This window comes from Cupressus sempervirens, chromosome 6 (assembly GCF_028749045.1).
Source record: "Cupressus sempervirens isolate cs-2001-9-10 chromosome 6, ASM2874904v1, whole genome shotgun sequence".
NCBI classification, from domain to species: domain Eukaryota; kingdom Viridiplantae; phylum Streptophyta; class Pinopsida; order Cupressales; family Cupressaceae; genus Cupressus; species Cupressus sempervirens.
The window spans coordinates 308,422,789-308,494,877 of record NC_143123.1 but is presented as its reverse complement, the minus strand read 5'-3'; the positions used below and the strand labels follow the sequence as shown (position 1 = coordinate 308,494,877).

General features: G+C 34.4%; 1 protein-coding gene across 3 annotated transcripts; it reads right to left on the bottom strand.

The window, feature by feature from the left end:
• Positions 1 to 11,995: 11,995 nt before the first annotated feature.
• Positions 11,996 to 43,037, bottom strand: LOC149552431 (beta-glucuronosyltransferase GlcAT14B-like). Of its 3 annotated transcripts, none has more exons than XM_089787990.1 (5): positions 42,562 to 43,037; positions 40,862 to 41,641; positions 40,432 to 40,507; positions 40,219 to 40,334; positions 11,996 to 13,117 (listed from the first exon to the last, which is right to left on the bottom strand). In XM_089787990.1, exons 2-5 carry the CDS (start codon positions 41,457 to 41,459, stop codon positions 12,603 to 12,605), a joined length of 1,305 nt encoding a protein of 434 aa, XP_089644116.1. In that variant the 5' UTR covers positions 41,460 to 41,641; positions 42,562 to 43,037; the 3' UTR covers positions 11,996 to 12,602. The 3 variants fall into 3 exon arrangements, with proteins under 3 accessions (XP_089644116.1, XP_089644118.1, XP_089644117.1); XM_089787992.1 differs by having other exon boundaries at positions 42,517 to 42,891; XM_089787991.1 differs by lacking the exon at positions 42,562 to 43,037 and adding an exon at positions 41,849 to 42,151.
• Positions 43,038 to 72,089: the final 29,052 nt, after the last annotated feature.

The window sequence follows — 72,089 nt, the reverse complement described above, 5'->3', positions numbered from 1 at the left end:
CAGTTACCAGTACAAGTGTAGGCTCAGGTGGTGAAGATTCACAGAGTATAAAACAACAAGTGCAAAAGGAAATGAATCTAGAAGATTTAGAGGTTGATATCACATCCTTTACAGTTGGCAGCAGGAACTGTGAGGTTCAAGAGACACAAAGGAATACTCAGGAGTTTGTTGGAGCTCCTAGGAAGAGTACTAGACAACGGAGACAACCAGCCAAGTTCAATGGCTATGTGGCATTAGTTAGTCAATTGGTAAATAGTGAACCTTCTAGCTATCAAGAGGTTGTAGAGCATCAAGTATGGAGGGATGCTATGGTTGAGGAGTATAACTCAATTATGTAGAATAGTGTGTGGGAGGTAGTTCCTAGACCAACAAATAGAGTAGTAGTTGGATCACATTGGATCTATAAGATAAAGCACGGTGCAAACGGTAGCATCAAGAAATACAAGGCAAGGTTCGTGGCCAAGGGGTTCTCTTAGGAGGGAATAAACTATGAGCAGACATTTGCTCCAGTGGCCAGGTATACTTCTATATGAGTTGTGATCTCATTTATAGCACAGATGGGATGGCAGATCCATCAAATGGATGTCAAGACAACATTCCTTAATGGTGAGTTAAAGGAGGTATACATAGAGCAACCAGAAGGCTTTGTAGCACACAACAAAGAGACCCACATGTGCAGATTGATTAGATATATTTGAGGTGAAGGTATCAGGTTGATGAGCTATACTGATGTAGATTGGGCAGGAAGTACAATGGACAAAAGGAGCACTTTAGGGTGTTGTTTCAATTTGGGATCAGGAGTTGTATCTTGGTTCAGTAGGAAGCAGAAATATGTGGCTCTGAGTTCAGCGGAAGAAAAATACATTGCAACTAGCATGGTGACATGTGAAGCTATATGGCTTCAGAAGTTGTTAGTAGCCTTGTTTGGTCAGAAGGTTGAGACTATTGTGATACACTGCGACAATCAGAGTTGCATCAAGTTGTTTGAGAATCCAATGTTTCATGATACGTCTAAACATATAGACATCAAAGATTGTGTACAATAGGAGGTTATTCAGCTACAGTACATACCTACAAAGGAGCAGGTAGCAGACATTCTGACAAAGGCATTGGGGAAGGGGAAATTTATCTTCTTCAAAGATAAGTTGGGTGTCATGCAGAACAACTTCCTCGCTAAGAGGGTGTGCTAGTTTTGGGTAGCTTGGACAGTTGTTCATCCACATGTGATTAATTGAAAAATAATTGTTAGAGTTAAGAAAAATAATTATTTGTTAATTAATTGACTCCTTCTAGAAGTCACTAGTAACCTATTGGTAAGGTTGTTTTAATCAAGAAGCAACTAAAAACTTCTTGGTTGAGTTCTCTTTATCAAGAAGCAACTAGAAACCTCTTGGTTAAGTAGTATAAAATGGGGTCAAGTGAGGCATTTGGAGAACAGAACAAAAAAAAGAACAACAAGAGTTGTAGAAGCATTTGCAGTGTTAGCAAATGAGTTTACAGTGATAGCAAACAATGTTGCAGTGTTAGCAAGAGCGCAGTGATAGCGTTGAGGATAACAGTGGAGGAATATCAGTGGGAGGAATTGGGAGGTTGTCTGAATTCTACCAACAAGGCAAGGAATTTTGTATCTCTTGATTTGTTAAAGTTAATATAATTCCTCATTTGTAGAACTAGTTTTCCCTGGGTTTTTCCAGTGTCGATTTGTCCAAAAATATTGTGTTCTCTATGTTCTAAATTTTTTTCCGTATTTTATTTGTGAAGTTGCAGTTGTGTTATTTTTTGATATTAGCTGTGAATTTGTTTCCGGCAATTTAATAATCATTTACGATAGGAGATTAATAATCAATGACTGCAACAATGTTAATTTTCACACTATTCATTAGGTTTACATTTCATCAATTTTCTTAATCTTTGCTATGCCACACTTTTGAGATTTTTTTGAGAAAACTAGCTAAGATTAAAAAATTATATTAGGAGTAGAATTAATTTGTATTGTGTTGGTAAATAGATTTGTCACTATGAAATTATCTCTGAACTTGACATTGTTTTCCATATGAACAGTGACAATTGTGCCAACAGTTGGAGATTGCAACTGATCACTATCAAATTGCAATCTTCCTATGTGTTTGAGAGGGGTAGCTCCCTCATATGATGTGAGTATTTAGAATTTTTGTGCACTTTTCACCTAAAAGTACAGAAGGAGAAGGCATAAAACTAAACAAAATCAATAGCAGAAACCCTACTAATAGACATATGCATACTGAATGTGATTCCATGGTGGTAACTGATTACAAGGGGATTTACGGTAGATAAATGTAATGGTGGCAAAACATGAATAACAAACCTTGACATATGAAAAGATATGTTATTTTGATGTATTCATAACAAGATACCATGAAATGAATACCTTTTATCAAATTTAAAACATAGGATAGGAAGACTATTAGATTGCACCATTACATAATAGATCACGAACTCGACATACGAGAAGTAAGTGATTTAGTAAATGGTGAACACATCAAAGACCTATGACTGAAAGAGTTCTTCACTAGCATAATACAAATTTAAAAATCCTTTACAAATTTCTCCAGCCTTTCCCCTCTGTAAGGATTATGTCCGCCCAACTTTTAAGCATACGCAACCTTTGAAAGGTTTTCAATTTGACTTTTTTAAGCATTTGGTTGCTAGTCTGACCTTTTTGAGCAGGTTAGAAAAGTGATTAGAAATGCTCAACTTTGAAGCATTTTTTACTGTTAAGTTTTTCCCGTTGGGTTTTTTAGCATGAACAACCTTTCTTTAGTTGTGTGTTTTGACTTTTATGAACATTTGGGTTACTGATTGGACTTTTCGAGCAAGTTGAAAGAGTGGGTTGGGAATGCTCATTTTTTTAGCATTGCTAACCATTAAGTTATGAGTGCTCAAATTTTGAGAATTTCTAACCTTGAAAGTTAGAATTTTTAATCTTTTGAGCATTTTTATGTTTTTCGAAGGCTTTTAGATTAGAAATTACTAGATTTTGAGCAACCAAGCATGAACTTTGACAAATTAGGTTTGTTTTCAATGCAGGTGGGCTTATTTCAAAGGTAAGGAGAACCACAAGACAATTAAGATTATTCTGAAAAATAATTTTTATCAAAAAAAAATTCAAAACTAGAGCCACATGATTTGATTGAGCATTTGACCAAGAAAAATAAAAAATTGGCTGGACATAGCAGTGCAACACATTATTAAAATTGTATTTCAATGGAAAACATTAAAAATATTTTTTTTTAAATGTTACTAAATTGTTTTGCAACCTAAAGTTAAAAGTACCAACAAAGGCCTCCTCATAAACATTCACATCAGTCTTCAAATGAGCTACCTAGATGGTTGACAAAGAACTTAAAGGAACCTTTGGAATAATTTCATTATTCTTTCAAGAGAGGAATTTGCATCTCAAATTCTTAATCATTGTCTTTTGTGAAAATGGCACACATAATTTCCCCATTTCTATGGCATCTTACCGCATGTCCTCAGACATGCATTCTCTATATAGTTTTAAGCAATTGGAGTATCCCATACAAATTTTCAATCATGGGAGAGGATGCATTTGGAATTATTTTTTATTGAGTGGAATATCTACAATTTAGGGATTGGTTTTAAGCTTTAAAAGGGGTAGGATGGTCTTGAAATGAACAAAACTACTTATTGAAAACAAAAATGTGGCTCCACAATTTTTTTTCCCTTTTGTTGGTGTAATTGAAGTATTTTATTGTGATCACTTGTCACATGCGTACTAGTTTACTTTACTTGAGCTTACTTAAGGACCACAAAGTAGTAGCTAGACGATTTGCACTTTAAGTGGTGTTATCATATTATTACATTCCACTTTGTGCATTGGCCACACCTTTAATGCACTTATCACTTTATCAATGTCCATCTTTGTTGGACATACTTTATTACACATTGGACAATGCTCCACCTCTAGTGTTCATGTGATTTCATCTCTTGTGGGCGATAAGCTATCTTGATTACCATGTAGTAAGACGACACTTATTGTCTCATTCCCTCCTTTGTACTCAACTAAGCTATGGCTCTCGTGTACTATAATGCATTAAATTGATTTGTATTGCATTCTTGATAGTGATACAACTTATCATAATCTCTCTTGTTATAGTGTTTTCTATTGCCTCTAGATCTTGGGTGGCTACCTTCATAGCCAAATATTCACTTCTTTCTTTCCCTTTTTCCCTCCAACTTTTATATGTAAAAAAAAACTTTCTAATTTTATTTAAAAATATAATTGAAAACAAAATAAGATGTGAAAGTACATATTCGTGGTGTCACTAGCTCTACATATTTCTCTTTAAAAAGTTGACCAATAGTTACTAGCCAAAATAAGCTAAGCAATTGAACGAGGATCTACATTTAATCTACAAATATTGCTCTGTTTCAAGATTTTACAAGTTTCCAAATTTGTTGCAAATATTCTAATATTTTTGGTAAACTCAATTCTAAGTTTCAATGAATCTTGACAGAAATTGTTAGTTATTTAAGTGCTAGCATCTCGTTGATCTTTTAGTTTCCAAGTTTCTTCTCTTTGCCTGTGAAGAAAATTGCTGCTTGTAGTAAGCACTTGTATGGCATAAATCTGTCTTGGTATCCTATATTTGTAGGTCCGGCTATCATATTTAGCATCAAATGAATGATAAATTCTTCCGTGTCCCAAGTTAAAATGACTTTTTAATAATTAAGTAATAAATATTTGAAAAAGCATGTCTCAACAAGGGGGACACCTAGCTTGAAAGACAAATTGTGTTTTAGAAGTCTCCTCGAAGCCTGCATAAGTACTACTATTATTAAATATTCAAATTTGGTCTAAATTCTCCCTCCAAATCTATATAATGTGATCTTGGGATCTCATTCTTTTATTATAGCTCTTGTGCCCATTTGTTAAGATTATGTTGAAATTAAACCTGAAAACCCTCTGCAGTTGTTCTAATCTTGGCAGTGCAAGATCCACCCTAGCAGGTGGTCGTGTTTAGAGTGATTCAATCGAGTTGGATGCCAAGGATTTAAGGCAGGTAAAGATATATGAAGTAATTTAATTTGACTTTTGCACATTTTGGTGAGGCTGATCATTTTTAGAGTTAGTTGAATTCCTTGCACATTCTTGCACATTCTGGAGTATCCCCTTTACTAGGCATATCTTTTTACTTTTCCAGAGATTGACATATTTGATTGTAACTTCAAGACTCCATTGTGGGTATGTTGGCAATGAATTTCTATTTGTCTGGGCAATAAGGAACTGATTCATCTGCAAGGCTTGCACAAAGTTTGTTTTTTCTTTGTTAGTCGCCCATTCTGAGAGGGTCATACAATCCTTAGCAACGTGGAAGTTTCTGGGGATAAATCTACAGTTTGGAAGGCCAAGATTCTTTCAGTGATATAATATGATATGATAGATTTTGATGACGTCCACGAGACTAAAGTAGTCTATGGGACCCATGCAATCACCCTCCCGAGTCAGGAGTGAAACTAGTCAGTTGTAAAGTTTCGGTTAACTTGTCTCTCCTTCTCTGAAGTTTGGTAATCAAATCCGTTGCTCTCTTCACTTGATCTTCCTCGAATAAATAGTTGAAATCCTTGTTCTGCAGTATTTTTGTATAACTAGATCTGATGTCATTGTAAGCCAGGCAGTCTTTGACAAAGTGCTGCTCTGTCTCAACTATTCCCATATTACAAAATAAACATGTTCTGTCTGCCCACTCTTCCTTTGGAACTTGCCACCGACCAGTTTCACATCGCAACTGATGTGAACTAGTTCGAAGTCGTGCCATCAACATTTTTGCTTTCCAGTTAATAGGTGCTCTTATATAGGCCTTTTCATCATGACTAGAAGTGGGATTAAATTCTTTAATGTAATAAGATTTTTTTCGCCCTATGCGTCTTGTCCACAGAATATTGCGAAATTTTTCATTGACAAACTTTTTTATTTCTATAATGTTATCCGGGCAAGTTTGGATGTTGATATCCCATTTTCGCATCCATTTGTCATTTTGCTTCATCCATGTGCTTTTTCGCCTCACATGTTTTTCCTCTATGATCAACTTGGGCCAACGATGTGTTTCCAGCCCTTGGGTTTTCTTTAAGTAGCTTATCATCCGGACCAAAGCAACGGCCTCTAATGGAAAGGAACCCACCTCCGCCAAAAATATCTCATACGGAAGTGTTTTTTAATTCTTTCTACTTCCTGCCATTTCTATTCGGACATACTACCTCCCCACACTTCACATCTGTATAGAATAACCGGAGTGACCAGCAAACCAAAAAGAGTTTTCATGGTCGTCCAATCCCATAATTCTGCATTCCTACACTTGTTTTGTAAAGAGTATAACGCCTTCCAGCCCTCTTGGATCCTTTTTGATCTGCAAGTATCCCAATTGAGTTTGTTATGAAAATCGATGCCCAAGTATTTGTACTCTTCCACAATCTCAAGTGGTCTATTTTCAATTAGAAACTCGTTTTGTATGCTCCTATTCTTCTTCAGCGAGAAGATCATAATTTTGGTTTTGCTAGTGTTAACTTGCATTCCTACTTCATGACAAAAACTTTCTAGTGCTATCAAGTGCTCTTTCAAACCTTTAGCTGTTCTAGCAAGAATTATGAGATCATCTACATATAAGAGCAATCTTATCACAAAGTGGGCCAACTACACCCCCTCACCATTGGTCTTGTTTATCCACTCTTCTAACTTGTCAATATAGAGCCCGAACAATGTTGGAGATAGCGAACACCCTTGCTTAACCTCGATGTTGCTGTCAAAATTTTCTGATAGCCCTTCTATCGTTCTAATTTTAGCTTTGACCTGCTCATATAATCTGTAAACTGCTGACCTAAGTTCTTTAGGAACTTCCAACTCTTCCATTCTATCCCATAATTTATTACGTGGCACTGTGTTGAATGCTTTTTTTAAGTCCATGAAACAACAAAAAGCCTCGTTCCACGGAGTGTCCCAAACTTTCTCAATCAAGTGTCTAAGAGTGATGCCATGATCTATAGTAGAGTGTTTTGGTCTAAAGCCTCCTTGCCCTATTGCACGTTTGTCTTCTGTTTCAACCCAGTTGCTGATTTTTTGTTCTACCAAGCTGCCAAATAACTTGCTAAATAGTGGATTGATCATGATGGTTCGGTAATTAGAAGGATTATTTATATCTCCACTTTTGTGGAGTGGGATCACCACACTTGTTGTCCATTTTACAGGGAAACCTTTTCTATTGATACTGTTGCAAATTTTAGTGATGTATGGTGTGAGGGTTTCAACACCCCATTTTAAGTATTCAGCTTGAAGCCCATCTATATCTTGCACTTTACCGGCAGCTAACCTCCTTATGCCTTGGATAATATCCTTTTCGCTGAATAACTCCCCTGTAGTCTTTGTTTCCATGGTTCTACGTTCTCCTAGATCACACTCGTAGAGAGTCTTGGCATATTCCAACCATTTGGTTCCTGTTATGTTGTTCTCTATCTGAGTTTTTCTCTACTGAAGTTCTTTCCAAAACTTTCTGAAGTTGTTTTTACCAAGATTAATCAACTCGATTCTTCTCTTGTTTACATACTCTCTTTTTTTCTTTTTAATCAGCTGATCATACTCCTTTCTACTTTCTTTATTTATGTTCTTTTTTCAATTTCTTTTTGCTATTTTGCATTCCTCATAAAACCACGGATTGGCCAGAAAAGTGTTCTTGGCTTCTCTTGTGGCCCTAGATCTTTTACACTCCTCCAGTGCTTTAATGATAGTAATTTAATGATAGTAAGAACAAGATTATCCTTGTCCATGAAATGATGTTTATCAGACTCAGGATGGTTTCCTGGAAACCTAGACAACCGCAGAAGAGAGTTTTGGAAAGTAGCATGGTTTTCTTGTGTCATTAAAACTTTGCCAATCAGAATCATCTTCCTCTTTTGTAAAGGTTTTGGGGCAATATGTTGATCTTTAAAGTGAGTGGCCACCCTTATCAAGATGGAGTTATGATCCGATTTTAGCTCCATGGGGCAGTCCTCTATCTCAAAGTTAATTATCTTTGCGACATATTCTTGCGAGCATATTACATAGTCAACAACACTTTGTCCATTGTATCTTTTGCATGTGATTTCACCTGATTTAGGCCACTTTTCCAAACCATTACATATGACCATCTTATATAGGCAGCATAAACCTAGTAATTCCACACCAAAATGATTAATCTTTCTCATGCTATCCTGTGAAGATCTTTCCCATTTTTGTGTCCCTTCTTCTTCAAGCCAAATTGGGTCTCTGCTTTCATTGTAACTCTCCTTAAGATTGAGAGTTTGGTTGTTTGTTGTTCTAGCATTGAAATCCCCTATTATCATTACTTCCCCTAGAGAGCTAAAGGATGCTATGTCTTTTTTGAGTGCAGCAAATGGGTCTTCTCGATCCAATCTATGCTTTTTATACATTTTTTAGCCTTTTGGGAGGAAGTAACAGACAGCCACCCTTGTAGAAATCTGGTTCTCTATTATTTTAATCCAAATATATTGCTTGTTTACATCTTCTTTCTCTAAGTTTACAAATCTGCTCCAAGTTTCTTTTATTAGAACGGTAATGCCTCCATGCCCCTTACCATTATCTATCTTCTCATTCCACAGTGATACCTTCTTATATCCTTCAAAATCTGGAACCCTACATCCATCATGCTCATGCATCTCGGTAAGCATAATGATGTCATTATCTTTAGCTATCGGCCCCAACCCAGGTCCTCTTCTCCAAGGATAACCTCTACAGTTCCAGCTAACTATAGTTAAATGTTCTTGGGTGGGCCCGAGTTTCTATTTATTGCGTGTGATTTTGTCGCTGATTTGGGCTTTGCCATTTTGTAGCCATGCCCACTTGTCGTTATCTCTTGCTGTTTTCACTTTTTCCCATTCCTACCTCCTTTCTTCTTGCTGAGTTACGGTGAGGTCATCATCGAGATATATGTGTGTGCCTCTAAGAAACTTCCTCTTGCTGAAAATGTTGTTTTTATCTCCTGTATTTCTCATTGTCACTCTAACATGTTTGTCTTTGCCTCCTCTAATCCATTTTCTGATTCTTTTTGCTTGTACGATTGTTCCATGCCAATCTAATTGATCTTTAAGGAAGTCTTTAACTAAATCTGTTGTTTTCTCCTGTTCTCCATAGTCTCGTAGCCCTTTGATGACGATATTTGTTGCTTTCTCATTTCTTTCTTTTTCCTCTCTAATTTGTCTTCGAACTTGCTTTTCTATGTTGTCAATAGGAGTGTTTGCTGGTCCCTTTACTATGTTAGCCCATGATCTAACTTCTTCAATTTGTTCTCTGAGTTGATTCTCTTTTATTTCCATATTGGCCATGGCATCTTATATATTTATCATTTGCAGATTTTTATCTCTTTCTATAGCCTCTCCTTCTCCCGTAGTACTTGCTGCTATCCTCTTTTCTCCTACTTCTTTCTTTAACAATATTAATTCATATTCTCTTTTTTCCATATTAAATTGCAATTTTTGAATTTGTTCTCTAAATGACTTGACCTCCACTGCCAATTTCCAATTATCCTTAGTAACTCTTTTCATTGTGATACTTTCTATCTGGCTCCTCTCTTCAAGTGCCCACACCCTTTCTTTCATAGCTACCAAGTCGTTCACAAAGATGTTTAGATACCACGTCATAGGTGTCCTTGTGGGGTTGTAATTATTTGGTAGCCCATCTTCCACTGTGTCTATCACCTAAGAATTATTTTTCCTCTTTGTCGTTAATATCTCTGATATTATCAAACCACTTAATTGTTTCAGAGATTTCAGTCGACCTCAGATTTATTTCTCTCCCTTGAGCTGTCTGAGGTATGTGGAATCGATTTCGGAAGTAAAGCTGCTAACTTCCCTCTTTTTGCATTTTTAAACTTTCGTATCTTTCTCCGCCTAATTATTCTTTTATATTGCTTGGTGTTCACATAGGTGTAGTTTCCTCCTATGGGTGTTCCACTGGCTTGTGAGAGGCTTGAAGTGTTTGTGGGTAAATTACCATTTGTCCCTTCAAGATTGAATGAACTCGTGTGTCCGGCTGAGGGTCCTGGAAGAATGAGGAAGCTCCCTTGATTCCACTTGATGATGTTGTTGTGCATTAAACTATCCTTGTATGTCAGGACCAAGCCACTGTTACCAGAGATGTCATTATGTTTCGTAGCTTCTCCCAGATTAGTTTGTTGTTCTGCTGTTACAGGTGCCCTGACTATCAAATTCTCTGCCACCCTGTTACTAACAGATTCTGTGTTTTGCAAGGTGGACCCACCTAGTTCTGGCTGTGCCTCTATTATCTTTCGTTCATCAATTAATGATACTTGTACAAGTGTCTTCTCTGCAGGTGTTTCTATGATTTCCTCGTTTGTTCCTTCCATGGGGACCATATCGTACCCACTTGTGCCTTGATATAGATTCTTTATGTAGTTTTACCGTTGTAAATTTACCAAAGCCAGGAGAAGTAATACAGGAAACCTGAACAGGTGTAGACTAAAATGTAAAAAGTAAGAATAAGGGAAAAGGCGTACCTGGGATTTACCTCTGGAATCTCGCAAATATGGACCCACTAGTAATAGCAAAGCCTTTAGCACTGGATAACTGGGCCCACTGGTTGCCAAAACTGCCGACCAAACCAAATCTGCCCTGGACGCTTGAATGTTCAGATAGGAATTTCAGTGGTTGGCAGGAAATTTGGAGCTTCGGCCTCCTTGGAATTACATCGAAGAAATTGGCTCTGCCTGAATTTCACACACAGTTCACTGCAGATATTTCCGTCTTATATTCATGGTTAAGATCCTCTAGTCAAGGCGCTGTAACATTTAACTCCTTTTAATAGCCTAATGAAGATCGCAAAAAAAATGCGTCTACATACGATAATTTCTTATCCTCTTGTAAAGTTGAGGTGAAAGCAAATGATTGGAGTTGTGTGCCAAAAGCAGTGTCGAGAAAGTGTCGGCGAGGTAGGCCTAACGCTGGAGAGAGACACTCAGGCTCATTTTACATTTGTAACTTATTTTTTCATAATCTTGTATTACCGGTCTTAAAAAATATTAATACGTGGCTGTGTGCTTGGACCTTCATATTTCATTTGGCCTTAACTTGTTTGGACCTTTATATTTCATTTGATACCGTGTGATGAGCTCAATCATCCATAGAACGTCCCAAAGCAACGCAACTGTCAAAATGTACAATATTATGTTTTTGCTTTCAAACATTTTACACAACTTCTCCATTTCCAGACAAAATATAATGCACACATCATTGAACTTCCCCACTGTAGCTCAAAAACTATTTGTCCATTAAACAATATTAGCACTGCATTAGTTGAATTTGATGCCTTGACCTGTATCTCTAAAACTATTTGTCCATTAAACAATATTAGCACTGCATTAGTTGAATTTGATGCCTTGACAATTTTAGCACATACTACTTGTTAAATTAATATAAATTCTGGACAATCATGTTCTATTACCCTGGGAGTCCGTCAAAAGATATTCAGTTAAGCTAAATCAAAATTGAAATTTATGGTTGTAAGCGTAGTTTGCAAACTCTATGAGTACTCTCAGAGTTGCTGAGTACTCTCAAGTTTTTTTGCTGGGCGAGTACTCTCAAGTTTAACTGACATATTTATAGATTTAAAAAAATGTAAATGCAGGGAAAACATTGGATTAGATGCACTTTTTACATCATATTAGTGCTATAAAACTACACATTTTCTCTATTGAAATGTCAATTACTAATTTAATACATTTTGTAATTGTATTCTACAAAAAAAATATGTTACTTTAAGAGATTTTAAATTTTAGTACTTTATAGTTACCGAGTTTTCCCTGAGTTTTTGTCGAGTATATGCTGAGTTTTTCCTGTGCTGAAAATTTTGGGCTTGCCAAGTCCGGGTCTGCAAACTATGGTTGTAAGTATATATTATCTAGAAAGATGCTGCAAATTATGCCAAAGCAGCTCTCAAATGTCCTCATGTTTCACATAAATTTGCTAAAGTAAAATCATCTGTTACACTACATAAACAATGGCAAATGAGGTGCAACTACACCAGAAAATGATGTGAGCCTAATGATCTTTTAAACATAAATATTGGTGGTTAGGCAGCAAACAGCTCTAACGCATCACCGATTAAAAAATGACTTAAACTGGAGGAGAAAAAGAGGATATAATTATTCCGTTAGAACTGACTCTTGTAGCACCTATTTGATGATCATATTGGTTCTTCAAGGTATTTGTAAACCTCCTTTAACTGTCGAAAATAGACAATGCAATCCCTCGAAACTCAGCATGATAAGCCTGGCCTTCTATTCAACACGTGAGTATTGCAGAAATTGTAGCTGTTAAATGAAATTAACATGCGTTCATTCCAACACGAACCTCTAGAAAGTGGGAGAGGGTACTAAAAAATCAAATTCATGGCGACCCTGCAGTGTGCCCCATTATTGATCATAAAGGACAAGATCATGAGCTATTCCAAAGAACCATATCTTTTGATTTATTAATATAGGATGGAAACTCGTTATCTGCAATGGAGATTCACAATGGTACCTGAATGGGAAACAACATTATTTACATTGATTTGTTTTAATATTTTGTGGGGCCAAGAGTTTCTTCATTAGCACTTGCAACCTCTTCGCACCTTCACCAGGCTTGAGGACACTTCTATCACCCATAACAGAACATGGATCACTTCCATTTTCTCTACTTCCTATACACCATCCACCAGGAGTAAACCTTCCACTTTGACGCTGCAGAAGCTCTCTGTCTATCTTGTCAAGCACTGGATCATCTGTGGGGAATTTCCTTGCAAATGGGGCATTGCTATCAATCATTTTTCTACTATCACTAAGACCAAGAACATGTGGATGCTGTTTAGGTGGATTATCCCAGGATATATAATGCAAGTCATGATTGATTGTTGTGTTCTTGAATTCTTGGGTGTTACAAATGACAGTGTGGAAGTAACCCTCTGGTGAAGATACAAAATTTGCATAGTACATCAAAACTGTTCGTGGAAGGTTGTCCCAACCCCAGATGCAATACTCCACAAATGCCCGTGATAGAGCCATCCAAGCAGATCCTGCATTACAATAGCATTATTATGCATCAGATTATCGTTGCACTTAAATGTTGTCAAATATCATTGTATGAGAATCTTGATACAGCATAAGCAATGATGCCAACTCCTATCCTTCATGTAAGTGGGATATATATTCACAAAACCTATATCAATATTTATTACTTATCAATAGCCATATAGTAAAAATTTCATGTCAAACATTACTCAATTGGGCTTATAATTTGAAGACAGCCTCATAACATAATTAAAAGACAAAAAAGAATATGCCATAGCTTTCCATGAATGCAGAGGCACCTAAATCAAAAGGAAAGAGCTTTGAATAGTGCAAGGAAGAACATTTTGTTAATAATTAAAAGAAAAGAACTTGACAGACATACTCAATTTGACTTATAATAGTAAATAAGTAACCTTTTTACATAATGGAAAGAATCAGATAAATATTTATGGCTTGTCATGAATGCAGTCACCCACAACTTCACAAAAGTGTAAACTTAAAAAGTGCAATGAACTGAATTTCATTACTACCATAAATAGCGATCCAACCTTTTGCTCTACCAATTGATATACCTTGAAACTCATAATGAAACAAACTAGCAAAAAAATCTATAATAAACTCCATCAAAAACCTTATTCACACTAAGAACCCCACTTAAAAGTAAAACTTAGGGAGGAACAAACCAATGCAAAAGATGCAAGGATGCAAGGATGGGTCCTGGCTACAAGACCAATAGAGTTGAGTAGCCATGTACAAAAAATCTATGATGGACCGAGTAGAGGAGAACTACATGGGAAAAAAGTAGTGAACCCGGGGGGCGCGCACCAAGGCAAAAACTCTGGAGTACCAGCTGCAGGGATATCCCTGGGACAAGTACACCATGCACCAGAGCACCCATGCTACAGCCAAAATGCTGCCGCACCCATTCCGGTACCGCCCAAGTGCTCCAACACGTCGTTACCGAGGGACAGTACTTGGGTAAATCCTAGGCATCCCTTGACTGCACTCAAGATGCCATGGGGTGCGGCTGGCTGGCATGTTAGAAAAAATTAAAAAAATTAGTCCTGTTTTTAATTTTTTATTTTATTTTAATTGGTTCATGTGGGTCCCATATAGGGCCCTCTAAGCCTTAATAAGGCCCATATACTTCATTTGGCATTCATTTTTTGGCAACAGCTGAGAGGAAGGTGAAAAGAGTTTGAAATAGCTTGGAGAATAAGATCAAGAGGAGCAAAAGGAGAAAAATAAATCTATCTCGTATGTGATTCATCAAGCATAGGGTAGGATTTTCACTATTTTCTTTGTTTTATTTTCAGCTTTTCATTATTGTTTAAAAAAAATTCTAAAACTAAAAGTTGAAATTAGAATGCATTGTTTGAGTTTACGATTCTTGTTGACAGTTCTTTTTTTCATTTTTGCTGAAATTTTGAATGCATTATGTTAATTGTTTTGTTAATAAGTTAGGCTAAAACTTATTTCAGTTTCTAAACTAGGCTGAAACTAGTTGTAAACTTATAAAAAAAAAAATTACTAATTAGGCTGAAATCTATCATTTTATGAAATGCAGTGTTTAAATGGCCTCTCGTCACAATGGAGAAAGCATGGAATTGTATAAGAGAAGCCAAAGTGCAAGTTGCTCTAAGTATGAGCCTAAGCATGAGGATCAAGGAAGTGAGCACGGGACTGATGCAGAAGCCCAATCTGAACCTCCTTATGTTGCACCAGGAGCACCTTCTATTGATTACCCCTTTGAGATGTTGGCACAATTATCCCCTCCAAAACAATTCGCAATCAGAGTTTCATTCCCGACAGCTACTAGTGGTGGTGGAAATGGAAATGTAATTTTTGCGTCGTAGAATGGTGTGATAGCATTCCTAGATTTAATTAACACCTTCCTTTTTGGACTGGATATGGTGTGAGTTGAATTCCTTGCAAATGCTGAAAATATGAAGAATAGAATTGATATAAACAAACCATGGGGCATTCCTAATGATAGTGCCGTTCTAGTGCCTAAATCTTTGGCTGGTAGGCAACAGGTTCAGGCTATTCAGCAGTTACAAGGTCAGCAAGATACTTCTATGTGTATCTTGCATCAAAGATCGGGGACTGTCGAATTTAGTGTCTATTTCTTCATCCATTCAGAGTTTGAAAGGGGATACTAGTAGGGGGAAAGGAAGGCATGAAGTTCTACTACTAACCTCATGACTGATTTATTTAACATGCAAACGAAGGATCGGGATGATGCCATTGGTGAATTCTTCTTTGTCAATGGCATCCTCTTGCATATAGCTTGATCTCCTTACTATAGGAACATGATGTCCATGGTGGTAAAGGACGGAGGGCCATCATTTGTGCCACCACATGAGCACTAATTGAGGACCACAATCTTGGATAGGTAGTATAACAAACTCAGGGTTTTGATGGAGCAGAAGAAGGCATGTTGGATATAGTGGGGTTGCAGCATTATTATGGATGGGTGGATGGACATTAGACATCATCCACTCATCAACATCATGGTCATATGCATTAAAGGCCCATGCTTTCTAGAGCAGTTGATTGCTCAGTACATCGTAAAGATGCTGATTTTCAATTTCACGTCCTTAGGAAGGCTATTGAGGAGGTTGGGCCACAAAATGTGGTCCAAATAGTGACAGATGCAGCATGTGTGCAAAGCTATAGGAAAGCTTCTTGAGGCATCCTATAGACATATCTGGTGGACTCCATCTTGTGTGCATACCATGAACAATGCACTCACAGACATAGGGAAAATTGACTGGATTAAACAAGTGGTTAATGGTGCAAGAGAAGTGCAGATGATTATCTATAGTCACCACACTTCACATTCACTCTTCAGAGGCTTCACAAAGAAATTCTTGAAACCAGTTGAGACCAGATATGCATCATATTACATTCTCTTGAAGAGAATGATTGAGTTGCATGAGTCACTACAACAACTCATACTTATGACACGGGAATGGAATCAATGAGTTGAGTCCAAAACAAAGTAGGGGAAGAGGGTGAAAGAGTCAATGAAGAGTGATCAATTCTAGATTGATGCAAGATACAGTCTTCATCATTACTCTAGTTTTCAAAGTCATCAGATATGGTGACGGGCATGCACCTACCCCTTGGAGAGGTTTGAGTGCATCGATTCCATGTTTGGCTAGATTAGGGTTGTTTTGCATGAGAGGGACCCTACTCTAGCATTCTATACTAAGCACATTCAGCCTATCATTCACAACAAGTGGGAGAAGTTGAACACTCATTTGCATGTGGTTGCCTATACATTGAATCCTAAGTGGTACAAACCTAGGCCTAGTAGAGTTACACCACTTCAGGATGCTGAGTGAAGGTCTTTCGGTGGATTGGTAAGATGTTTCATGCTGAGACTGCTCATGAGAGTCGTTGAGAGTGGGCAGAATTTCCCACTCTTATAGGTAATTTTTAATTCAATATTCATTATTGAATTATTAATGTTAACTATCTAGAGATTAGTAACTTTAGTTTTACTATTGGGTATGTTTATAAGACGTGACATTATGTTGCAACTTTATTATGTTCCACGGTACTCAGATTTGGCAAAGATGGACATTAGAACTACGAAACAAAAGCATCCCATATTGTGGTAGAAATGTCATGGATTGTAGAGGGCAAAGATTACCACACAAGCCACCTCAAGTTTGTAGTTCCTCATCTTTAGAACCTATTTAAGTTTTTAGATTTTAAATTCTAATATTTATTATTTTATATTTTATAAAATTTAGGGTTTCAATTTTTTGATTTTCTCACAATGACCATTTGTTTGTTATCGCAGGTTTCTAGTACCTCAACTTCAAGAACTAGTCTACTTATAGGTTCATCCACTATGTCAAGAGGAACAAACTTACCTCTAAGAGAGCAAAGAAGCTAATTGTTGTACACAGCGTCTTGCATATCATAGATCGCAAGACATGCGGTACAAAGAGAAACTACAACAAAAGCCGATGTAGGGCTAGTTGGTGTTCCTTTGGCAAACCTTGACCATGAGGATTTTGAGTCCATTAGTTCTAGTAATGAGGACTTTAGCTTGGGGGATGATTAAAGGCATCCCATTCTTACATTTTGAAATGATTTCAGATTGTGACATTTTGTACTCATTTTGCTATTAATCATGATTCATTATATCATGCTCTTTTTTCCCTGTAATCATGATCATCTTTATGATATATCATATTTCATATTTGAACAATGAATTTTGAATCTTTCATAGAAGTTTAGAACATAATTCATATGTACTATGTATGTTTATGTTAGTAACTTAGCATGTTTAATAAATTAAATGTTACTATGTTGAATGCTTGTTCATGAACAATTTTGCTATGTAAGTGTATTGTATTTTGTGTTGTATTGAAACATCTTTTCATAATTAGCATTTTAAGCTATATATGAGTAGTATGCAACGCCCCACCCTAAGTTGGGCCCCTAGTAATTAAACATTAATATAATTAAATAAGACTGGCCCTCAATAATATAATATAATTATTATTATATTATTATATAATAATATAATTATTATTATATTATTATATAATAATATAATATAATAATAATATAACAATACAATTATATTGTCACATAATATAATTATACTCTCATAACAATATAATAATTATATTATTGATAATTATCATATTATAATAATCAATATAATTATTGTCTCTTAATAATTATACCATCGCCACCTTTATGATAACTATGTCATCCAGAAGGATTCCGACCATAGCTACAATAACATGAACACTCCCTCTTAGCTAGGGAGCAATCATTCTCGATAACTTCTACATTATAATCTTTTATACTAAGGCCGAAGGCCAGTTATCATATCGTAGCTCCAAGTTGACCCAAGAAAGGATCCAACCTAGCTACAAAAATCAACAATTGTCTAGCATGGAAACAAGCTAAGTTGGTATGGTTGAACTTTGATACTATTTCTGATTCCAAAAATGAAGCATTAGTAGTGCAATCATCCAAAGGAGAAAGGGAAGGAAAAACAAAATAAAATTCTACATCAGGCAGCAAGCATCCCTTCAAGCCAAAATAGAAGTAAAATCAAAAAAACCAAACACTTCTGAAGAACGTTAATTCTTCTAAATTTGTTTAGTCTTCTCCAAGACAAAGAGGAAATCTGAAAATCCTTGGAGTTTTTGTGGCAAATTGGGTCATGACAACCAAATGTTGGAATGCAGCACCATCAAATTTCATCCTCTTAAGTCTCCTTCCACAATACAGGTAAAGGCCAAGCCCTTTTCATAGAGGTGTCTCTTCTACAATAAGTTGGATCCTTGATGAAAGAGCTTCTCATCATATGACACATTCCAAGACATTGTCACGTCACTCTCAGATTGTAGTATTTTGCAAATTGTAGTGGAGGGTTTAACACAACTTTCAATTTGGAATAAAGTACCATTCAGCTAGAGGATGGTTATATTTGAAATATATTTATTGTTGTTGATATTTCAACCAGCCTCTACATGTATTTAAGTATCACACTTGCCACACTAGCAATAACAAGGCAATTAGTTCACCTAATGATGTGGTTATTCAGGAGCTTTATGATCTTGAGATTGTTGCAGCGGCTTCAAGTGTATTAAGAGGCACCTCACTTATACAAGTTTAATGGTTTTGCATGTTCATCTCTCATGGCACGTGTAGATTACTTGAGCAAACTTTGGCATGAACACCTTGTTCATGTCATTTACAACCTATCGACAACAAATGAGCACACAAGAATTTATAATAGGCTTACCTTAGACTTCATGCAATAGGGAGTTTGTTAAAATTGTGCACTTGGAAAACATCAACATGATTATTTTCTCGATGATTAGGTCACACATGCCAACGCATCTTTAAAGTTGATACAAAGTGATCCCATGTCATTTCCAACTCCATTTTTTAGGGCCAAGTATGTTCTCACCTTTGTCAATGATCTCTCTAGACACTATTGACTTGGTGGTCAGCACCTCCTTCGAGGTTCACGACCTGGCTTAACTACCTCTTGTGGCTTTGGGTTTGTCAAGTGTTTGTAACGTTCGTTGATAGCTCAAGCTTAAAAACATACAACAGTTGGTATGAGAGCCTTGGGTCACAAGTTCAAATCTTGGGAGGTCTCCTTTATTTCATCGATGCAAAACCCTCATTTGGTGCTAAGGAGGAGATTGTTGACTTGGTGGTCACACACCTCCTTCGGGGTTCACGACATGGCTTAACCGCCTTTGTGCATTTGGGTAAGTCTAGTGTTTGTGACTTTCGTTGATAGCTCGAGCTTTTGGCGAAAAGGCAAACATACTAACAAACACATGGGTATGTTTTCTTTGGTATACGAGTGTAGTATTTAATTCTTTCAAAACCTACAAGACCTTTGTGGGGATGTAATTTGCCCTTTCTATCAAAAAGATACACACACACACACACACACACATATATATATAATGGGGGAAATTTGTCAATCAAGCTTCCAAGAAGCTCTCTATTAAGCAATGGTATTCAGCATTTACTCACATTGACCTACAATACTTTGCAAAAATGGTATGGCTAAGAGAGAACAAAACATTATGCCACATGAAAAATTGTGTGGTTCAATCACAAAATATGCAATCCACCTTGTTAGTTACACTCAAATTTGCATACCACAAAAGGCACTATGAAATGTAACTCTTGAGGAAGCTTGGTCCTATGTCAATCTAGAGTATCTTCATTTAGTGTTTAGAAGTAAGGTTTGGGCATTTATTTTTAAATGATCAATAAAAAGCCATGGAGAGGAAAAGTCAACCACTCATATTTGTTGACTATTATATGTTAAGACTCACAATTATTTGATCATATTTATAGGCATGCCTTGTTCAAGTAGGATATCCAATTTGATGAGAGCTTTCCTCTAATGGATTCTCCATCACTAGTTTCTCCCTCGTTTAACTAGTCCATCTCTTGAAGGTTCCTCTTTGTTGAGGATGAGCATGTTGTTCTAGATCCCCCACAACTAAAAGCATAAACTTTGCCCAATGGGCACACAAGACTGATGACACAATCAGATCTTTTGTTGGTGGTCCTCCAAATTCCCATCATGCTCAATCATGAACACTAGGTGCTAGTATTTTGAGTCATAGCATTGATATGCAGGAAATATACTTCAGCTAGCTATTGCAATGGAGCATTCTTCTTCAATAAAGAATCATACTTCGGATTTGAAATCTTGTTTCTCTTCCCAAGAAAGAAAGTTGTATAAGTACAAGTGGCATCATGCCAAATATGTAACTAATTGTTCCATTAATAAGTACGAGGCCCATCTTGTGGCTAATGGGTTTTTAGAAGTTGACAACATTGACTATTTGAATGCCTTTGTTTCTATTGCAAAGATGGATTCCATTTGCCTTGATTCTAGCCCCATTGCACAATCTTGCAAGGCATAATCTGTTATTGCATTATCACCTACAAAGGAAGAGCATCATGCAACAATTTTGGCTAGCCAAAATGTTCTTTGGTTATGATAGTTATTGACCAAGACTGACCAATGGAGCATCAATGAACTAAGCATGTTCAAATCCACATGCAGTTCATAAGGGATCTCATTCAGGATGTTTATCTCACCTGGCAGTATTTGCCTACAAAGAAACAGCTTGCAGACATCTTAACTAAGCCTTAAGCATTTAATTGTTATCTTCAACAGCAACTGATGTTTGCATGAAGGCAGTTGTCACTGGGGGTCTTCTTGATTCCTCCACATTTTCATGTTTATTCTCCTCCGCGGAGGAGTTTTTTCTCTTAAGGTTTTCTCTTTTACTATATTGGTGGGAGATATATTTTGAGCATAGGTAGCTCACTAGGCCAGATTGCTCAGACCAGTCTTTGCTTTTCATGCATTGTTTTGTAGCCTCCCTAAGTTGCACTTGAAAGGGAGTGTTGGTATGAAGAAGATACTTACCTTGTTATAATTGAGGACCTAATCAAACTTTGTTTCTTAAGATTGGGTCATTGCCTTTTTTTCTCATATCATAGGGATTTCAAAATATGGTATAAGTTAATATGTTTTAGGGATTTAAACTTGCCTATATAGAAAAGGGGCTGTTTTATTGGTAGGCTGCAGAGGGTCACATTACTGGTTCAAATCTGTGAGCACATTAGCCCAGCAAAGGCACAAAGCTTGTGAACACAATAGTCCTGCGGGATTTGAACCTTAGTTGTTGTGACACCGATGAAGTGATTGGACCATGACAATGTGTCCCATAGGACATAGAAAAAGGTCATTTTGTTGTATCGTAATATATTAAATTCATTTGTCTTGGGAAAAAATAGAAATTCTCCATTGCATCCTTCTCTCCTAGAAATTTTTGTCTTTGACGATAGACTCTTGTACCTATTGCATTTTTCCATAACTTCAACGATAACATAGCATAAGGGATTCATTAAAATGAGCCCCTTCATCAAGCATATTAAGACTGCAACAATGTTTCGATAATAATATTGTAACTCTAATATATCCAACATCCAAGGTAGATGCCAAGGATGAGAAGTGCTAATATAAAACTTTGATAAGTAAATACTAAAATTTAACAATTGCTAATAGCTTAAGTAAAATTTAAGAGTTGCAAACAAGGAAGACTGACATGCAGTGTGAGCAATTCAAGCAAAAACAAACATCCACCTTCTGCACAACAAAGAACAGACACACAACAAAAAGCACTTTCTAAACCTGCTCTCACTTCAGGTAACGTCTTCCAGAACACACTGTTGACCACAATGTTCAGATTCAGTGAATGCTCACTAAACCATGGGTTAACGCAGTCTCATAGAGTACTTGCCTGTTCAAGTAAACTTTGCTTTAAAATTAAATGATTATTCAGCATAACTAAAATCTCCTTCCAGGAGGAGCTTCTTCTTATAGGTTTTTCTCCTTCACTATATTGGTGGGAGATATTTTTTGAGGAAAGGTACCTCACTAGGCCTGATTGCCAAGACCAATCCTTGCTTTTCATGCATTGTTTTGTCCCCTCCCTAAGTTGCACTTGAAAGGGAGTGTTGGTATGAACAAGATACTTACCTAGCTAGTTATAATTGAGGACCTATTCAAACTTTGTTTCTTAAGATTAGGTCATTACCTTTTTTCTCATATCATAGGGATTTCAAATATGGCATAATTTAGTATGATCTAGGGATTTAAACATGCCTATATAGAAAAAGGGGTTTTTTAATCAGTAGGCTGCAGAGGGTCACATTACTGGTTCAAATCCGTGGGCACATTAGCCCAGCAAAGACACAAAGCTTGTGAGCACAATAGCCCTGCGGGACTTGAATCTTGGTTGTCATGGCACTGATGAAGTGACTTGACCACGACAATGTGTCCCATAGGACATATCAAATGGTCATTTTGTTGTATTGTAAGTTATTAAAATCTTTTTTTTTTGGACATAGAAATCCTTCATTGCATCCTTCTCTCCTAAAAAATTTTGTCTTTGATGATAGATTCTTGTACCTATTGCATTTTTCCATAACTTCAACAATAGCATAGCATAAGGGATTCATTAAAATGAGCCCCATCATCAAGCAGATTAAGGCTGCGACAACTTTTTGATAATAATATTGAAACTCTAATATATCCAACATCCAAGGTAGATGCCAAGGATGAGTAGTGCTAAAATAAAACTTTGATAAGTAAATACTAAAATTTAATAATTGCTAATAGCATAAGTAAAATTTAACAGTTCAAACAAGGAAGACTGACATGCAGTGTAAGCAATTAAAGCAAAAAGAAACATCCACATTCTGCACAACAAACAACAGACACACAACAAAAAGCACTCTCTAAACCTGCTCTCAGTCCAGATAACATCTTCCAGAACACACCGACCACAATATTCAGATTCAGTAAAATGCTCACTAAGCCATGGGTTAATGCAGTCTCATAGACTACTTGCCTGTTCAAGTACACTTTGCTTTAAAAATAAATGATTATTTAGCAAAAATAAAATTCAAAACAATTTCTTATTTATCAGATTTTTTCTAAATTATAATTTTTGTCTGATGTTCAGATTGGAATCAAAATCAGCTTGCCAAGTTCATCTCTCAACACTGTCTTCTTGACATCAATTTGATGTTTTCTCAGCCAACTTAGGCTTCAAATGCTAGATCTAACCTTCCTATATCTAATTTTCAACTAGTTCATGAATCTTCGATGTAACTTACATCTGCTTCAGTGTTTTTAACTGGCTTCTACTTATCGGTGTATCTACTCCATGCTCATATGCTATAAACACCCGCCCATCTAATTTCTTGCTTCCTTTGTGACAACTCTAAGAGTTCCAGTGTCTGATTTGATAGACTCCCTGTCATCATCTTGCATAGGATCTCTCCGTTATGTCTTATGGTTACTAACTGCATCTCAAACATTATTCATCCATCTGTACTCACCACACATCAGCAATGTGTAGTTAAATTTATTTGGGCCTCCAGTTATGATCTCTCATTTCTCAAATTTTGTATATAGAACAGATCTATATCATAGCTGACCTAGACACACCTGTAAACCACTGCATTCTCCATGCTGTTCACAAGCATTGTGAGTCACCTCATTTGTAGTGTCATTTCGCAAGTTTCACAAAAGGATTTTAGTTTTGTAAAGAAACCTCTGGCGGATATTCCATCCATGATCATTGTACACAATGTGGAGCTATTCAAAGCAACCTACAATTTTACCTAAGATAAATGAAAAGAAAACACACGAGATGAAAGAGCTTTTAAAAAGTAAATCAGGATCTTGAGTTAGCTGAAAAAGATTGTAATTCAATGATGAAGCTAGTATTAGATGATACGTCAAATCCCCCATTCAAGGAAGATGTCTAAAATCAGGAGTAAACTTCTCCTGATAATCAGGCCATGTCATATGCCTCCCAAAGAATCCCAAACTAAGAAATAACTTCAAAAACCAGAACTACGTAAATTTTCAATTTCATTTTTCAAGTTGAGCAGTGTCAAGTTGTCAACCATCACAAAAGGAATTTCATTGTAGTATATGAAACCAAAAGCATCTCTACTAGGTGCATAAGTACATGCATGGAATAATGCCCAATCTATGATGAATAGATATTTAGAGTACTCTAGTCCAATGAGGCTTTAACAAGAAAATTAGCTGTTGTTCCTTAGTTGTTGTATATACCCATAATCCTTTCTTCCAGTAATGCTCCAAATATCTAAATGAATGCCTGATGTACATGTTGATATGGCAGATCCTTTGTAGCTTTAGCCTCTTCAATCATTTCTATTTGATTCTTCAACCTTCTCTTCCACATGATTCTTTGGTTCAGAAGTAGGTTAAGAAATTGAATTTTCTTCGTGAGCACTCAAGTTTTCCTAACACTCTTCATCAAATCATTCCTTGAAATCTTCCCAGATGCTCCCTCCTACTCACATTCAGATTCTTCCCTATGTCTATTTTTTCACCACCTTGTTAATCTTGATTGGCTTATCCTAATGTGCATTGCCCTTTTTCACATATTAATAATTAAAACTTCATGTACATCTTTTGCACATTGTATGGTTCCTTCCCAAGGATATCCAAGAACAATAGATGTTTTACGATTATGGCATAAAGTTTGCATGTAGTGAATCTGTCCATGACTACCTTCAAATCTTTACACAACTGAGCCTTCTCAACATATACATGTTTCTCCTCCATATTCCTTACCTAAAAGAGCAATAAATAGCCATGCAAACAGTGATAAATTTGTTTCTACTGCTCAGTTTATACAGGCAAGGGCCTCCGTTTGAATGCATCAATGAACCCAAAATATTGAAGTTCCTTTAGTCAAAAATGAAGCCAAATTACCATTTTCTTATTTTGCTTATCCCAAGTGTACAGCTGTATTTTCTTCTCTTGTGCTTCTACGGTTCTCCTTTGACATTCAAATTCTCTGCTACTTCATAAGCTTTACATTTTGTCTCAATTTTCCATGGGAAGATTCAAGTTGTTTCGAAGTAGCTCGTAGCAACATAAAGTGATCTCTATTGTCTCATTTCATCTGGCTAGTAGAACTTGGTCAACTTATTTCCAATTGAAAGTAAGCTAACCCTAGCAAAGGTTGAGCCACCCAATCATATTCTACCATGCAAGGAGCCCACCAGATAAATACCATACAACCACCCAACTTCACTTGAGATTCTGAGAATAATCAATAATCACATTTTAAATCTAAATATTAGACTTCGTTCTCCACCATATGTTTTGCATACCACTGAGGTATTTCCATTAAGTGTCCAAGGCAAATTAGGTTTCTTTCGCAAATTAGGTTTCGAAAGAAACTTCCAATCGATGGTTCTCTTTTTCCACTGAAAATCAGACATTCAATTTAGTTGATCTCAATTAAAAAATATGATAATTTCCCTTTTTTCCTACTATCATATTGCTGAATATGACCCTATGTTAGTAGCAGCAGGTCAGCATCTAGATGTCATCTCTTCCTCTAATATTACTCAAATTTTCTATTCCAAACACCTTTGAAAGAATCCTTGTTTTTAAAAAAAACGATTTTGCAGAACAACTTCATTTCACACATGAGCTGAAAGAAAATCATGATGCAATATGAGGGGTTTTGCTTGAATTTTTTTGAGTAAAATAATTCGCAAACTGTAGAAAGCTGCAATTTTAAATTTTCTCTCTAATTATACTGTAAAGAACAAAGCACTACTACAAAAACATGTATAATGTCCCCATTTTTTGGACCAAAACCGCTAGAGCTCCAAGAGACCTTGTGGGCAAGGAGTGGCAGTCCTTGGCCTCTAATAGTAGGTAAAGTAGATCACTAGTTAAGGATAGAAGAATAAAGGAGAAAACCATGAAGTCTTACAAATAAGACAATTTCCTATGGCATATACCAAGACTGAGCTGGTCATATAGAAGAAATGGGAATTGCATAACTTGGGTATGATCACCAAGAATCCAGAACAGCTGTAAGGATAATGCAATTGAAGATTATGGCCTGAGGGTTAATGAGAACAAATACCTTATAATTCAATAAAAGTGCCAGAACACTATGTGAGTCACAATTAACATATCGAGTGTCATAATATCATCATCAGTCAGCAACCAATCAAAGATGATAAACAACAAGGGATCAACAATCATTAAAAGAGAACAATCAAGTATCGAGAATTGATGAACAGCAAAGCAGTAAGGCAATGTAAAACATTGAAATGATCAGATAATCATATCTAGTGCACCAACACAAGAATGTATAAATATAATCAATGAATCATATACAGATCGACTAAGAGCACAATTCAGTAATAGTAATTAATAATCGATGACATTGGCTGAAATTGCATGATGATATTAATAACTGAGATTTATAGCATAAATAATAATCAGATTGATCCAAATTGTATCAAACCAACATGCTTATGATCCAATGATATTGATCAATCAAGCAATCACAGATATTGATCTATATCGTTTCCAATCAAGAACAATCACGATATTTGTATCGTTTTACATCTCAGATGATTATATCACAGATTTGGCAACTTTCAACGAGGAGAGAGAATGGTTGACATGCCTTAATCGACATCAAGCAATTACATATAATGATGTATATCTTCTCAATAACAAAGCAAAATACCTGGGACTTAGACGACTCCTTAACAGATTTAATACGGCTGAAGATAATATGATAATTCTTAGTCAATCATTCCCCAAAAGCTCCTAAAATTTGAGCCACATAACCCTTATGGTGCCAAAAGAACCAATATGGAACAATAAATTGTTTGAAACACATACACCGATCAAACCCCTAGGCTTATCCTTCTTGTTCATATACCATAGAATCTCAAAATAGACATGGTTGGGTCTCATCTAAACAATACCATAGACCCCTAAATCAAAGGAATGTCCAAGTATGATAGTTATAGGGCATGAATTTCCTAGTGGTGGGTTCTATAGTTGGAATTGGTTTTCAAATTAGGCAAAGGCTAGGACAAGCTGGTAAAGCACACGGGAAGGAGTAAAGCAACAAGTGTGCAGCCTATGGGGTGCACAATGCACATAGATAGACTAGAGCATGTAAGGTGTGCATAAGTGTAGGTTGTACAGGACTTGTATAGATCCGTGCAATTCCAAAAATGAATTTTCTCAATAATCAAACAATTCACGGTTAATATTAGGCTTTTTGGATGCTCTGGTCATTATGGTGGAGTCAGATTTGACCCAAAGTGCACATATTTTTGTTTGGTGCAGATCTTGCCTCTTTTTATTCACCCTCAACAAAATGAAACCAAATCTCCAACTACTTAAAGTTTACCAAAATGACAATGGATCAATAGGTTTGGGACACTTTGAACACAATGGTAATCAACGTTTAACAAAGTGTAACACCAGCACTAGGGGACAGGCCCAGACACCGGGACAGGTTTTTGGGGTGGGGGGGCAAAGGGTCTTGATTTTGGGACAACGGGAGGGGTGGCTGTGGGGGCTGGAGGGGGGAAGGGTGTTGTACACTATACATATATAACTTCAAATGCTAGTTATGAAATAATATTTCAGTATAACATACCACATTGAAGTACTTGAACATGGATATTGACAAGAACTTTGCAAATCTACCCTTGATACCATGTAGAAGTTGATAATTCAACCTCACAAGCCAAGAATTGTCAACATAAACCAAGAACTTTGTATTAATCGCACAAAAAGATATGTTACAAATGAGAGAATGAGTCCTCGTGAAAGGGGAAATAAAGTCTTGGATACAAACCCCAAGTGAAGATTAAATTAGCTAGTAAGAGTAAATAGCACCTAAGTTTATCTTAAGTGAATGAAGTAATCAAAGGACCTAATTGATTAAATAATTAGATAATGTACTAATTACTCCAACAAACCAAATAAAACAACTAAATTAGCAACAACAAATGCTTTCTTAAAAGCTAAATCAGAACAAGTCCATTTCATTAGAAATGGATAGGTAAATTACTTCCGACACACAGCAACACTGTAAGAATTATAAACTAAATAACTTGAAGCTAAGGTGAATCACAGAGTTAATATTAGCAGTAGTCTTCTTTTTTATTCAATCAACAAAATCCAACACATGAAACTCTGAACTATGATTAAAGACAATTTCTGCAAAATAGCCATAGCTAAATAACTTGAAGCTAAGGTGAATCACAGAGTTAATATTAACAGTAGTCTTCTTTTTTATTCAATCAACAAAATCCAACACATGAAACTCTGAACTATGATTGAAGACAATTTCTGCAAAATAGCCATAGCTTCTCCTTTCATTAAACATCTCATGTGCCCAAAGCACTTATTCATGATGTACAAAGAGTACCCAATTTGGGAGACCTAAAATTATATATTATTTTATCCCAAAAAACCTTGTTTTAGAACAAAATGTGGAAAGAATAAAACTTTAATAAAAAAGTACTCCTATACAAATAAAAAAACACATAAATAATGTAACTTGAAAATAGGCCCTCAACTCTCCATCCAAAAATAGCAATTTCAGACACAATTGCACTAATAGTAGCAAGTTGATGCATGAAAGACTCAGCAATTCTAAAACATTTCCTTTCTCCGAAAAATAGAAAATCCTCTAATGATGATTTTGTGAAACCTTACCTACCCTGATTCATATACAAACTATGAAAACCATTGCCTAAGGTTTGGTAAAAAACCAAAACTAAAACTTGTGGTTGAATCTTTAAAAGAAGATATGATAACAACCAAATCTGAAGATGTGAAATAATCAAAGGACCTAATTGATTATATAATTAGATATTGCACTAATTACTCCAACAAACCAAATAGAACAACTAAACTAGCAACAACAAATGCTTTCTTATGAGCTGAAATCAGACCAGGTCCCTTTCATGAGAAATGGATAGGTAATTTACTTCTCACAGCAACAATGTAAGAATTATAAACTAGATAACTTGAAGCTGAGATGAATCACAGAGTTAATATAAAACTTAGCACTGTTCTTGTTTTTTATTCAAATCACAATATAACACATGAGACTCTGAATTATGATTGAAGACAAATTCTGCTACATAACCATAGCTTCTCCTATCATTAAACATCTCATGTGCCCAAAGCACTTATTCATGATGTACAAAGAGTACCCTATTTGGGGGACTTAAAATTATTAAATTATTTTATCCCAAAAATCCTTGTTTTAAACAAAATGCTAAAGCTTCCTGAAAATGCAGGAAAGAATGAAACTTTAATGAAAAACTACTCCTATACAAATTTAAAAACACCTAAATAAAGTGACATAAAAATAGGCCCTCAACTCTCCATCCAAAACTAGCAATTTCAGACACAATTGCGCTAATAGTAGCAAGTTGATGCATAAAAGACTTCACAAATCTGAAACATTTCCTTTCTCTGAAATATAGCAAATCCTCTAATGATGATTTTGCAAAACCTTACCTACCCCAATTCATATACAAACTATCATAACAATTGCCTAGGGTTTGGTAATAAACTAAAACTTGTGGTTGAATCTTTGAAAGGAGATGTGATGACAACCAAATCTGAAGCTTTTGCGACTCTAAAACAGGCTCAAAACTCCAGGTCCACTGCCTGCTGAAGACTTGATTTGAAACCCTAAAATATGCCTTATGAGACCCTTAAGTGTGCAAACTAAGATCAGGTATTTGTTCACACAACTGTTATTAGCCCTTTAAAATCCCAGAGCTTAATTGAGAGATATAATTTGATGGTACCATCTTCTCCGAAGGGGACTCAGAAAGCCAATAAACCCTAGGTGAGATTATACTCTCTGGCACTGTTCCTTTTCACTTGGCCTTTATCTCTTCAATCTAAAATGAACAGCCCAACCAAGATACAAAGAAAGGCAAAGTTCTTTAAGTGTTTTGACCATTTCAAACCCTGGATTACACCCACAAGACAGTTATTTCAGGTATATGCCACCTAACAATATTCTTTTGCCTATAGGCATGCTTTCTTAGTACTTATGATGCCACTTGTCAGTTGACTGAAATGACTCAAGTATACTTTCTCCACTTCCTCGATACTTATAAGACTTAACACACACAGCAAGCGTTGATGTCACCTATCATTTCTACCATGACATGCACAGGTGTGTGAATTTAACGTGTTCGTCGCTGTTTATCATCCAGGTGCATGATCACAGTATTTCCACTCCAATCAAACTTATTGATGTGCACTTTATCTGTTTTTATTGGTGCACGCAGCATAAAGCATACTCAACAATCAAAACCACCGTTAAGCTAAGAAACAAACCACTTTCTCAGCTAATAATAACACTGAACTGTCTGAGAGAAAACATCAGTGAAACATGAAAAGATGTTCAAAGGCATATTTTTTGTGATGGTTTAGCATGGTTGTGCAAGTAAGTTACCAGATATATGGGTTTAACAAAGGAAATAAATTAAACACGTGAATAATTTATAAAGCTCAATATGACAGTATAACATGAGTCCCCCCTCTTGCAGAAGTTTTAGGGATTAAAATGGCATTGAAAGGACAAAGTAAAAGTAAAGAGGCTATTTATGTCCCCACGCTTGTCCATGCATCATTAGATATGTCTGCTAATAATGACATTGATAGTCCTATATCAGATTTCATTTTCATTTATAACCAACTAGTAGCTAATGTACACCATTAGGTGGCACAGCTAAATGTGTACTTCTTGTAAGAATTTAAATGAAAAGGCATATTGTACATTTGGCAGCTGCCTATTCCATTTAAATATTCTTCTTTTGTTAGATATGAACCAAATTGTTTTTAAAAATCTCAAGAAGATACCTCCTTTAATTGTCATTACACAAATGACATTTTTTTCTCAATATGCTGATAATACTTACAAGGCAAGGGGGGCTACTTTGCACACAAACATCTGTAAAAAGTTTATAGTAGGGGATAATAACAATGTTTCTAACCCACCACTTTGCACTTCCGTACTGTAGCCTTTCTTCCCATTGGAAAAGATTTTGGAGCATGTAAGGCCTTTTAAAATCGCCCTTTTTATCAATGTCCATCTAACTAAAGAGCAACTGAACCATTTCTTTTGTGTTAAATATGAAAGGCTTTCTTAAGCATTTGTAATAATAATAGTTTTTTGTGGAATTTGTCTGATGGGTGCTTTTAGTCATCTCATGATTACATCCTTAACTGGTCACTACACCAATAACACTTTTCCTCATGCAAGTTCTCAATTTAGTTTTCTTTCCATCCAAACTTATAGTAAAAATGCCTATTGGAGATGGGAGTGGCTTTCAAAATACCAGTAGGTGATAGATTGGATTAATGAACAGATGCAAAATTGAAAGAATAAATACTGTGACAGCATAAACATGTACATGTTCTTCACATTCTTTGATTTTTCTTCAATTCTGCATATACTTATCCTATAGCAATGGAAAGTTTCTGATGTAATCCCATTGGCAGCTAGTGTTTTTATCAGTTGCTTGTATCCCCTCATAAAAATTTATCCATTAGAATCTATAAAGATATAAGTTCTACAAAAGCGGGATCTAGGAATACTATTCAGAGTGGTAGTCGAGAGGTCAGAATTGCTAGATTAAATATTCAAACTGTGAGAACTAAATCTTTTTTCAATTTTGCATTTCCCACGCTATAGTGCTGGTACATCTGACAGTACAATATCCTAATAATTGCCCTGTGTTTGTCAAGAAATTTAGAAAAGGAGCATTGAAGCCCTCATGAAATTTTCCAACTCTTCATAGCATTTACGATAGATGTCTATGGTTATGAACAAGGTAGCGGGTTCCATATCATTAATCAGTAGCACTAAAATGTACTTGCTCTTTAAGAAATCACCTGAGAACTACTTTCATCAATTGAATCATGTTGTAACTAATTCATTATATATGGAAAAACAAACTGAACAGGATAAGGTCTACTGCTTTATAGTGGTTGGAAACATCCAGAAGTTCTGCAGTAACTTGCAACTTTTGAAGATTCAAAGTGGGAAGAAAGAAGAGGATGGTATTAGATTAAGTGATGTAAAAAGTGATTCAAACATACAAGCTCTAGTAATTGCAACATCTGCAAATTGATTCTCCCCATTCTACCTATTCCATGAAAAGAATTACAATTCAAAATTATCTTGGTGGATTGTTAGTCCCCTTAAACCAACAAGCGCAAATTTCCTAGTTGTGGTCTCATGATAAGCATGCAATCATGCTTCACCTTGATGGATTATCTTCACAGACCCTCTACTTATTATGGGCAACATCTTTTTAAACCTGATCTCCCAATTCAATGCAATCCATTGATCAGCAAAATGATGCACTTTATTATGATTTGATTTCACTTTTTCAATGCTAAAGAGGGCAAATATGAATGTAAATACATATACCCTGCATGGTCATACTATTTAGGCAGTGTCTCAGTTTGAAGTAATCTTGAAATTAGATAATTAGCTCCAACTCATTTCATCAGTTCACTTGTTTTTTACTCTTAACATCTAATCAGTTATTACATGGACTTACCAATTCCCAGATACAACAACAGAATGTGAATTCTTGTAAGAGTAACAACCACCTAGACATATGACCATGTTACTAGCTTATTGAGAAAATACAACAATGACAGAATAGTACAAAAGGATTTGCCCAAAAATAAAGGAGAAAGTTTTGAAACTAACAATTGATACTTCTCACTGTATGGCAGTATCATAATTTTCTTCTGCTGTTGAAACCCTACTGGAAAATTATACTAATCCAACTTTTCCATCTAAGCTTGTGTACATCCAACTGCAAAGTGATGCATCAACATTATTATGGAACCTTTTCCAGTTGGGATGAGCCAAAGTAAGTTTCTTTGCCAGCATAATTTTCAATTTGTTAAGGGGTTTTTTCACTTGGTAAGACAATCAAATGGTGTATCCTTTATGAATATGTAGTCTTAAAAAAAAGGTTAATAACTTGTGATACAGCAACTGCAGCAGTCTTAAAGACGCATATTCAAGAGTTTTGCACCTAAATTTTAACATATCAATTGTGAACAAGATATTTTGCAGCTTGGTAGTGGAATAAGAACTCCTGTAAGCTCCGAAGTTAACAAATCAATTTACAATCCAAACCATAGATTGCAAACTCTGAGAGTGCTTGCCAAGTCGCCGAGTAATCTCTACTCTTTTTGCTCTGTGAGCTTTTACAAGTTTAACTCACAAATTACAAATGTCGGAAAAGCAGAGGTAAAAAAAATTGATGCAGGTAAAACATTGGTTAAAACATGTTTTCACACTTAGAATTTGCTATAAAACCATGTATTTTCTCTTTGCACCCCCCATATCATCGAGCTTCTTGGATATCTGCCAGCCCTTCCTCATGGCTTAAGTTGTCAAGTTTTTGCCAAGTACATTTTGGGCTTGCCGAGTACTCTAGTCAAAACCTGAGAACTATGATTCAAACTAACCGAAAAGTACTAATATGATGGATGCATCAATTCCTCCAATATGAATTCAGAGAGGAAGTAAAGGAATGATTTCATGAATGAACAATGCAATTGACCTTAAAACAAAAAACGGATTTCATTAAAACATAAATGAATTTCATGGTTTCTAAGTTTCTTTAGAACAGACAAAATTCTTTAAGAATTAAATTACTTGTTCATTGCTTTAATCCCTAAGATTCAGCAGCCTCTCTCTCTTCATGACTAAGGCTGTTAAGTCTTTGTAATATGGTTTACAAAAAAATTTCTAAAGTCTTCGTTAACCAGATTAAACCCATACTGGAAAACCTAATTAATTGTAACCCAAAAAGGTTTTGTCCCTTGGAGGCAAATCCTCGACAGCCATTACTACCCATGAAGTTTTTCACTCTATGGAGAAATGCAGGTGGTCAAGGATGCCATTCCAACTAGACATCTCCAAAGCTTACAATAATGTCAAATGTGACTTCCTTTTCAAAGCTCTAGAAAGGTTTGGCTTTGACAAGAAAGCAATTGCCCTGATCAAGGAATGTGTGACCACCATTTGTTATTGTCTTGGTCAATGGTCAACGGTCAACGGTGTCCACAACCTTTTCCAGTGATGTCATAGAGGTATCAGACAGGTTGAATCCCCTGTAGCCATACCTGTTTCTGGCAGAAGATTTCAGGAGAAACTTCTTGCGGATGATAAATGAGAATAAACTCTTTGGGGTGTGTGCTGCTTCCACCCTGCCCCTTGTTGTCCTGTGGCAGTCTATTGGTGAAACAATCCTTTCATAGTCTCCAGAACAAAATTAAGAATATTATTGGCTACCAATGTACAAATCTCCCTGATACTTATCTTAAGCTGCCACACACAATAAAAGAGGTCTCCAACTCTTTTTGGAGCTCCATTCTTGAGAGAACACAATGTATGTTGGCCGAGTGAAGAGGCAAACTTCTTAGCAATGCTAGTAAATTGCAGCTCCTAAAGACTTATCTGCAAGGGATTCCTGTTTACTTTCATTCTCTTTTGAATCTTCAATTCTTTGGCTGAAAAGTTTGAGAGAATTCAAAGAAACTTCCTTTGATCGGAAAAGGAGGAAAAGAAGAGGATGGCACTGGTCAACTGGGACTCTGTTGCCAGCTAAAGATAATGGAAGGACTAGGCATCAATAAAATCTCTCATCTTAACAAAGCCCTTCTTGCAAAGATTGGATGGAAACTTAGCAAGCACAAACTCACTTGGTGTGACATCGTGTTTGTAAAATACCTGAATAAGGAAAGGTTCTATCACTTCTTTAATATGCAAGGGCTCCCTAGTGGGTCCAAGATATGGAATAGCATCCTTGATTGCAGGATGTGTTTCAGCGAGGCTTAAAATTGCAGGTTGGTGATGGACAGATGATTCATTTTTGGGACAATACCTGGCTGGATGATACAACTCTATCCTCTCAACCTACCTATTGGGATCTCTATGAGGTTGCTAAACGCGTCTTTGCTGTTTCAGTGGCTGACTACATTGATCATTCCAGATCCTAGAAAAGCATTCTGCTTTGCGACTGATGCCTATGGCCTTGGATTTACAAATGAGCCTCAAGGAGGAGAGAATGTTGATGTTCCCTAGAGATGATAATTTTGTCTCCAAAGGAATGTCAATGGCTGATTCCCAGTGAAGTTTGCCTATCTTCTGCTTATCCGCAAGGGTAATAAAGGCAACTTGTGGAAAAGAGTCTGGAACTCCCAACTTAACCCGAAGATTAACCTGTTTTGGTGAACGGTCATGCATAACAAAATTCTTAAACAAGACAATCTCACTAAGCATGGATTTCACATGCCAAACCATTGTGTTCTCTGCAAACAAAATGATGAATTTGTTGATCATTTACTTATACACTGCCCATTCACATGTGACCTGTAGCAAAAAGTTTAGCAATTGTTCCAAACTGACTAGGTTATGAATAGAGACATCCAACAAATTGCTTTTAAGTAGGAGGGGACCTCTTCCAATCCTTTCATTAGACAATCCTAGTGGCAAACACCTCTGCATCTGTGTTCAGCAATGTGAAGGAGAGATAATCAGAATTTCCAGGGTGTGGTTTGCCTACCTGATGGTGTTGTCTGTATTTTCTGCAAAATGTTGTTAGAAAACTGGAGTCACAACATGGCCTTGCCCCCCTATCCCTCCCTCCTCTTGATCATCAAATCGCAAGGAACTGAAGCCTCTTGAGTTCTTATAGGAAGTTTGACTTCTGTAAAAAAACTATAAAGGAGAAGTACAAAAAGGAGACCCCAATGTCTGGCTGGTCCAAGCTCAAATTTGATGGAACTGTGAAGCACTTTCAGGGGATGGTTGTTGCAGAAGACATAATAATTAAGAACAGACATCGGTAATCTAGTGGCAGCCTATAATGGTGCACTATTGAAACACATGAGTAACCAAACAGAGGGAAAGGGCCTCCTTTGAGTACAAAGGGTTGTGCATTCCAAGCTCATTGCTGATGTTGTTAAAAGACTCTCCAAGGCCAACTAGTCAGCTGAGGGAATTTTGGGAGATGTCCATAGGCTTCTATTGGGCTTTGACTCCTTTGTTATCAACCACATTTGCAGGGAAGGCAAAGTGGTAGCAGACTCTCTTGCTCCTAGTGGTTAAAATCTGAAGGGGTTGAGATACTGGTGAAATATGCACTCTCTTTCAACAGACATTCAAACTCTCTTAAGGGGAAGTTGTTCAACTACCAATGGGGATAAGTGTGGGGCTTCATTGGTTGGGTTGCCTTCTTTGTACTTTTTGGTGTCAGGTCTTCCATAACCCTAACTGCTAAAGGACTCTCCAAGGCCAACAAGTCAGCTGAGGGAATTTTGGGGGATGCTCATAGGCTTCTATTGGGCTTTGACTCCTTTGTTATCAACCATGTTTGCAGGGAAAGCAAAGTGGTAGCAGACTCTCTTGCTCCTACTGGTTACAATCTGAAGGGGTTGAGATACTGGTGAAATATCCACTCTCTTTCAGCACACATTCAAACTCTCTTAAAGGGAGATTGTTCAACTACCAATGGGGATAAGTGTAGGGCTTCATTGGTTGGGTTGCCTCCTTTGTACGTTTTTTGTGTCAAGTCTTCCATAACCCTAACCAATTATGTAACAAAAATATTATAATATTTTGAATTAGAATATGGTATTGATGACATGGTGTGACAATGTGGTACTATGGAAAAGCCTCGTCCAACGAGACATTAAATACCTCTAAGGCATAATACTCCATCTAGGTGGCCCCTAGGTAATCATGAAAGTTACAATTGTCGTCGGTAAATATTGTGTAGCCAACGGGTTGATGTCGTCGGTAGAAACTGTGTCAGCCGACTTGATTGTCGTCGGTGTTTTTGTATTTTGTAGCCGACGAATATTGTGTAGCCGACGGGTTGATGTCGTCGGTAGAAACTGTGTCAACCGACTTGATTGTCGTCGGTGTTTTTGTATTCTATAGCCGACATTTACCAACGACAACAATAATCTAAAAGAGTCGGCTACAAAATACAAAAACATCGACGACAATCAAGTCGGCTGACAGTTTCTACCAACGACATCAACCCATCGGCTACACAATATTTACCGACGACAACAATAATCTAAAAGAGTACCCTATAATGATGAGATGGCATTACGCGAGGGTCACAGATGGTCACATTAGCATTTAACATAGCCAATCTGCTAATGGTGTGTACTCCTTATACACTATGTTGAAAAGACTATTGCTTGTGGGAAATTGTAGCTCATGTGAACCTAATTTCCTAGGGGGGTGGTTTAATGATATTACCCAGTTGGACAGACAAGCACTTATCTTGCCTATAAATCACTCTGTGATAATGGCAAGTTCCCTAACCGTATCAAGGGTCTCAGTTTTTTCTTAGGTAGATTACCCCGTATAATTTGTTAGACTGATGGGGATCAGGTCTGCATCGAGCCTAGAAAGCCAACCGATTTCAAGAATAACCCAACGATGTGCTATATTTGCATGGAAAGGGGGGTTTCTAACTTTATCGAATCCATTAACAAATTCGACGAGGGCTTATCTATCCAGTCTGCTAGCTCCGACGAAGACAGGAGAGCTATTGTTGTGGCAATCTCCTTTAAAATCAGTGAGGAGTTCATCGTTAAGGCTACTGGGTTATCTATTGATGGAAGGAAATAGAGAAAAAACCAGCAGGGTGGTTGGAAACAATAGCTTGAATAGGTTCCTTAAAGGAAGTGAGACTCTGGTCAAAATGCAAGAAGGGTATGACAAAGCTCAGGTTTCACTACCTGGACCAAGTTTTTCTGATGCTCATAAGTATTTCATACTTGAAGGGCACTTTAAAGTATGTTATTTTTACCATATGCCCCTCCTTAACCATTTTAGGAATCATAAAATCATCTTGTTTCCTTTTCTCTTTTTAAATTCTCTTCAAAGTTTCCTGTTTGAGGCTACAGAAGGTGCCCTTGGGCAGGGTAAGAAACCTATCCCCCTACATCAAGGTCTTATTTTAGGTCATACCACTTCCAACTAGCTGTTGTCTATAAAGCCCTTGTTTCACAGTCCCCTCGCTGGCTAGCATCATTGATATGCCAGAGAAAAGTAAAATGAAAGGTATCAGGCACCCAAGACCTCCTAAAATTGCTTCTTGCCCTAGCACTTCAAACATCTTTAATTCAGATCTCCAGGTTTAGCCTTCGGATAATGCACAACTCTACAACTTCCTTGTGCCTACTGTGGCGTAAGATGCTTGGTGACGATGGAAAGACGAAGGTAGTTACAACAATTTATTTAAAGTCCTCGTAGAAGATTGGACATGTGTGCTGCACTAATTGGGTTGCGACATCAAACCCCCATGCAATGCTTAAACACTGGTTGGTCAGGGCTGTGTACCCTGCCCCTTTGGCATTTTTTAGAATGTTTCACTTGTTAGCTCAATTGTCTTCTTGGACGATAGTTCGTTTTTCTATGATGTCAGCTGTAGTAGGATTTTGATATTTTCTTATTGTGTATGGTACTACTCTATACTGTTGTGATAACTTCGAGGGTTAAAGGCCACCTAACTATGGCCTATAGTTAATTTCTTTACTAGTTTTGTTCTAGGCTACTTTTGATGTTTTTCTGATGTTAGTGTCTTGTGTTTGTACACCCTCAGGTTGTGGTTTTATTAAGGTCAACACCCTAGTTTTGTTTCTGATCATTATTTAAAACTGTGTTACTCTAGCACAACTTACATGATGCACATCACCTCATTCGGACATTTAAGAACAGTGCCCATGGCATCATTTAAACATGACTCTCCATTTAAACTTCTATGTGACATCTCAAATTCATGCATGCACAAGAAAGTCTATCATCAAAATCACTGCATTATGACATTCTAAACAATGAATTTAGCAAATATTTCTACCTTGAAAAATAATCCATAACATGGTGTAGCCACCAATCGAAAAAGAATTGGGGAAACAAAACATTGTCAGAATACCTCTTCTTGATGAAATGATTAGCCATTGGTTTAGAAACATTTTAAAATCCGGAACTCTAATTGCTTTGGAACAAAGCAAACCGAGAAGAGGGAATCAAGTTTTTACAATTAGGCATTGCTTCTAACCAAGAATAAGTACAACCAATAAAACAATTTCCCAAAACCTTAATCTAATATTAGATGGGCTAGCAAGCAAGTTAAGAAGAACTAAAGCTATGTGTTCAACATAGAATCAGGATACAATTTAAGAACTTCTAATTGTCAATCATACCATGTAATAGGAGCCGGTGACATGCAAAATGCATTGAGGGAACATAGAAAACAAGCAGAAGTTAAAAAATTATGCCTTTAAAATAAGACATAGTTTGGAAAAAGTTTTAGAGAATGATTAGGTGCAGGTAGTCATTGTTGATTAGAGTTTAGATGTGGTGCAAGCAGTATGTATTGATTAGAATTTCACCAAGTGCAGAGCCTGAAATGCTCTTCAGATGTTGCTAGCTTACATCCATGACTTTAATTAAATTACTTTTTCACAATTTAAACTGTCTGCAACCACTAATCTACATGACAATAAAGTTCTATTTAAGTCGGTGCAGGTTCTGGCATTATTTGTAACTGTTTTCCACAACAACACATCTCTGTCCCTTACAATTAACCCATTTCTGAGGTACTTTCCAACTCAATTATCATTCCTGAAATTATGGGACCTATTTTATTCCTGTGTTTCCCCTTCTCTTTCAAAAAGGGAGCTTACAGAAACACACAGAAGTATTTCTTTTGTTGTTTAACAGCTCTTCTAGAAGAACAAATATTTCCTATCTTCTAAAATGATAATTAATCAAATTCTTTTGATATTTTTCATTCAGAAAATATCCAAATTTTCAAATTTCAGCGGTATAGTTTCAGATTCTAACAACAAGTTTTATGATTAGGATCCAAATATAGCCTAAATAATTGCATTTTAGTTTTAAATCAACTTCATCTCTTCTTAGCATGCAAACATGATCAATGCAAAGAAGTACAAAGATGCAAATTGGGTTTTTCCTAAAACATGAACTGCTAAAAAAAAGATTTCAAACAAATAGAGAACCTGTTCATGGAAAACATCTTAAAAAGAATATGATGCAAGATATAAAAACTTCAATGATATCTAATGAATCACCTGTAAACAATTTGAATGCCGTAGGAGTAGCTCGTCTTTCTGTTACCCAAAAGATATCAGATTTTTTGGTCATATAAAATCCAGGGTCTATAATAATTGGTTTTGCCCTGTGATGCCTGCAAAAAATTTATCCACGTGCCATAAATCAACTCTTAGAAAACAAAACAACGGCAGATTTTAATCAAAATCAGATGTAGAAGTAGGTCTACATACACTTTCCAAGCTAAATCACTTGTGTGTTCAATAAAATTTAAGTCTCTAGGGAAGGATGAAAACGTGTGAAGTAGATCTGCAATAAAAAACAAAACAATCAAAATATCGATATCAGCATATTTTCCCCTCAAGCAAGTTTGAGGCTTTCTTTAGCTATTATTTTATGTTGCATAAAAATTATTTTATTTTATTTTGCAGTATTTACAAACCATAAAACAGGCAAGGAAGTAACAAATGACAAAACGGATTTTGCCTGGAGTCTTAATTGCTTGGGTTTTAATTTCAGACTTCAAGCAAATGATTCTCCTTCCTTGGTTTTTCTGTCTAATATTCACTTTTAACACCTTCTGACATAATCAGTCATTTCAGCTACCAACCTCTACCCTGATAACAAATAAAAATTGGGAAAATTAGTGAGAAAAGGTCATACCATCTTGTGTGACAAGTGGATAATCTGACGCACTAAGATTGATAAACCAGTCCCATTCCTTACTTCTCCTCAGAAGAATGGCTATAGCATGAAGCGTATTTGTAACCATGGTGGGGCCTTTGTAGGTCACCAGATTAGCCTTACTAACCATGTGCACGTTGCCCACGTCTGCAAAAATTGGATTTGACTTGACGTACTCGGCAAGGTCCACTCTTTCCTTCGGCGAAGCTTCAAGGTCCAGGTGCACAATATATTGATTCAAAGGATGGTAAAGAGCTGTAAGGGTTCTCTTCAATTTCTGCCCATCTCCCTTGGAACCTGAAATGAGGTAAGCAAGCCTTGGAAGCCCAGGATGCAATGAAGGGGCTGAGACGGCAATCTTGGACTCTACGAACACTGATTTTTGGGATGCGCCCAACACATTCCCCAGTGAGAATGTGGACAAAAGGGAACTAAGAGTGTTTTGGGTAGATACGTATCCCACGTTTAAGGCCACTACCAACAGCAATAGGGACAGCAGGGAGCACACTGCGAGAGGAAGAATCCACTTCCTTTCTAGGTTTGCCAATCTGTAGTGCATCTGCGATAATTGCTTCATTCCTGAAGCTTCGGAGGAGAGAGAGAAAAAATGTCTAGCATGTACCAATCTATAGTATTCCTTTTTATAGGTGTACCCTGACAATTCGACGGTGTCACTCCAGTTTTATGAGGAAAAAAAAATTACAAACTGAAGTCTGATGACTCGAAAACCATGCTGCGAGGTGCCTGAAGCAAACCAGCCTGTAAAGGCAACCAAAAACACAAAAACAAGCAATATCAGATTCAACCAATCACAAAAAAAATACAATATCGCCAAAAACTCAGTTTTCGATTACAGTAAAAAAAATTAAAATTGAGGCAACCAAGACATATTAGAACTATTGATTATTATAAAACGAGAAATAATTGATTAAATTTCAAAAAAACTGGAAATAAAATTGCTGATACCTATGAAGAAATTCAATAATAACAAACAAATTCCCTTAATATGGTAACGCGAAGCCAATCAGGGGTCAGGCCTTTTAAAAGAGAATGGAAGAGAATATGAACTTCTAGCGAATAGATGTCTGCGCAATCGGGCTTTGGGAACTAATTACTCAGACGACAAATTCTTAATGCATGCCTGAATGTTGGGTAAGGTACGGTCCTCGGGACCCCTTGCTATGCATGATCCTGTACGCAATCTTATGCAGACCGTGCATGTCAAGGCAAATCAGGATAGACTAGGGTGAAGATATAATCCGAAACCCACAAAGCATTCAACACTAACAGTGTATAAGGAAACCATATCACATAATGTTGAGGGGAGCGAACCTATCGATAAAGAGGTTAATTATTCGTCACAAAGAATCGCTGCCGCACTTAATTGATATGAATCTTTAAAAGACTAAAACGGGACATGAAATAAATGAAGTAAACCATGGATAAACTCATAAGACAAGTAAAAGACAGACGAAATTGTTGCAAATAAAATTAGCGTAAAAATGTGAAAATTACAGACTTGAAAAGCTACAATAATGAGAAAAGCGAAAAAGCTATTAGGTAATTCATGACATTTTTAGTTTTAATTCGAAGTTGCAAATACAACGAAAGTACAAATGTGAAAAATACACAACTGAAAAAGCAAAAAGCTTTGTATTTGGGATCTTCTTAATTTCAACCTCGATAATAGAGAATTTTTCTCCGCTTCACAGACAAGTTGACATGAACAAGGAGAAACGTGTATCCAGAGGTTCATCGTTAGAAACTGTCCGCCAAACTGAAAACCGATTCAATGAAAACAATTCTTCCGCTCGCGAATTCTCCCATCAAAAAGCAATCGCGTGGTAAATCACGCGAATCAAACGTGTAAATTTACAAACCCTTGAAACAGAATTTGAAAGGCGATCGAATGGTCGCACGTTCTATCCCCGATCTGACGCTCCCAAACCCCAAATAAAGAAGTGTTGGAATCAGATTTGGTGGGGAGAAGTTCGAACCCACAACTAAATACCGTACAGACCCCTGTATGGTGGGATGATATCGTACGCCACCACGACCTGTCATTTTCCGTCCTCGCCTCTTCTCGCCTCGCGACATTATTTTGATCCCCGTATTTTCGCATTTTCCTTCTTACCAAATTTAAGTATTTTATTGAAAAAAAACACTGCCAAGATTGTCTCAGACTAATCAGAGATTCTGAAAAATATCTCCAAATTAATTAGAGAATATTTAAATCTGTGCCTATTTAATTTATATCATTCTTCTAATTTTCTAATATTTAAGCTGTCATTTGGAGTCACGAGAATTGTTAGGTAAAGAGAGTCATTATTAAACTTGATTTCTCAGATTGTCTTTTCTTTTCTTTTTTTGCATTTGATTTAAATATATAATTGTATCCAAAAAAAAAATTCTATTGGTTTTGGAAAATTGTTGTTAGTTTTGGAAAATTGTTGTTGAATTTGGTGTCTAAATAATCACATTTAAAATATTTTTTTCAAAGATCATATCAATTAAATATAAATTTTGGATAAACATAAATAATAATAATAGTTGTTCAAGTTTATCAAAAATAAGGTAGTTGGCTTTTTATTACCAAGAAATCAATGAGAGAGTGGTCCCATGAATTTATTTTTACAATGTCCCATTAATTATCTTAATAATGAGTTGTCTTAGTCTCTTGCCTTTTTTAACAAACATTGTAAAAGCCAATTAAACATTACTACAAACTATGCATTATGGAAAATAAAATATTTCTCACAATCATTACCCATCATCAATTGTAATTATAAATGAAGGGAGAAAATTGTTAGATAAGAAAGGGAGGGTTAGTATTAAACTTAATTATTTCGTGTGTCTCTTCTTTTATTTTTATCATTAGAATTTAAAATTTGATGTAAAAATGTAAATTTGATATCACATAATCATATTTAAGAATTTTTCATTATAAAATATAATTTTAACTTAGAAAATGTCACATCATTGAAGACATGTAGAATTTTAACTAGTGATCATCTTTACAGGTTGAACATTTCTGATCCCTCTATAGAAGTATGATGGGCTGCGATTTAGACTTAATAAATGCCAAGAAATGTTGATGATGAGATGCAACAGAAAGGTGAGTTCCGATTGGTCCAAGGTGCCACGTAACGTAAGCTTGTCAGTGTTTTCCTCCGCCCAATGTGAAGGGAGGCAGTGACGTGTTGGAATGAATGATAAAAGAAAGAGTAAAACATTCTTGGGAAGCAACGTGACATGTTTGTCGTGGGGCACGCAAGGGTTGAAATTCTCCCTTTGTTTTACTCTTTTTCAAAACACCGCGTATTTACCGCCCAACTGTTCTCGAGTATTTGCCAAATTTTCAGTATTTTCACCCGGCACACTTGTGGAAATATTAATTAATTGATAAATGAATATGGCATTTTCTAATTTGATTTTCCTTACAGATGGAAAGAGATCTTTTCATTCAAAAGGATTTTGCACGACAATATTTGAGAGAGACGAAAAGGTCAATGAGAAATTGATTTTAAGTATATAATATAAATGTTAAATGTTATTTTTATATTTTAAAAAATATTTTAAAATAGTTTTAGAATTCTTTCTTAGAGGATAAATGTGAAACTAGATATTTTTAATAGTAGATAAGAGATACCTTTTTGTGTAGGTCAAATTATGATATTTCTATAAGATTCGATTGTATAGATATGAGTCAAATCTATTGACCCATATTTCATAAGTCTTCTAGAGAAAGAATTTTTCATTAGAATAAATGAAATGCATAACAAATAGATATTTTTAATATTTTCGGTACCTTCCAAGGTACGAATACTTATGCATTCATGTCAATCCAAATATGACATTAACACTAACCAATCAAATCTAAGAATTTAAAAGATTATATAAGATTTCAAATGTTTATGTCTTTTCCTAATTTTTCAGTATTTTATAAATCATATTTTTCATCCATTCTATTGGTCCATACTATTTTTGTTGGAGGAGAAAATTAATTCTCTTCAACAAAAAATACAATTATTTTCTAACAACTTCATCTTGGATTAATGAATGTATTAATTATAACTTTATCTTTTTCACATTTGTGACAAGTTGATAAGATTTTATTTTTTGAAATCATTTTATCTTCCACCTCACAAACATGCATAATCAATATTAATTATCACAATCTATTAAATACTTTTAATTTCTTATTTTAAATATATTTATTACTAATTTTACATTGATGTTTATTTTTGACTATTTGATATAACTTGTTCCTAAAATTTCATGTAATGCATAAGTTCAAATTATGCTTATATGTGTGTGTGTCTTTTTAACATAATTACAATATGTTATATCTTTGTATTTGAATTTCTAATTTTTTTAAAACTTTGCTTTTTTAATAAAAGTGGTTAAATTATTACTATTATTTTACTTTTTAAAAAAAATTAAATAATATTATTTTTTAATTACATTTTATAATAGTGTTTGTAATATGTATAATTGATAAGTGTTACAATTTTTAAATTATAGTATTTTTTATTATTAATATTTTTCATTTAAACAATTTATCATTTAGTTTAAATACATTTAAAACTTAAATATATATTAGAATAAATGAAATGCATAACAAATAGATATTTTTAATATTTTCAGTACCTTCCAAGGCACTATGCATTCATGTCAATCCAAATATGACATTAACACTAACCAATCAAATCTAAGAATTTAAAAGATTATATAAGATTTCAAATGTTTATGTCTTTTCCTAATTTTTCAATATTTTATAAATCATATTTTTCATCCATTCTATTGGTCCATACTATTTTTGGTGGGGGAGAAAATTAATTTCTTCAACAAAAAATACAATTATTTTCTAACAACTTCATCTTGCATTAATGAATGTATTAATTATAACTTTATCTTTTTCACATTTGTGACAAGTTGATAAGATTTTATTTTTTGAAATCATTTTATCTTCCACCTCACAAACATGCATAATCAATATTAATTATCACAATCTATTAAATACTTTTAATTTCTTATTTTAAATATATTTATTACTAATTTTACATTGATGTTTATTTTTGACTATTTGATATAACTTGTTCCTAAAATTTCATGTAATGCATAAGTTCAAATTATGCTTATGTGTGTGTGTGTGTGTGTGTCTTTTTAACATAATTACAATATGTTATATCTTTGTATTTAAATTTCTAATTTTTTTAAAACTTTGCTTTTTTAATAAAAGTGGTTAAATTATTACTATTATTTTACTTTTTAAAAAAAAATTAAATAATATTATTTTTTAATTACATTTTATAATAGTGTTTGTAATATGTATAATTGATAAGTGTTACAATTTTTAAATTATAGTATTTTTTATTATTAATATTTTTTATTTAAACAATTTATCATTTAGTTTAAATACATTTAAAACTTAAATATATATTTTAATATTAAATTAATAATTATATTTTATATCAAAAAACATACTAAAGAAATCACCACAAAAGAGAAATAATTCAATTCTAAAAGATATTTAAATTATTATTAGGTTTTTATAAACTATGTATTAAAATTAAATAGTTATATTTTATTCCTTATTTATCACATCATATTTATTCATCAACATCAAATTTATATGTATTACATCTCTTTATTATTTATAAATGTACATAGTAAATTATATAGATATTATTTCATAATTAAAAATTACTTAATTTTATTAAAAATTTAGAAATACAAAACATTAAATAGTAAACCTTCTCTAATTGTGTAAAATTAAACAATCAGTTTTACTTATAAAATATTTTTATATTTCAATACATTTCATTTTTTCTGATAGAAATGTGAGTTTCAATATAAAAATTAAATTCTTAGTTTTATTAATTAAAATATAATATATTTTAATTCTTTATTATAACCATGATTTTATTTTGACTATTTACTTTATTAAGAAAAATAATTATATTTAATTCTCTCTCTCACACACACACAACTTATGTTGGTACCTCTCTATCTTACTATTTTCTCTCTTACTCTTCCTCCTCTACATTATCTATCTTTTTTCCCTCTGCATATATGTTTATGTTGTTATTGTTGTATACTATTATTTATCTCTATCTATATCTCTATCCTTAGTTTTTGTCCAGTGCTAATGATTAAAAATAGTGTGAGTACCATTTGATAATCAAGATGAGAATAATACATAATTGGGGGAGTTATTCCAACTACTTATGATTGTCTAGTAGCATGTATAGTATGCTTAAACATATAATGTGATACTCCAAATGCTTCATCACTTCTTCAAGTTCTATAATTCAAATATTGGTATGGATATCTTTCCTCATTGCACATAATTTAAGTTGTCAACTTAGAAGGTGCAAATTTGTCTAAAGCATGTGTATTGATCATAGTATGATATTAAGTACTTAGTGCCAGATTGGGAACTTTGGCCTCTTATTCTTGGGCTTAAATGCCCAGAGATATAATAGTATAGCACGAGAACTTAACAACAAAATATGAGCCATCCTATCAAATCACAAGTGCATTTCTAGGACGAGAATTTAACAACAAAATATGAGCAATCCTAGTAGATCACAAGTGCATTTATAGGCAAAAATTAATGCATTCATAATGTTAATTTAGATACTCACTCATCTACACCTCTACAACCATTATGTATTAGGCAGGAACTATGACGCATTGCGTCTCTTGTTATTTTTGAAATTTAATTAATTATGTATGAAATAAATTGCTATACCATATATCAAATGATGATTTGTGTCTAGTTTAATTAATTTTTGATATTTTAATTAATTATTTTTAAAATTTAATTAATTTAATTAGGGGAATTTTTTGTCAAATTTTCATGTACTTTTTAAGTTTGTGAAATAATTGGTAGACCATATATCAAATGATGATTTGTGTCCAATTAAACATCACAATGGAGAAGTGGATATCTTCAAATTAACTATGAATGCAAGGGTTGTGTGTGTAGGGAAGGGTGTAGATAGAGATAGAATGTATAAATACATAGAGAGAGAGAGACAGAGAGAGAGAGAGAGAGAGAGAGAGAGAGAGAGAGATAAGGAAAAAAATCAAAGAAGAAGAGATAGAAAGATAAATATGGAGATAGGAAGTGATGCATTGAAGTACAAGGACTTGTGTGTGTGTGGGCGCGCGCGAGCGTGTGTGTGTGAGAGAGAGAGAGAAAGAGAGAGAGAGAGAGAGAGAGAGAGAGAGAGAGAGGGAGGGAGGCGAGAGAGAGAGAGAGAGAGAGAGAGAGAGAGAGAGAGAGAGAGAGAGAGTTTGAGATGAAGATATAGCAGGGGTGGGTGGGGGAGGGGGTGGTGGGGGGAATGTAGAGAGAACAATAGAGGTGTGTGTGTGTGTGTGTGTGTGTGTGTGCACGCATGCATATGCACACACCTCTCTTTATTATTCTAGGTGGGAAGGATAAGGAGATAGAGAGGTATAGATGATGAGAGGGGATAGACATAGATAAGTAGGGGGAAGTAGATATAGAGATGGATATCTAGAGAGAGGAGGGAATATGTAGAGAGTTGGAGAGGGAAGGGAAGCAATAACAACAACAAATAATACAACAAAAGCAATAACAACAACAGATAAAATAGTTGATGCAATAACTCACATACATACAACCATCATAAACAAATTACATCTCCTAAAGGTCTCATGATGTCGAATCACATTTAATTTTAATTAATACTAAATCCAATATATAACAACTCCACATCAAAGAATAAGTACAAGTACAAATCCATTTAAACAATATACAATTATATAAGATGTCACATGGCAATGATCATAAATGTTTAATCATCTGTTGTACAAGTCACAGGGTATGATAAACTCAAAGAATATACAACATATATAAAATGCATCATCTCATATGATCTATGACAAATCAAGTATAGTATAACTGGTTATAACCATCCACTAGAAATATAAGATCAGAAAGAAAGGTACAACTACATAGGTACATCCAACTGTCTGGTCGCATTGGTATAAGAAAAATGCACTACCACCTGACCTCGTGGAACCTAAATGGCCCACTCCCATGGCATTGAGGAGATAAACTCAAGTCCCATATAGATATCAAAACACAAGTCATAACCAACATCTAGGTCAAGGAAACACTTGAAAGCAAACTATCTCAAAGGGTACCAAGACACAAGTATCATCTCAACCTAGAGGCAACAAAGACACATAAAAAATCTACTATATAAGTGGGCAAGTGTCATCACATGAGCCAACTCTAAGGTTATTCTGGCAGCCTCATTGGACTCCAACCCACTAGTGTCTCTATGCGACATCAATATCCTTTTGTACAGACAAGGCATACTAACAAGTCAATTCTGAGGTTACCCTAGTAGTCCCTTAGGACTCTAGCCCCCTAGTGACTTTATGTGGCACCAATCTCTTATTAATTCATTTAAACCCCATTTAATGAAACACTATCACTTATTAAAAGAACTTACAATGGGTTACCCAGGCAACCTCTTTAAGGCTTTGGCCTCCATTGCAAGCCACTTCCCAACATGACATACAGATAACCTACCGTAAGCTTAGTAAAAATAAAAGGTCTCATAAGATCATAAACCACACATCAGTTCTTAAATAAGCAACTGGAAAGCACTAAAATATCACTGATCAAAATCATAGATTTCATCAATACAATCATCTTAACAAGACTGGTCCAAAATCAAATACACATATACCAACTTATGACATCACCAAAACCAAATCATAATAATCACCTCAGTCCTAAATAAGCAACTCGGAAGCAATCCAAAGAGAATTTATTGAAGACTCAAAGGTTATACTAGAAAAGTCACACCACTCACTTCAATTCTACACAAGAAAATGGAAAGTAATAACAACCAATATATCAAACTCATCAAAGAAGACATGTGACTACATCACAATGGTTAGGTGTAAAAGATTGGATACATACATCATCATAGAACAAACTCCTCAAGCCTCTAGTAAACATCCTAACTAATCAAAGCACTAAGTCAACCCGAACCCAACATCAGTAAAGCACTCATCATATACAGTACTTAGAAAAGTAATTTTCATAATTCATTATGTTTTGAGAACACAAAAGTTCAATTTTCACTAAAGGTTTCCAGGTTTTCATTTCGTTTTCAAAACACAAAGATTCAATAATAACCAAGGTTTCAGTTTTCTTTTCCAAGTACTAGTGTTTATAGAGCTTTTGATTCAAAATAGGGTTCATGTTTTCATCTTCTCAAAGTATTAGAATTACAAAGGTCTCTGAATCATAAAATTTCCCTAGTGTTGATTTGCTAATGTTTCTAAGTTCACAAGAATAATAGATTCATAAATCTTATTAAAAGTCAATTAACTATGACATTGAACTGTCAACCAAAACCTAAGTTAACCAATTTTCCCCAATTCACAATTCACAATATACTATACAAATGCATTTTAATAATCAACTAATTAAAGACTTCAATTAAATATTATTAAAATTATATCAATAATCATTAAATTATTAAAGATAATAACTATTTATTTATTAATAAAATAACTTATATTAAATTATTAATAAAATAACAATTAATAATAATGATAATAATATTTAAATAACATTTAAAATAATATAAAATACCATATAATAAAATATATAATAAAAATTAAGAACATTTATTAAATTAAAAATTTAATTTTATAAAAACTATATTAAAAATATTTATTAAATAGTGTTTATGGCCTACCGGCCTTAATGGCAAAAGTTGCCTCAGCAGTGCTGCTGCTACAGTAGTAGCAATGTATTGTTGTAAAGGCAGTCCCTGCTACTAGGGTAGTAGTCATAGCTGTCGTGCAAACCCTTTACAAGATTCAAGGGTGGGTGGGGGTTTGGTGACCCCGCCCACCATTTACTATTTAAAAAAAAAAGATCAAACAAACAAAATTCGCAGCTCACCCCCATTAAATTTCATTTTTCATGTTTATCGATAATATGATATGTGATAAAAATTATCATAGTAAAAAATTTACTTTGGTAATTTTTATTAACATATTTTTTAAAATAAAATTTTCATAATAGATTTGGTAGAGAAAACATGATTAACCAATCAAATATTGCATTTTATATTTTGATTTCTTTTCCAAACCCTCATCCCAATACTAATAATCCAAATATGAATCCCTAATTCATCAAACAAAGGTTTCAAAACTAAATCTCATTTACAAATGTTTCTAATTTTAATTTATTTATAGAGGTCTTTCGAAAACGAAGAACAATCAAATTCATAAACAAATCAAATTTTCCCTTGTAAACCCACTATTGAAGAAGGAGATTGTTAAGAACATATTGATACAAGCACGATAAATATGTTTCAATCATTGTTTTGTCACTGATGTCAAACCTGCTATTTGTTGGTAAGACAACTACTTATATGATTTAAGTACTATCACTTATTTGATTAATGAAGAAGATTTGATTAAAAGATGTAATAATAGCACCTAGAGGAAAGGTTGAGTTATGTTATGTAAAGGAGTACAAGAATTAGTTAAGACAGTGATATCATAGTACATTGGTAATCTACTTAAGGTTACAAAGGTTGGTTACACTAAGCAAGTTCAGAAGAACAAGTTAAACAAAGTTTGTCTCCAAAGCTTGATCGAGTGGATAGTAGGTGCTGAGAAAAGTTACTGTAAGCTGAGCGAAAAAATAGTTTGAGCCAAGTAAAAGTCTATTATAGTGTATGCCGAACAAAATAGTGGATGTCAAGTAAAGTTTAGTTGATACCGAGCACCAATAAACTTTAGTTCGTGCCGAGTGATTTTACAAAGGATGCCAAGCAACACAGTATGTGTCGAGCATCAAAAGCAAGTTTGTGTTGAGTGGCTGCATTATTTGAAAGATCATGAATTTGATGGATCTAAGCTGACAAATTTGTTTTGTCAGATTATGTGAACCACGTGGAAGATAAGATTGATGAGTTGGTGGCACAAAATTCATGGTAAACCATTTTGAGGCAAATTCAAAGAGGATTGAAGGAGAAGTTTCTAGAAGTGATATGGAATGACGGGTAGATTCATTGAACCCTACCTAATCTATCCTAACCTTAAATTGGTTAATGGAGAATGAATGACAAAAGATTTTAATTTCCTATTTAAAGGAATGGCTAGTCAGAAGCAAAAGTTGTCATGTGCAAGAACCTAAGGAAGACAAGGAGTCAAGGGATTTACTTCATCAAGCGACCTAAGAGAAGAGTCTACATTGACATGTTAAGCAAGAAGGCTTAAGGATATGAATGCTTGAAGGGTGAACAAGTTATCAGAGCTGAAATGTGTGAAAGCCAAGTAGTATGGAGGATTGAAACAAAGATATGTAATCTACAAATGGAGTTGTAAGTTTGTATCAGATCAAGCCTTACTATTACTCTCTAATAATTTTATTAGTCTAGGGTAAATCCTTTGGATTAAGGTTGACCTAATGGTCATTTGTAAATCTTTTAACTGGGTGGCATTCCAAGTGAATAGTCTAAAGTCCTCTAACAAGGCTCACTCCTAATAGGGTGATTAAAATCCTTTAATAGGGTCACATTTAACAATGTGTAGTGTAACCATTAATAGGGTTGGCCTTTCATAGGGCATCACTTCAGAAGAGTGAAAAAGAGTAGCATGTTATTGATGGTTTTTCCCAAATTGGGTTTCCACGTAAATCATTGTGTCAAATGTGTTGCTGAATCTATTATATTTCATGTTTACATTTCTACAAATTGATTTGATAGTACGACAAGTTTTTAAGTGATTGCATAATCTTATGGATGCATGCATGATGAAAAATATTTTATGGGTTCATTGAGTTGTGAAAAGATTTATTTATATATCTGGACCTTGGATACCTGATTGAACCCCCTCTCAGTTATTCCTAAAAAATTCTATCAATTAGTATCAGAGCCATCTGCTTAAGAGGACTGGTTTTGAAGGTACTAGAAGCACAAAGATCAAGATGTCAAAAAGAGATGTACCTAAGCTTAATAGAGATAACTTTCCTACATGAAAAAGTTTGATGAAGCTACACCTTGGAGGACTTGGAGATCATGCACAATCTACCATTACTATTGAGCGTGTTGATCCTATTGGAGCCCCAATTATCGAGGATATGAAAAAGAAGAAAGAACATAACCAAGCAATGTTGGAGATTGCCTTTGCCCTAAGCTATGCCAAATTTGATGATATCAAAAGTCTTGACAGTGCAAAGAAAATGTGGGATGCCTTAACCACCATCTATGGAGGAGACAAAATGTTCTAAGAGCCAAAGCTAAAAGTCTCAGAGCTAAGTTTGATGATAGGAGAATGCAAGAAGGTGAAAATATTGCTCAATATGCCTCGAGGATAAAAGATGTTGTTAATGCAATAAGAGGAGCTACTGGCACAATAGATGATGATACCATACTAAGAAAAGTTCTAAGAATACTGCTACCTAAATATGCTATTAGAGTTTCTGCAATTCAAGAATTAAGATGTATACCAAGGAATAATCTATCACTTGAAGGTCTAGTAGGTAGGCTCACTGCTTTTGAGCTATCTAACTTTGATAATTACAAACTTGAAAATATTGAATCTACTTTCAAAGCTAAGTTGTCATTGAAGGAACCTGATGAGAAGAAGAAGAAGAAGAAAAGGATAAAGTATGTGTCTAGTGGCAGTGATATAGATGAGGAGGATGTAGATCAACTTGAAGCACTACTAGCAAGAAGATTCCACAGAGGTAAAGGCAAGTTGAAAAGTAAATTACCTATCATTTGTTTCAATTGCAATGAGGTTGGTCATATTGCTATTAGATGTCTAGAGAAGAAGAACTACAGAGGTGGTGACAAGTACAAAAGTAGAAGAGATGAAGACAACAAGGATTACAAAGACAAAGGCAAGAAGTCTTGCTATATTGTTGAAGAGGAAACAAAAGATAAATATGATGAATATGATGATGAAGTGGTGTATGTTGCAATGAAGGACAAATTCGATGAAGATGAGGCAACTGTACTTGTTTCTTGTGTGAACAAGAATGACAGATGGATCATTGATAGTGGGTGTTCACATTACATGATTGGAGATAAAAATAAGTTCATTACCATGAATTGTTATGATGGAAATAGTGTAAGATTTGGTAATGATGCACCATGTTTAATAAAAGGAAAAAGTTCTATCAAACTCACAGAAAAGATTTTGTGTGACAATGCATACTATGTTGAAGGACTTAACTATAATCTGTTGAGTATGTCACAAATGAATAACTCAGGATGTAAGGTTGAGTTTGAAAACAAAATTGCTAAGATATATGACACTGATGGAAAATTGATTGGAAAGTGTGATCAAACTAGGAGTAATCTATTATATCTTGATCTAGAGGATGTTATTTGTCTAATTGTAAAGTTTGATGATGTGTGGCTATGACACAAAAGGTTAAGTCATGTTAATTTTGATAACTTGGTTAGTATCAGTAATATGAGAAAAGTTAGAGGTTTGCCTAAGTTGAAGAAGCCTAATAATATAATGTGTAAACAATGTTAGTTAGGAAAAATGACAAAGTCGAGTTTTAAAAGTAAAACTCATACATCTAAAGAAATACTAGAGATTATTCGTACTAACTTGTGTTGACCAATTGAAGTGCAAAGCTACAAAGGAGATAAGTACATTATGCTTATTATTGATGATTATTCCATAATGATGACAATTATGTTTCTGAAATAGAAATCTGATGCTTTCCAAATGTTTAAGTAGTACTTAGCAAGAGTTGAGAAGGAAACAAGTAAAAGTCTGAAATGCTTGAGATCTAACTGAGGAGGAGAATTTACATCAAATAAGTTTGAGATGTTCTGTAATGACAGAGGAATCAAAAGATAGACATCTACTCCCATAACCCTTCCACAAAATGGAATTGTTGAAAGGAGGAATAGGTTTTTAATAGGCTGTGCTAGGACACTCATGATGGAGAAAAATGTTGCTTTAAAATACTGGAGAGAAGTTGTAAGTATAGTTGTCTATACCTTGAATCATGTACAAGTCAAGAAAGGTATTCATTCAACACCTTTTGAACTATGGTATGGATACTCACCCAATGTAAAATATTATAAGGTATTTGAAGCAAATGCTATATTCTCAAAGACTTTAGGAATGATAAACTAGATGCAAAAATTGAAGAAGGTATATTCTTAGGATATTCCACAAGAAGTAAAGCTTATAAGTGTTTGAATACTAACACTAACAAAGTTGTGGAAAGTACAAATGTGAAATTTGATGAATATACAAAAGTATATGAAGTTGAATCTATGAAAGAACTAGAAGAATACAAATAATTTGTATACTTTTATGAAGATATGCTTGTTGAAGAAGATGTTGCAAATCAAGCTACTAATCAACAACAAGTTTCAGTGACTGCCAAGTCACATATTATGAATGTTGAGTTGCATTTAAGAACTAAGCTACATTTTGATATTGAGTTACAAAATGAAGTTGAAGCACATTTTGATTCTGAAATTAGTGTACATGAGAGAGATGTTGAACTACCTGACAGAGATGAACATAGTGACTCTGAAGTAAATAGACCAAATGAAAAAATTAGAGCTAAACCAAGATTGTCTAAATATGTCAAGAGACATCATCCTGTTGCACAAATTATTGGAGATAAAGATGCTAGACCAATGACAAGAAACAAATTGAAAAATGATAGATGCTTGTTGAGCATGAAAGAGCCTAAATCGGTGAAAGATGCCTTAGAAGATGTAGACTAGAGTAAAGCCATGGAAGAAGAGATTGAACAAATTGAGAAAAACAAAACATAGACTCTAGTTTCTAGAGGAGAAGACAAAAAATGAGATTGGCACCAAGTGGGTATTCAGAAATAAGCTAGCTGAAAATGGTGAAGTCACAAGGAACAAGGCAAGATTAGTCTACAAAAGATATACACAAGAAGAAAGAATTGACTATGGGGAAACATTTTCTCTTGTTGCTAGATTGGAAGGAGTAAGAACTCTACTTTCTTATTCTGCATACAAAGGTTTCAAAGTTCATCAAATGGATGTTAAATCTACATTTCTAAATGGTATACTAGAGGAAGAAGTTTACATAGAACAACCATAAGGATCTGTTGATGTTAACAATTAGAACATGGTATGTAGATTACACAAAGCTCTATATGGTTTGAAATAAGAACCAAGAGCATGGTATGAGAGACTTCATAATTATCTTGTGAAGATTGGATTTGAAAGGACTAACGATAACAAAAATCTATACATGAAGACAGAGAAAGGAAAAGGTATTTTTTTATCTAAAATTTTTGTTGATGATATCATATTTGGAGGTCAAGATGCTTTATGTAAGGTTTGCACAACTAAAATGAAGCAAGAATTTGAGATGTCTATGTTTGGAGAGATCGAATTCTTTTTAGGTTTGCAAGTACATCAGATGAAATATGGTATATATCACTCAGCCAAAGTATGTCAAGGAAGTATTGAAAACTTTTGGATTGGATGATTCCAAACTAGTAAGTACACCTATGGTGACATGACATAAATTGTCAAAGAATGATGATTCAACTGAGGTGAATCAAAGATTATACAGGTCTATGATTGGTAAATTACAATATGTAGTACATAGTAGACCTAATATTACATTATCTATAGGGATAGTTGCAAGATTCTCTGCTAATCCCAAGGAGAATCATTTGATGGTTGTAAAGAGGATAATGAGACATCTAAAAGGAATAGAGGAATATGGTCTATACTATAAGAAAAATGAGAAACTTGAATTAAGAGCCTATACTGATGTTGATTGGGCTAGAAACATTGATGACAGAAAGAGCATAGTGGAGGAGCATTTTTCTTAGGCAAGAGGTTGGTTACATGGACTAGCAAGAAACAAAAGTGCACTTCATAATCTACTGCTGATGTTGAATCTGTTGTTGTTTTTGTAAATTGTACAAACATTGTATGGATCAAACAACTACTCAAAGGTATGCAAGAATATATCATAGAACCAGTTAAAGATTAGTTTGGTTTGCCATCAATCCCAAAGAGGGAGATTGTTGAGAATAGATTGACACAAGCATGATAAATATGTTTCAATCATTGTTTTGTCACTGATGTCAAACCTACTATTTGCTGGTAAGACAACTTTTTATATGATTTAAGTACTATCACTTATTTGATTAATGAAGAAGATTTGATCAAAAGATGTGACAATAGCACCTAGAGGAAAGGTTGAGTTATGTTATGTAAAGGAGTACAAGAATCAATTAAGATAGTGATATCATAGTGCATTGATAATCTACTTAAGGTTGCAAAGGTTGCTTACACTAAGCAAGTTCAGAAGAACAAGTTAAACAAAGTTTATCTCCAAAGTTTGACCGAGTGGATAGTAGGTGTCGAGTAAAGTTAGTGCAAGCCGAGAAGAAAATCATTTCAAGCCAAGTAAAAGTCTATTCTAGTGTATGCCAAGCAAAACAGTAGATGTCGAGTAAAGTTTAGTTGATGTCGAGCACTAGTAAACTTTAGTTCACGCCGAGTGATTTTATAGAGGATGTCGAGCAATGTGGTATGTGTCAAACATCAGAAGCAAGTTGATGCCCAGTGGCTGCATTATTTGAAAGATCACGAATTTGATGGATCTGAGCTAACAAGTTTGTTTTCTTGGATTATGTGAACTAGGTGGAAGATAAGATTGATGAGCTAGTGGCACAAAATTCATGGTAAACCATTTTGAGGAAAATTCAAAGAGGATTGAAGGAGAAGTTTCTAGAAGTGATATGGAATGAGGAGTAGATTCATTGAATCCTACCTAATCTATCCTAACCCTAAATTAGACGATGGAGAATGAACGTCAACATATTTTAATTTCCTATTTAAAGGAATGGTTGGTTAGAAGCAAAAGTTTTCATGTGTGAGAACCTAAGGAAGACAAGGAGTTAAGGATTTTGCTTCATCAAGTGACCTAAGAGAAGAGTTTGCATTAGCATGTTAAGTGAGAAGGCTTAAGAGTATGAATGCTTGAAGGGTGAATAAGCTATCAGAGCTAAAATGTGTGAAAGCCAAGCATAATGGAGGACTAAAATAGAAATCTATAATCTACAAATGGAGTTGTAACTTTTTATCAAATCTAGCCTTACTATTACTCTCTAATAATTGTATCAGTCTAGGGTAAATCCTTTGGATTAAGGTTGACCTAACAGTCATTTGTAAATCCTTTAACCGGGTGACATTCCAAGTGAATGATCTAAAGCCCTTTAACAAGGTTTACTCCTAACATGGTGATTGAAATCCTTTAACAGGGTCACATTTAACAATGTGTATTATAATCTTTAACAGGGTTGGCCTTTCACAGGGCATCACTTCAAAAGAGTGAAAAAGAGTAGCATGTTACTGATGGTTTTTCCCAAATTGGGTTTCCACGTAAATCATTGTGTCAAGTGTGTTGTTGAATCTGTTATGTTTCATGTTTACATTTTTGTAAATTGATTTGATAGTAATCTACAAGTTTTTAAGCAATTACATAATCTTATGGATGCATGCATGATGACAAATGTTTTATGGGTTCACTAAGCTGTGAAAAGTTTTATTTCTACATCTGGACCTTGGATAACTGATTCACCCACCCCTCTTAGTTATTCTAAAGAATTCCAACAATCCATATCCTGATTTTTAACAAATCCAAATACAAAATCCCCAAATTCATCATACAAGGTTTCCAATCTCAATTTTGTCTATAGTCATTTTTGAAACAAAAAATGATTAACTTCACAAACAAGGGTTTCAACCCAAACTAAATTCTAAAAACAGAAACACAACAAACATGGAGAAGACAAATATTTTCAATGTAAGAACTACTATACAAAACTCACAAGATCCTACCTGGATCTAATGCTAAATAGCGAATGCACCAAACATGCAAAATTTTCCTTCTCTTTTGAAAACCCTCTTCTTAGAAATTGGCTCCTCCAAACCCGTGTGTGGAGAAATGAGCTCTGAGTTCTTAATAAAAAGCTATTCCCCAAATTAGGGCTTCATTTGTGCAATCACGCAAAAACCCTTTTTTTAAAAAATTTTAATCTCATGCACAAGCTTTATGCAATTTAATAAACTTTATTAAATCAATGATTTCTCTCTCTTATTAAATCATGAGAAACTTTTTAAATAATATATTTATTAAATCAATTAATAATATTATTTAGAGTTTATTATTAAAATAAAACTCCTAAATAATAATTATTAAATTAAATAAATATAAATATGCCAAAATTAGAACATTAATAAAATATTTTAAATTTAATTCTTTTATTTAATTAATTTCTCAATTAATTAAATATAATTAAATATTGAATTTTCTTTATGAATTTCCATTAAATTAAATCATTAAATTATCTTTTAATTTGATTTAATTATAATAGAAAAACATCACAGACCTACAAGACTAAATACGACAACTCAACTAAAGATAAAGAACATAATCAAACTCTTGGGTCAAAATCATGAATTCACATTACTTGACGAATTCAAATGAGTAAACAACTAAAATACTTGTCCTACTTTCTATGACAATTGGCTTAGGTTAGGATTTGGACTCAAGAGTTATCTCCCCACTTATACCATTGGTATACTGCGATAGGGTACACTCATCCTAGAAATTCAAGGAAGCTGATATCTGATACCTGCAATCTGCATAAAATGCACACCATGTACATACTCATATATTCTAAACTAAATAGACAATGGCGGGGAGTGATATATCATGTAGATCCCAACTAGAAGGGATTATGATTCCCTCCCTCAACCACATCATGAACATCAATCATAAAGTAAAACATACACATACACCATACACATGCAAGTATGGGCTAAGTATCCATAAAACTGCATATAAATCATTCAACTAACTAACATCATGCAATAATTGAAATTCACTAAATGAACAGACATGTACCATCATTGAAATAATCATAAACACTTGAAATAACTCATCACATATATCAACTAAATATAAAATACATTTAATCTAATCTAGTAACCAAGTACTGATAATCATAATCATAAACATAAACATAAACATAAAACAGGCCTAAAAGAATCTGACAATACAATTAGAAAAGTTAACTAGGGGCATGCATTACAATATATGTATATGTATATGCATATGAATATGCATATGCATATGTATATGTGTGTGTATAGTCCTAAAAGTTAACACCCATTAATTTGGAAGCTCTAGGACAATGAGGGCCCCATTTTATTTATCTTCTCATGGATGTATTTCTGCTTGATTTTCCCATTTATTTGTTCATTTTTCCTCTAAATTTCAAATACTCATTGGACCTTGCACTTCTCACTTGAATCAACATTTCTAGGCATAGGTCCACCTGAGGTGGCCTATAATAGTATATGTTGTGACCTATACCTCGAGGCTCTTATTTTGAAGGATTTTGAGGCCCAATGTAAAATATTTTTATTTTCCCACCCAGTGCAATTGACTTTCACAAAAATTAACCATGTCATTATAAAAGGAGGTCTTCTCCCTTCATTTTCACATCAATAATTTTATGAGTCACAAGTAAGTTATCCACTCTCAAGATATTGCACATTCAATGAGTTCAAGCAAGTAAAGATTCATTGAAGGTAACTATTACATTCATTTCATTCATCAATCAAGCATTGAAATATTTTCTTCGATAAATCTAGCTTCTTTCTCCATAGGTAATAAAGGAGCTATCTATCAAGGGAGGAGATTTACACCATCATCCTTTTTCCTTCCTCATATCAAGACTTAATGCTTCCATGATCTATGGATTGGACAAGTTTTAATCTATTGCATAAGTGAAGACATCCTACATTTCACATTCCTCCATTCAACACACATACAAGCAAGTGGACATCTCTACTATGTAAGAGATCTAGATCCATCCATAAGGGTTTGACAAGTAAGGTATACTTACTTTTGTCTTGCTTTACATGCTTTACTTAATTCATTTCAAGGTTAAATTTCTATGCAAGGCAAGCTCCTTACCCCCAAACTATTATCCCCTTCTCTTGTGTGCAAGTACAAATTTTCAAATTTTTAGATCCAAAGTGCAAATCCATAGTTTTAGACACAATCATCAAACTTCTATTTTTAGCTCTCTTGGGTATACGTCACCCCAAATTGACCTATACTGACATACATGGATAACTTTAAGAAACCCCCTTGTGGGAAAATGTGTTAAATCTTGGCAAATCCTACATTTTTTTAAGTAGGAGAAATTTTATTTGAATTGGCAAGTTTTTATCCTACCATAGAAAAATGTCATAAAATCAAAGTAATTTTATTAATTTGGGGGAAAATATATGATGTATGCAGCAATTTTTTTTCTTTTGATGGAAAGTATTGTAAAGGGAGAAATAAATCCACTACCCTATGCAAAGATGAAAGGGAAAATCCAAGATTAACCTCCTAATGTAGAACCAATTAACACAATGTGAAGTGTCAATTCATAACCTATGCAAAAGGGGTAAAAAGCTTAACGTTACTTCTCCCTCAACTCCATAAAGAAAGTGTTTTATGCATGTATACATACAATGTAAAGCTAATTCTATAGGAATGAAAATATATATTGAAACAAAAAAGGGAAGAAAACTCACCTTGTGGAATACAAACATGTAAATATGTTGTTCAGATGATATCAAAAATTTCTAAAGCTCGAGCTCTAGACATGAAACTGTAAGATCTGCAAAACCCAAAAATCATTTAGCTTTAGCACAAAGTCAATATTTCAGGACAAAGTTGACTTCTTGAGACGAGGAAGAAATGCGTCCCTATCCTTCCGTGCCCGGTCGTGAAACCAATTTTGGATCTCTAAAGTTTGATAAAATGGGTATTTGAATTTGTTCTTTGTGTCTACTTCTTGAGATCTCTAACCTACAAGAAAAAAAGGGTTTTTATTTTGTTGATGGGGGGCTTGCCTTGTTCAAACCCCAGTTTAGGAATTAACCTTAACATTTAAAATGAAATATAATTTTTTGCAACTAATAGAAATAGATCTACCATGAAGCAATGCAAATATATGAATATGTTCTTTAATCTAGAATGCAATCAAATATGTTTAGGCAATATCCTTGACTCAACTTCAAATTCCTAGAAAAGAAAACCAAAGAAAACCAAAACCTTCATGAATGAATGTGTTTTTATAATTCACCTTAGTAATGAATGTAGATCTTTGAGAGATGAATGTAGAAGATGCAATAAGGATCCTAAATTTGCGAAGGGAGATCTTGAATGTTAAAAATGCTATCAAAGACCTTGCATAAAATCCTCCAATTGCTTGAATTCTTTAATCCTTGATCTTTAATGGAGAAATTGCTTGAACACCTAAGCTACTTGAATGCTTGAATCCTTGGGTGCAATAATGCTATCAATTATCAATTTTGGATGTTTCATGCATGTGGATGGATTGTTGGTATGTGTTAAATGAAGCAAATGAAGCAATTGAATATTCTTATAAAGGATTCAAAATAAAATTTTCTTGATGATAGACTAGAGATATAAATGATGTCTTATATCAACCTTGAGACAAAGGCCAAGAAGGGGACCCAAAATAGATCTTGGGACTAAGACGCACTATGTCCCATTCCTAGGATAGGGATGCACTACATCCTAGTCCTAGGATAGGGAAGCACTACATCCCAGTCCTAGGGTAAGGACATAATACATATTAGTCCCAAGGCCCAAAGAACTTTGAGATTCTCTTGGGGTTTCAGAATAGGATCTAATTTTGAGAGATCTAGTGCAGACTTTGAGAAAATCCTTGTTTCAATGCAAAAAAGTTTTTTGTGATTGGGAGATAAAAAAGGACACCATATGAAAAGGTCCTACCTTGAGTTTTGAATCATAAAATAGGAATACCAAGGAGGATCCATTAGATCCTACTACAATTCCTTCTAGGGGAGATAAGAAGAGACATGCAAATGCAAATATATCATGAAATTACGTTAAATAGGTGCTCAACTATCACTAAATCTATGTGCTTCCAATTTAGGATGATACAAGTATATATAATATATGAGGCAAAAAAATCCTTTTGAAGGAAAATATATATAATATATTAGTGAATGTGTTTCCTATAAATGGAAATAAAAAATTGTATTGGCAAACAACCACTTTTCAATACTTTTTATTTATCATGTGGGTGAATACCAAATGGAAATTGATTAGAGATATCACACTGCATAATATTGTTGATTAACACAACGTGAACCTAACATTTTTCTATTGTTCAATGATTATATATCAATATTTGAAGTTTTATTTTGGGTCAAATGTCTTGGATGAAACCTCAATCTTTTGCAAGTCTAAAAAATTGTGACATGTCTTCCTTCACCCAGTCCCACTTGTAGTGGACATTAAATAAATGTCTTGTTATTGTCAATGGTATTCTCTCTTCCATCCACTTTGCACACACCACTTCCAATTTGGTATTGACAATAGTACAAACTTGTATTTATGGGAAATATTTGCAAAGATTTAATCATTCAAAATAATTAGAATTGGAAGGACACATGAATGAATAGGATTGGGGAAGAAATTGCAAGATACTCAAAGTTATTTATAAACAATCGAGCTCATTTCTTCCTCATTTCTCAATTCATATTTAGTAGTCACTAGTTTAGTAGATAAATTATAGTAGTTGGCTTTGTTTTAGGTCATTAGTTTTTGAACAATTAGTCTTGTTTAGGTCATTAGTTTATATGTAATTTAATTTTTCTGTCAGTGTAGATTTATATGGACACTCCAATTTGACTTAGATGCACATCCAAATAGGCTTAGAAGGCCTTTTGAGGCTCCTTCTTAAATGAAGCCCTTGAGTCAATTTGTGAGGAGGGTGGGTTACACATAATTGAGGTTGTGAAAATGGTATTGGGTTGATAGTTTTTTTGGAATGTAGATAAGCACCGAGTCAACATGAACATTGCATCCCAATTTTTGGCCTCTCTCCTTGACCTTAGAGGAGAGAAGGTGAACATTTTTTTGTTGTTGAGGAAGATTTTCAAAGAAGAGTACGTGTATGATGGCATTGACATCATTGTGTTTGTAGAAATAAGGGTAGAGATCCCTTGGGCAAGGGAAATCCCAAGATTCCCCTCCCAAGCCACAATGTGGGCATGCAACTTTTTCTTTTGGACTTGAATGCTAGGTAGTTGAAGTGTCATAGGAAATGGCCATTGATTTCCATAGATTTTCTCTGAAAATAGTTTTAGCTAGATAAAGTGGATGCAAGCTAGTATGTCTAGCCACATGAATTCTCACAGTTAATCATGTCTAAATAATTATACTTAGATGGAGGGGAGAATCACTAGAGTTTCTCAAGGCTCATCACCCCACATTAACATTAGTTTCTTTCTTTTTTGTATTATTGCAATAATACCTCTAGTTGTAGCACTGGTCTACAATTTAAATTGCAATTTTCCAAAAAAAAGTAATGAAAATTTTGCAAGTTCATTTCAATTTGTGTTTTATGGATTAAAAACCATTCTTAGACTTATTAAATCTCCTGGCTTCAATATTTTTAAGGTTTCCAAAATTTCCTATAAATTTATAATATATCTTTGATCTATTTATGTATTTTCAAATTTAAGAATGAAAAGTTTACTATTTTGGACTAAGCAATATGTTTCATTTTCCTTTTAATGGATTTCAAATAATGGATTTCATTTCTTTGTTTTCCATTTTCCATAATGTATTGAGTATAGAAAATTATGTAAGTTCATTTAAAATTGCATTTTATGGATCAATTTTTTGATGGGAAAATGAATCAAATAAAAAAAATCATTATAACTCTAATCTAAAAAATAAACATGAGACACATTTAGATTTATCATTTAATTAAAATTAGTGTAACTGAAATTATGTACAATGTAATGATTCATAATATCATTGTAATTAAGTTTAGGTAATATTAAAATAAATTGACTTTTATATATAAATATCAAGAAGATTGTTGATCTCTAAGCCTTAGTTTCCTATTAGTGTCTAATGCTTAGTCATTTCCAAGGCAGCGTTGGATGGTCATCACTGCGACTGAGCCATCCAAAGAAGACTAAGCTACAAAAGATGTGTTTATTTGTCAACATATGTCGAGAAAGTCAAAGGTTGCAGAGCACCTAAGTTGAGACCAAGCACGCATATAAGTTGAGTAATTCAGTGGAGATTGAACAAGAAGAAAGTCAGTTATTGCCAAGTGACATAATATATTGAGTTTGTAGAAGCCGAGTGACAACATGAATGTTAGTTATGACCGAGCGTCAAAACACTCAAGTGTCGAGTAAACCAGTATTGACATATTAGTTTTTAATTGCGCAAACACTTGTGTAAATCATTATATTTGACTTCTACATGGCTTTTAATGATTGAAGAGACAATTAAGGAGGATTTCACGTATTGTGTTAGATGGTATTAATCCCTAGGCAAGAAGAGTAACCAATCTGAAAATTAGAATGGAAAATGATAAAAAGATGAAATATTGATCATGGATCTTAATCTAGAACCTTCAAGGATTATCTATTTAAGAAGGTTTCTTACCCTAGGATCAATGAGAGAGAAAATGAGAAGTGTGTATGTGAACAAAAGAAAAGTGAAGGAGCAATTAATATAAGAATAGAATGATGGAGTTTAGATAGTGCAACCAGAGTAGTGAAGGACATAACAAAGATATTAGATGAGGAGATCATATTTAGATTTTGAAGAGAGGAGATTTGTAATCACCTTTCAAAGAAAACCAAAGGTTTAGGTACTGAATTAGTTTTAACTGATTGAGTCAAGGCAAATCTCTTAACAGAGTGGTTTTAACAAACCTATTTCAAATCTCCTAATAGAATCCTTACTTTATTATAACTATAAAATCCTTTAACAAGGTAAGATGTAATAGTCTTAAATGCTTTTAATAGAGCATACCCCTCACAAGGTAGATCATCTAATATGATAAAATTGTAACCCTAATAGGTTAACTTTGTTGTTTTAATAGTGAATATTTGTGGGTTTCATCCTCACCCCATTTTTACCTTCATCTTGAAGTGTTTCTGGGAAACCAAAATCATTGTGTTATGTGTTGATGATTTTCATGGATGTTATGGTTAGATAGATTTCATTTTAGTGTTACATGTTCATGTTTTATGATATAAGATATGAGATTTGAGATGGATTAGGTATGGATTATTTTATCAGTGAAAAAGTATTATATATCTTGATTCACCACCCCCTTCCCCTCCACCCCCTCTCAGTATTTTGTTTTCCATTAATATTTCTAATAAATGGTATTAGAGCTCAGTTCTCTTGAAAAAGTCTAATAACTTGAGAGGACTAGATCTTGAAGATGGAGGAATACAAGATGGGAAAAATCATTGAGAAATAGATGATTGAAATCCATATCATATTGCAACAACTTGAAGGAGCAAAAGAAGAGTTAACAAAATCCTTGAATAAAAGGAAAGAAATGACCATTCATCAAAATGATACACTATACAAGGAAGTTCATACACAAGGATTGCTTAATAGTGGGAATAATGATGACAGTGATGCAACAATAATAGATCTATTGGAGAAGAACAATATTATGAACAAAGAAGTCAAAGAACTCAAGAGAGAACAAGAAATTCAATTTGTAAGATTATGTGAAGTGACTGAATAAAAGAAAAAAGTAGAAGAAGACAAAGCCATAACTGAGGAAGACAAAAGACAAATGGCTACTAGACTTGAAGAAATGTCATTTGATGTGTAGAAGCTCAAAAAAAATCAGTTGGACATAATGAATTAGTTGCTAATTACAAATTAGGAGTTGAACATAAAAGACATGGAGATCACAAAGTGACCAACTAATAAATGAGTTAAGATCTAAGAAAGAAATATTGGAAAGAATGAACAAACCAAGTGAAGCTATCAGGTAACTTTGAATAATTGATGAGATCACCAAGGTCATCTAGTGATACTTCTAGTCTAGGACATGAAAAGCACTCTTCATCTACTTAAGAAGGAGAATCATCAAAGAATGGAGAGCAAAGAAATACAAAATCCAAAGGCAAACCTACTTTTCATCATTGTGGTAAACTTGGACACACTGCCAACATATGCAAGAGAAAAAATGGTATGCAAAACCCTAAACTTAAGTTTGTTGATAAGTATTTTACTTTCAAGAAGCAAGGACACCAAGCACATGAATGCAAATCAAAGAAAAGTGATGCATCCACTACATCTAGATTGTTGGAAATATAAGAGGAGTAATTGAGAGGGGAGAGGTGAATCAATTACCACAAAAATAAATCCTAGATTACTTAGATGTCAATACAAATCAAAACTTTGTGTAAATTGAACTTTGTTGTAACTCGGCAAAAACAAAGGCACCTGGTTTACACTAACAAATGTTGTAACTTGGTAAACATTGTAATAACTTGGAAAATGCTTATCATGAAAATCTTAATATATTATCTATGATTAATCTTACTTTAAGTTAGTTTGCATATACATAAAAGAAATCACATGAACACAATTGACACCAAGATTTTACATGGAAACCCAATTTTGAAAAAACCACCAATTGCAACTAGTTACTGATTTTCACTCTTCTGAAGTGAGCTCTGATAAGAGCCAACCCTATTAAAGGTTACAAAACACATTTTTAGGTGTGACCTTGTTAGAAGATTTAATCACCCTATTAGGAGTGGCCTTGTTAGAGGTCTTTAGACAATTCAAAAGAAATGCCACCTTGTTAGAGGATTCACAAATAGTTGTTAAGCCAACTCTATTAAGATATTTAGATCACTACTATAATGGTTAGAGAGTAACAATGAGATGGCCTAATTTCTGATGCAACTAAATTACTGATTACAAATATCAATTCTGGCTTGTATACTTGATCCTTTGTGATCAAATGTATCTTTGCATCTCAACAAGGATATTCTGCTTATCCTTCTAACTTGCTTCCTCTAAGCATCATCAAATATTTAGTATGTTCCACACTCTTTCAATCCTCAACTTGACCTTTTATTTATATCCTACACATTATCAAGTCAGCTTGAATTCAACTTAGAATAATTAATATTCATCTCTTCAATTGGCTAGAACCAACAAACAATTTAATTGAACTCAATATGTCAAAACAAGAAAATCCTTCGTTAACTGACCCTACTCGGTAGATGCAAACTCAAAGTAATTTTCTTGTGTTAAGCAAGTGAACTCGGTTAACACTACATATTCACAAAGTTTCTCTTGTAATCGAGTTGGTTAACACTAGTTCCATCCAACATTTCCTTCATTAACCAAGTGAGCTTTGTTAACACTCAACTTTTGCAAACTTTCCTTTATCGCCCGAGTGAACTCGGTAGACACTATCTTATGAACTAGGCAAACTCTAGAATGCTCGACAGACACAAGAAACTATCTTCAATGTTCGAGTGAGCTCGACATACACTGACTAGTAATGATATGAGATTTTGTGTAACATCAAAGACAATACACAATTAATCAAGTGTTACCAATACTAGATTTGAGGGAAATTTTTATAACTACTAGAAATACGTACATAGAGCTCATGAATACAAATCCACGACAAAATCTAACTGGACATCTGAAAAGAAAGAACATGCACCTAAGAAAGGTAACTCTCACAATTTAGATTACAAAACATGTTATAATTGTCATTATTGTGAAGAGTATGGGCACATTCTAGAGAATTTCATAAAGACATGTTTTATAGGTAACTATAAGAAATGGTTGAACGGAAACCTAATTTATTTCGGTTGTCTCAAAGTTGGACATGTTAGTGAGAACTATAGGACCTGAGCACCATCACCAAATAATGGAATCAAAAAAGGGAAAGGGAAAGGGAAAGAGAAAGTTGAGATTAAGAAAACATAAAAAGAGATAGTGGAAGCCAGAAGTAGTGGAAAAAGAAAAACTAAGATCACCCAATCCAATGGATCGAGTGATCACACCTCATCTAATTGAGAAAAAAAGGTATGTAAGGGACTGTATACTTAAAGAAATATCATACATAAATTCCTAACAAGTAAATGGTTAAAAGTCCATATCAACATGAATCAAGATGCATTAGGACAAATCTGAGAAAAGTATTTGGAAATAAAATATGATTTATTATCAAGTGTTGAGCATCATTAATTCAGTTTGTGTTGATTGAGCATTAGAATATAGACCAAGAACTTATGATGATCGAGCTGATGTATTAGCCAAACAAATTGGTGTTAAACAAGCAAGGTGATAGTGACCGAATATTTGAAAATAGGCATGAAAGGCTAAGAGAGTTGTTGTGCACCTACTGGAATACAAATGCATCTATTGCAAACCTAATAATAAAGGTATATATCAAATTTGAGCATTCATTTCTATCTTACCAAGTGAATTTGAGTGCACAAGAAATTCAGAGGTGGTTAAAGTTAATTTAGTGACAAAACGAGAAAATTACTATATGTCATTAATAATTTGTCAGAATTCGATAAGTAAAACTTTTAGTACCAAGCTAGTTATTTTCTAAGGTGTTAAAAGAAAAGTTTGTTTTGGAACCCTAGTTTGAAATGGAATCATCTACAACTGAGAGTGAAATGCTAAAGGAGAGCGACACAAATTGTGAGGAACAATTAGTACCCCTCACCTAATTTCAAGAATCATTTTGATTTTGAAGCATCTGAAGACAAAATTGGTGCTTTATTGTCAATTCCACCAAAGGTTCTAACAATTCAAGATGTACGAAGTTGTTATATGTGCAAAATAGGAGAAGTCAGAGATTTTTAGCTAAGGGTAGCTTATAAGAAGTTGTGTGATAATATATTACTAAAGTATAAGCATAAGATTGTTGTCGAGAAAGCACTTACCCATGCCCTAGGTTTCCTTAAAGTTTTCAAAATAGAATGGATAAGGACTATGTTGTGTCATATTCATAACATGAAGGTATGGTTGGAAGGCAGGTCAATTAAGATCAACAAGGCCATCATACACAGAGTAACAAGATGCACAACAAGAAATGAAGTTGAGAATTTGACAAAAGCTAGATGAAATGGTCAAGGTATGTCAATCGATGGGATTGAAGACCCTGTTGTCAAATTTGCAGTACGAGTGATTGCACATAAATTTTATCGCTTGAGCTAAATGAATAGTGTGCCATGCATTGCAATGGACCTAGGATAAAAAATTATCAAAAAAGATCATAATAATGATCTTGCTGAGCTACAACTACAACAACTGACAGAGAATCTTAGAGCTATAAGGAAAGTAAAGAATGCATCATGTTGTTTGGCTCTCTGTTAGTTTGTATATTTTTCTATGCAAAAAAATTATTTCCTACCATTGGCACAATATCATGGGATAGGAGCAAGCCAACTATGGAGAAAATAAATGACTTGATAAGTCAACTAAGAGAAAATTTTGAGGTAATTATGGATAACTATTTTGAGGAATTCAAGAATAAAATGAAAAATCATATGAGGATTCCTAAATCCATTGTAGATAAGTATTTTGATGATATATGCTTCATGTAAACACAAAATTTTTTTATGCCCAGGTTTTACTACCTAGAGTTGTGTGGTTAAGTCCGATCATTATGAGGTAAATTTTGATGAAGTCACAATATTAGTGATTGCACTTTTGCTAGAGGATGTTGATGTGAACGTCGAGCCATTCAACTCATATGACACAATAAAGAATTAAATGATTACAAAGACAAGTGAGCCCAAGAAAGATAAGAATAGAATGAAGACAATGAAAGGTCTTGATGGAAAAGATGATGAAGGGGAAGGATCAAAACATACAACTAAAGCCAAGGAATCTAAAGGCAAAGATCTAGTTGTTACCAAGCCCAAGGCAATAAAGCACAAGAAAATAATAATTATTGATCCAAAATCGAAAGAAGATCTCAAGAAAGGTGTGCAAAAGGTTGTTACACACCAAGAGCCAAAAAGTAGAATACTAACGAGATCTAAGATATCTTAGCCCCCAACTGCCAAACCAAAAAAAAGTCTAGCAAAGAGGAAACCAACCAGCTCACCAAAGCAAAACTTACCTAAGAGGCTGAAGAGGAGACTAGTTGTACCATAAGAGGAAGAAGATGATGAAGAAACAAAGTATGGTGATCTAAGAAAACTTTAGATTATGTCAAGAGCACCTCCAACAATTGTAGATAAGGTATGTCAAGAGATTACTGAATTAGCAAGTTTGACAGGATTCAAAGACATCAATTTTGATTCTTTAAATAAATAATATCAAGAGAAGCTTGAAAAATATTTAATAGATATGATGATACAATTAAAATATACACCTATAGAGTTAGGACAAGGCATCCATAATTTTTTTATAATAAAGTTGATGCTAAGTGGAAGTGGGATCTATCCACTGAAAGACAAATCAGGGAGACCATGTTAGCACAAACAATGCTAGATTTAGGGAAGACACATATGTCTATAGCCCTAAAAGATTTTATAAATAATTTTATGCTTAAGGAGCACAATTATAAAATTTTGATGAATAAAGCTCATGAAGTTGAGCAAGAGAGCATAAATATATGGAAGGAAGCATTTGAGTTGCTTATTCCATCAGATGATTATGGAGATGAGGAAGGAGAGGAGAGAGATGAAGAAGTTAAGGAAGAAGAGAATGATGCAATAGAAGTTGCAAAACTTGCAAAGGAAATCAAGCAATTGGTAGAAGGGTGTGACCAACAAGATGTTGTCACAATTGAGGACATTCATGATTCATCACTTCAAGATCATAATGTATTGATTGAAGAAGACCTAAAAGATTTTGAATCATATACATCTCTACCATGCTCTAGTATAGTATTTCTACAAATAAAGGATTATCCAAGGATTGAAAGTGCCAAAACTGATCATTTTGATGCTACATCACTTATTGTTGATACAAGTGTCAAGTAACAAGGCAAGGCTATAATTGTGTTTTCACAATTCACTTGCATCCCAATGGACCATATAGTTGAGAAGGTTGAATAAGAGAAAGAAAAAGAAATGATAGAGGAAGTTGAGACACCCAAAGAACAAGAGGATACACAAGCTCTTATACAACTATTGAGTGCCAAGTTAGCTAAGATACTAACTATTACACTTGAACAATAGGTTATGTCTACTCAATAGGAGCATAAACAAGTATCTAGATCTATTGAAAAGGGTAAGCAATAACA

What these genes read in the sequence shown, in the direction of transcription:
- LOC149552431 (XM_089787990.1), bottom strand. Translation starts at nt 41,459, where the DNA reads ATGAAGCAATTATCGCAGATGCACTACAGATTGGCAAACCTAGAAAGG. An exon ending in AGTGATTTAGCTTGGAAAGT is followed by an intron (nt 40,335 to 40,431) that starts GTATGTAGACCT and finishes AATTTTTTGCAG; the next exon opens with GCATCACAGGGCAAAACCAA. An exon ending in GGCATTCAAATTGTTTACAG is followed by an intron (nt 13,118 to 40,218) that starts GTGATTCATTAG and finishes ATTGTAATGCAG; the next exon opens with GATCTGCTTGGATGGCTCTA.